General features: G+C 44.9%; 3 protein-coding genes across 3 annotated transcripts in view; 1 reads left to right on the forward strand and 2 right to left on the reverse strand.

The window, feature by feature from the left end:
• Positions 1–6,301: 6,301 nt before the first annotated feature.
• T265_07862 (hypothetical protein) lies at positions 6,302–10,259 on the forward strand (the record flags this gene model as incomplete). Its single annotated transcript, XM_009173502.1, has 2 exons — positions 6,302–6,423; positions 10,079–10,259. The coding sequence occupies 2 exons, from the start codon at positions 6,302–6,304 to the stop codon at positions 10,257–10,259; spliced, it is 303 nt and encodes a 100-aa protein (XP_009171766.1).
• A 5,484-nt stretch (positions 10,260–15,743) lies between these two features.
• Positions 15,744–26,210, reverse strand: T265_14416 (hypothetical protein; the record flags this gene model as incomplete). The annotated part of the gene is made up of 6 exons (XM_009173517.1): positions 15,744–15,942; positions 17,045–17,198; positions 18,487–18,713; positions 22,837–23,174; positions 24,946–25,113; positions 25,711–26,210. Coding segments are annotated over 6 exons (1,584 nt in total), but the record flags the coding sequence as incomplete, so codon positions are not given.
• A 31,829-nt stretch (positions 26,211–58,039) lies between these two features.
• Positions 58,040–59,524, reverse strand: part of T265_14417 (hypothetical protein) — a gene marked incomplete at both ends in the record, with an annotated part of 21,133 nt that continues 19,648 nt past the window's right edge. Inside the window, one exon of the mRNA XM_009173518.1 lies at positions 58,040–58,288. Within this exon, the coding sequence (XP_009171782.1) occupies positions 58,042–58,288 (247 nt within the window). The remainder of the gene's footprint in view (positions 58,289–59,524) is intronic.

Below are 59,524 nucleotides of genomic sequence, written 5' to 3' on the forward strand. Positions count from 1 at the left end.
TACAATAAGGCTTTCAAATAAGTCATGGTTGTACGGCAGTGAAGCATCGGTGTTGAATACTGATGTCATGCTGTCGATGATGATGATGATGATGGTGATGATGATGATGATGATGATGATGATGATGAGAAACCAAACCAGTCAGTCAAAGAGAGAGAGAGAATACTTACCCAATCGTGCACTGAAGACTTCTCTTCGAATGGTGACGAAAGGTTTATAAGCATCCATGTTCAAGAAGAGAGAGATTACTTACCCAATCGTGCACTGAAGACTTCTCTTCGAATGGTGACGAAAGGTTTATAAGCAAATGTCCATGTTCAGCGAACTGATCAACTTCCACCTGGTTAAAAACCAAGCAACCTACTCGAAATAAAAATAGTTTAGCTGTAGCACCCTTTCGGTGCCTAGCTGCCATGCCACACGGGGGAAGAACGAGGGTTGGGATACTACCAGTTTGCCCAAGCGTAGACAGGGGAAGTCGAGAGAGAGATCGGGTTCGAATCACGGACTTTCCGGTCAGTAAATTCGCGCTCTAATTGCCTCCCTCCCAAGTAACCTACTACTAGATTACCGAATCTCGCCTGGACCCGTTAGTTGAAGAATTGTGTCAACGGCTGAACCTTAATTTGGCCAACAATACAGTTTCACCTTGCTCATCTTGGGTGACATGTGTTTTTCTATTAAGTAAAAATTACTAGAGGCACACTTCCTGTGTTGATCGAAAATGAAGTTGCACGGACAATGCGCGGATGTATCATAATGGCGGTGGACTTTCTGTTCACAGTTTCAGTGACCGTTGACACTTTCAAAGTCGCGGCTGGTTTGCAAAATCGATCAGAACCTTCAGATTCAGTGTTTTACCAATAAAGATCAACGGGAAGCGTTTACACTTCTGTCTGACTTGCCATTCTGACAAACGCTCGCTTTAAGGTTTCGAGCTCCGCAACTTCAGCCCCGTTTGATGCACTTTGGTCAGGCATTCACAACGTCGCTGCAATCCAGGTTGTTGACAAATGACCAGACGACGCGAGGCACTCCTAGTTTTTGAATCACGTGTCGAATTCAAGTGCAGCTAGTGCGAGCCGATAAAAAAGTCACGTTGACTGTTTAGCCGTGGGATTGGAAAAAAGATCTGGTATCGGGTAGCATGTGAACCGTTTGGAGAATTCCGGCTGAAGTTTTAATCAAATCCCAAATTCCCGCACCTCATAATAAATTGTTAGAGAGACGTTTTGCACTTAACAGAATTTCCTGACCATTCTAGTTTTACGATAGACTTGTAGATGAATGAAACACTAGCAATGTTGAAGGTAATAAAACCAAACCGACGCATTAGAATTTTCAGAAAACTTTCAAAAATCCAGGTCTAAGTTTAGAACAGAGACTGATGTTCACAGGTCATTGTGACCACATAGACGTAGCCAAGCCAATTTCCCAAAGTTAATCTGTGGACAATCATATAACTCCCGGTTTTATTTGAACTCAAATATTTGTTATTTATGCAGCATAAAGACTACCTCCGTATTCTTCCAGCGTGAGCTTCAGGTTGGCAACTTTAAGTGTATCACAGGGGGCCGGCAATGTAATTCACGTATCGAGGGTCGGACTGACGTTGCTATTGATAGTTGCGGTGTCACCGTTGTACATGGTTACTACCGTTACTTCCGGTGGATTCTCATTACTCATAAAATAACGATATCGAAAAATTGCTGCTGTGAATACGGCAAACAAGTGGGACAAACCATCTAGGAATAAATAGTGTTGTGGCTCACTGGCTCGAAAAGTATGCTGGATTACTCATATACTACTTGCTAGACTCAAGTAGCTGGAGTAGTATAACCAAATAAACGGAGTACCGTTGTTGGGGCAGGGTAGAAACAATTTTGTTTCCAGCCCCCAGTCGAGTCACCCTAAGTATACCTTTGTTGTTGGTATTATTGAAATGGCCAACTTATTGAGCACCCGTTGAACTGACAACTCAACCTATCCCATTTTCACGCACGAAATTGGTAGTTAGTTGTTTTACCTATCCCGGTAACTCATAAAAATCCTCGATCTATCCGAGTTGACCATAACAGCATTAGAGAAGTCAAACATATTATCGGTATGTGGCTGAAAGACTCGTTGCCGGGCGGATTATGGTGAAGTTTAACGTTGTTGTTCAGTGGTACCCACGGTAAAGTCACGTGGGTTAATGCTGCACTACATGGAGCAGCGGTGTCTGGGATATAACCTAGAGGCAACATGAAAAAGGCGCACAGTTAGAAACTAAAGGTCAGTGTTGGGAAAGGCCAGATGACTTTTTGGAATGAGTAGCTAAAACACATTGTACAAAGTATGGTCAGCTAACTATAATAAACACGGACCATGGATCACTTCCAGGAAGATTTTTAAAAAGTAAAGTCCCTTTCTGATGGGGTCCGGAATTCTCCGAATGGGTTCGTTCCGTGCGCAAAAGGGTGCCCATCTTTCCTGAAAAGTAATCGCTGCGATTCCGATAGACGGCCGATAGACGATAGATAGATAGATGTTACATTTACACACGCAAATGGCATACGCATATACTCAGTTTGCAATATACAGAGTTGCGACAAACCTAGGCAACAGCTTCATACAAGTTTGCTCGCAAATCTGAGCCTTGGTGATGCTTCCACTAAAGATTTACTTGTTCGAAAGAAGTTCGACTCAGCATGTGAAATTTCTTGCGCAAAGTTATTTGTATCGCACCTCAGTGGCCACACATGCGGCGGACAGAGAGAACTCGTGAAGTTCCGGGAGGCCATGCCCGGTGGAAGATTCGCCTTACTTAGTTAAAGTAGTCAGGTCAACACATGTGATGATTGCCATTAAGGATACGCGAATAAAAATCGATCAGACACAGGATGACAGTAGCCGACAGAGAAGAGAACGTGAAAGAGTGCACATAAAGTACCGGAAAATGAAAAAAAGTTGTAAAGTGATGGGATTAAGTCAGTTTGTTCCAGTTTTTCAGCTCACCGACCATGCACTAGAGTGCAGTGGCTCCAGCTGCTGCAACTTCACTGATAAGGATGAGGAGCATACACGAATGAGAGCCACTCGTTGGAGTCGGCGATTCAACCTGTGCATGGATACCGACGAATGTTTTCATGCGCACACAAAGTTGGTTTTGAAAGGAGACCCAACTGAGTCTAGCTGAATGCTTCGTTTTTGATGGTCCGTTTCAAACGGATGTGCTTCACAAGGCCACCTCATTCTTCACTTGGCACGAGATTCGACAGTATGTTGAATCTCTTGTCAACACCAAATCGGTCGTACTCTGTCAAGTTTGAGTTCAATTAGAAAATAAAGTTGAGGGAAACTCGGAGACTGCATCTACCTGGTGAGACTCAGGAAGGGCGAAACCGGTCGTGGGCTGTCGAAGAGTTTTCAGTAACCCTGTGAGTGGTGTGTCACGTTGAGATAAGTAGATCTGTTTGTCCGGTATGACGAAAGTTGAGAGCTACGCAGTGAATTAGGGTGCCCATAACTGCGTGACGCAGCCATCTACCAAGATCACTAACCATCCGTTTGACTCGTCCCATAGTCCTCATTCGGGGAGACAGAAGTTACCAACGCGATTAAGTTGACTAGTAGGGATTTTCACGCTTCGTTGCCAAGTCATCATTGATTTCCTCCAGATGGTCTCCATCCGATACAAAATTGATCGAACAGAGCTTTACGAAGCAAATTGCCTTCAGGCACACGAAGTATACGGTCCAGCTAGCGTAACCTGTGGAGATCCATTGAGGGAGAGTGACATTCCGCGAAAACCATCTGGTGTACTCCAACATTACTGATCTGATGTTCCCCTTGTAGGTCCGAGTACTCCAACATTACTGATCTGATGTTCCCATTAGATCCGCGCGACGCTTTGAACGCACATACAGTCAAACCAGAGAGGCGTCTCCAGGACCAAAAAGGGTTCTAATTTGGCGAGCCAGTGTGACGTTAGTTGCGAGCTGCATTTTCACACGAACGAAGTGTCCATACAACTTGCGCAATTTAAAGTACATACTTCTGTTTTGATCCAGAAGTGATACCAAAAGCAATCGTTGAGTTAACAACACAACCGTTATGTGTAGTATGTGCCCAGTCGCGCCACATCTCAGAGATTTAGGTTCACGTTTCTAGAGCTGTTTTTGGACAAGTTATTTTGACTAGTTACCAAATACCTGGTTGTTATGTCCATTTGTCCCTATCTTCCCGTACAAAGAAATTGCTAGTTACCGTTGGCGTTGCCGGCCAAATCTAAGGAGCCCTTTTTGGTTCGGTGACCAGGAGCGTCGTTTCTTTCGGCAAAGTTTAATGAACGGCGTTCTACGCATTTGAACTGCTCATAATAGAGGAAAATAAACTAAATGGGTGTTGTGGCATGGTAAATCGTCTGATTCACTGCACACAAAATTCCCTCGGGTCTTTTTTAGGTGGCCGTTTTCAGTTAAGGTCTGACTTAACAGTCACCCTTCCTGGCGTACACTGTTTGGGGTGAAAACCCGTTCTATCAAAAGGGGTCTTAACTGGAGCACGGTTTTGTCCAATAGGCACGAGACTTTTGAAGTGTAGATGTTAGTCTCTCCCAAAGGACTATGTGAAAATGAGCATTCACACCGGCCTACGTTTTAGCTACTGGACATTCTAACCAGGGATGCGATTTTATCTTTTTGCTTAGTTGAAATTGTTAGTTGAATTCATCTGATCGCAATCTGAGCACACTCCGAAGATAACATCGACATAACGTCTATGGATCACGAATTTATGAATCTGTCAACCAAGTCGAATCTTAGTAGGTTTATTCCCAGTCTAATAAGAGTTCTACTGAACACAAACTGGATATCTGTCGCACAGACACGTCCAAGTGGCCTTGTACAATGAAAACGCAGTTAATGATATAACCTGATAGACCACAAATTTGGTAAATAATGACCCAACGTCAACGAGTTCACTAACTTTTTTGTGTGCGGAAAATTTGGAGCTAGTTTTGGTCATAAAGGAAGCTACTCACAAGGTTGATGAAAACTCTTCGACAGCCCACGACCGGTTTCGCCCTTCTGAGGGCTCAGCAGATAGGCGCAGTCCCCGAGCTTCCGTCAACCTTATGTTCTACTTCAACCGAAATTGGACCGTTTTCGAGAAACACACTCATTTGCAAATCGATTTAGTTTTCACGAGAGACTCAGTTGAATCTCTCGTCTATGATATTCTACAACTGAAAGTGCTGCACACAGGTCGCCTCGTGTTTCAGTTGGCACGATCTTCGAGATATCGCAGCATAGTTTCATAAAGGAAACTACTCACAAGGTTGCTGAAAAATCTTCGACAGCCCACGACCGGTTTCAGTCATATCCTTCGGATTAGAACTGGTCACTCCGGATCTCAGAGGTTCCAGTTTATCCAGGAGCCACCAAGATCTAGCTGTCGTGAGTTTAAGGTACAAAGATCTGGTGCGCTTGAAGAAAACTATCCACAAGTTTGCTGAAAATCTGCAAGAAAACACTCTGATATCTGGAGTATCGTACCAACTGCAACAGTCGGTTCAAGAGTACCATAAACGAGAGATTCAGCCAGATTTAGATGAGTTTGCTATTGAAACTCAGTTGGTGGGCAAACGAGTGTACTTGTCTCTATGTTTGATTTTTATGTGACCGTTCGCCGGAGGAGTGTGCACCTGTTATGTTTTGCTCACAAAGTGTGTGCGCAGTGCGGTGTGCAGCAAACTCGACTAAGATGAAGATAGCAACAGCGAAATACACTCACTTGCAAACTAATTTGGTTTTTTGAGGGACTCACCTGGAACCCAGCTGAATCTCTCGTTTGTGATGTTTCCAGCCAAATGAATGTGCTGCACCAGACCGCCTCATGTTTCAGTCGCTACGATATTCGAGATATCGCGATACATATATGGACGTAATGCACTACTCATAAAGTTGCTGAAAATTTGTCGATAGCCCACGACCGTCATCGCCCTTCTTGGGTGCAATTTGGTTTCAAGTAGAACATAGGATTGATGAAAACTCGGGGACTGCGCCTATCTGATGAGCCCCAAGATAGGAACGGCCTTGCACGTCGATGTAGGCCAAGAGCATCATATTTGGACTATTCCACGCATTTCGACAGACGAAAGGATAGTTTTCCTTCGCCTGAATTTCACAGCATTACTAGATATACGACACAGCCCAAACAAGCCCAAACCAGCACCCACAAACAGAAAACAGCGGTGCCGCTTTATGGATTTCCTGAATTAAAAACCAGCCTCAGAACCTCCGACGATGGGCACTACTAGATGGATGGCGCGCATACGAATACACCGTGGTGCAACGCAACAGGGTGCCCCTCTCTGCAGCGTGTACCCGACTGCCACACGAGGTTTTCACCCCTCGCACATGCTACCAGATTTGCGGAAAGGTAAGCCACCGTGAAGTCATAACTGATGCTTGTGCGTTAACAAAAACTCCACCTGGCAGATATTTCATCGGGTGGGGGAAAGTCAGGCCAATGAAACAGTTTAGTCGGTTCGAACAAGTAAACAGCAATCAGCCGCTGGAAGAGGCAAGTCTCGGAGTCGGCAAATAAAAGTGCAGTTACGACTGGCCAGTTGGAGATAGGATGGAGGTGTTCAAGGCGTGCGCACTCTAGCCAAACGTCAACGGAGCTATTTTTGTGTGCTTGCATAATCAGAGAATACATTGTGGCTCCAAGCGTGAGAAACCATGGATTTGTTTTGGTTACTGTTAAAGCTTGGCAAACTACCACTGTAGCCAAACGTCAACGGAGGTATTTTTGTGTGCTTGCATAATCAGACAATGCATTGTGGCTCCAGGCGTAAGAAACCATGGCTTTGTTTTGGTTACTGTTAGAGCTTGGCAAAATATAGCACCTGACGTTAAACAGAACTGAAAGAGTAATCGGTATTATGGAACGAAACATGATTCGCCGAAAGTCAAGCAAATTGACAGGGGCAGTGAAGGTTGATATAAAGCGAATATAAAAGAACAAGACTTGGATGTCCTGAGTCATGGATTAGCACCTCAGGAAGAAGGTATAATTGCATTCATCCGAAGTGGATTCAGTGCTTAGGGGTGGCGCAGAAGAATGTTTGCTGGACAGGGCTAGCAGAGGGGAAGCCGCTTCAAAAGTGCATTAGCTTTAGAGGGCCTAAGCTAATAAGTAGAGGTTCTAAGATCGAATAATAGGACAGTTAGGATGACAGCGTGGCTTGAGAACCAAAATCTGAGTACGTCCAGGAACAACCACAACTTCAATGTTTGGGAACTACCGCACAAATTGTGCACACTGGCTCCACTGCTAACACACACAACGAAGCAAATTCTTTACATTTCAAAAGCTATTGTGATACACTTTCTTTTTCACTATTTTATATACCATAGTCAAATTAGCTTGGTAAATCAGCGGACTGAATTTAGTCACATACTTTAATAACTCTGCTATTTTATTGCTCTTTGTACGTATCCGTTTGAGTTCTGATTAGTGCAGAGCAATCTAATCCTATTTCTGATCTGGTCTTCTGTTCGCCTATCTTTGAAATTATCACGTGTGTGCAGCAGTTCAATCTGACAGTTACATTCAACTGAGCAGTCCCTATCATCACGTGACATGGCCTGTTGAATTATGGCGAGTTCGCCCTGTCATTAACCTGTTGTATGTAACATCTCGTGCAACAACAGGAGTAACAGCTTAGCTACGACCGAAATTTCAATGTGTAGGAAATCATTCATTCTGATTACGGTTCTTATCAAACTGACTCTCGGGAAGCATTTTTAAGGCTCAGGTTTATATAAACAGCTGATCCAGTAGGTCCCGGTTATACCACCAGCCATTATGACAGCACTCACAACTTTGGTCACCCGTGGATCTAGGGAAACGCTTTCTTTACTGCACCTCCTGTTATACTGGCAGCTGCCTTCCGTGCTCAGAGCCGATTTATTGCGTCACACGACCACGTGATTTAGTGGGTGGCGAAAGCTGTGTCGTAGGAACGACGCGAAAGTCACTGTTCGTGCTTCTCAGTCTATTTTTCGCTTCCAAATCACTCTTATTCTGGATTGGGCTGTGTTCAAGCTCAAACGAACAGTCCAGCTAAAGCATACAACATGACTTCTTCTGGAATGGCACAGCTCAGTACTCGTCCAGATGCGTATGATAACACTCCGGTGTAGTCGTTTGGGGTCGTCGGGGAAGAAGACGCGCCAACAGGTGGTAATCGATATTATTAATATTCTAGAGATTGCAACTTTGTGTGGGGATAAGGTAATTCCCATCCAGAACCCCTGGAGAGGGCCAGTTTTCAGTAAGGCCCATAGTAGGCTCACCATAGTCCATACCTAAGGAGAGGCTACTAAAGCCTTTTCAGACAGAGAATGAACCTCGAGAACCATAAATACTAAATCAAGAAACACGTTTCAAGAGTCCATAGAGATTTCAAACGAAACAAAAATTTGGAACGCAAGCCAGTGGTGTGTCTGTCAGTTTAGCGAGATGGATAAACTAGCCGAACAAACTCCCTGTCAAGTACTATCATTATTGCATGATAATTATTATACTAGCCCTTGTATTTCAAAAGGTGACATCCAGATAGAGTTCACTTTCTCCTGTGGACCCTCGATCCTCGCTTTTATGGTTGGTTATCATCAATCGCTGGCTTCAGTGAACTACGTCTTTTACGCCAGTGGAGAAGTAAAAAACAGGAGCTGAATTACCAAACAATGATGCCTCCAAGAGATGACATTGGTACAAAAAAGCCTAATGTTTTTAGGAGAATGTTCAAGACCTAGGTGACCTCACTCTTGAATAGCACGAACGCATCACACCCGATTAGATCACCATCAGCGGAATTTGTGAACGTCAGTAAGCACTAGTGGGACCTACCAACACAAGCATGGTTGCCACATCCCACAGATTTTCTAGCCATGTACAAAGAACATCAGTCCTGTAGGCTACCTCCAGTAAAGCGTAAGATCCCACAACACTCTTCTATTGTTTCCATGTCACAGTCTGCCTTTGACGAGATTCTCACCATCAATAGATCGAAATGAACAACAGACCACCACTGCAATCTGAAGTGCTTTGCCGATTCTGGTTCGTTGTCAGCTACTCGTTTAACGCATTGTTTTGTTGAGGGCACAATGTAGCGAATTGACTTATGTTACGCCAAGAAAGCACACATTTGATGCTGGCATTGGTGCAGTCAATCTTTCAAGTTAGTTCTGGAGGGGATGTATAGGGATTACCCTGTAAGATAGTAGCGATGTGACCTTCAAACTCTTTTAATTCAAGGCGAGGGCTGATTCACACTCGGTAACCATTCCGAGAGGGATTTTTGGAGTAGGTATGAACGAATTTTGGTTTAACGGTACAAAGTTTTGTGGATTTCAGGTAAGGACGTTAGTTTAAGGTTAGAGATTGTGAGGACAAACGAAGTGGAAAACCACAAATAGCATTAACGATGCTATTGGAACTACTGAATAACTCAAGTAGTTTGCAATAAATAAACAGCCGAAAGACTGAGTTGGTTGGCATGCGTTGCGTTACCTTTAACTACGAAAACAGGTTTGGTAAAAGACTGACAAACAAATTAATGATAATCCTCTACAATGGATCATACCTAGTAATATAGAAGGCACTCCGACTCCAACGAAGGTCAAGAACCCTTTCCTGATGGTGACGCCCTTTCGAAGGAATGCCCCAGTTGTCCTTGCAAAACAGTGAGTCGTCGGAGTGAGTGGGACAGATTCATCGTAAAAAACATGAATCAGTGAACGTCAGTGACGATCAATCATTAATTGAAGGGTGGTTTATCATTCGGGCAAAAGCGTACTTTTGATTTTTAGTTAAATTGGGCTTTCAATTAGCACGCTTGAGCTGTATTGAAGTGAATGTGGGCGGTGACAGCTGAGCGAGGTCTTCCAGGTGGAGCTCTCACCAAGCTTGGGAAAGGCGAACAGAGATACAAGTGTGATGTTGAATACAACTGACGATGCAAAGGCATGGAAGACACTAATCTGAGGGTACTTGTACATTTTCAACCGATGTTTGTTTGTAGTACTAGTCATCTTCATCCTTTGGATCTCACCTTCTTGGAGGAGATGATGGCACTCATTTCGATGCCTTTCATCAAGCGTGACCTATTCGCTCTTCGGGAATGCCGGACAACGGTGGTCGACGTAAACATACCCCCGGACGGACGCCAAATGCTTGTGTGGAATGAGAGGAGGCAGAAGTAAAGGCAATGAAGAACGCTTCCTCGCTTTCATCCCAGCTCTATACACCATCGATTGTGATGCTAATTTTTGGTTCACGAACGCATGGTCTTTTCCTATTGTGATCTGAAGGGAATTGTTTATCCTTCCTTCAGTTGCTAGTATTTACACGCATGCCACCTGACAGGAAAAACTTGATGGCACAACTTCGCCTGCAGTGTTTTCCTCTTTTATGCTCTTCAGTATATCCTTTCACGTCTGCCGCTGGTATTCTTATGTTTGTGACCATACTGTCCAGAAAATAAACTTAGTAGTATAATAGTAGTATTTTTTGAAAAACGTCTCTGAAATTCTCACGGGGCATCAATTTCGGTTGGATTTGCTGGAGTTTGATCGCGTCATATCATTATCCTATCCTACATTTACTTCACTATAGATAGCTGGCGCTTAATTGGGAGGCTGGAATGCACAGCTTACGAAACCCGTGTGTTCTGCTGCCTCTGTCCTTAGGAACATATCTAGCAGTTTAGACAAGTGCACACCTCATTAGCAAACTAATTTGGTTTCAAGTGGAACATAAGGTTGACGGAAACTCGGGGACTGCGCCTACCTGATGAGCCCCAAAAAGGACGAAACCGGTCGTGGGCTGTCTAGGAGTTTTCAGCAACCTTATGAGTAGTGCATTACAAAAGTGCACTCCTCATTTATCAGGGCACGAAACTATGCTCCAATTCACGGTAACTTGCATCTGAGAACAACTTGAAACTTGTAAGTTGGCCCTCAAAACCCAGATAACAAGATCTGATCGAAGAGATATATCGGAATATCTAGATTAGCTGTGAAGCCACCGGCCAGTTGGGTAGATATCAGATTATTCATCCACCTTTGGACTGTGCATGGAGAAACTTTTTATCGATGGAGAATTCATTGCGTAAGTAGAGCCTTTCTATACTGAAAAGCTGAGAAGCACTACACAGTGTCACGTGCTGTTCCCGTGATCGCTGTGTGAGCGGCGCTATGTCCTGCCTAAGTAGGAACTAATCATGGTTTCAAGTAGAACATAAGGTTGATGGAAACCCGGGGACTGCGCCTACCTGATGAGCCCCAAGAAGGGCGAAACCGGTCGTGGGCTGTCTATGGATTTTCAGCAACCTTATGAGTAGTACATTACAAATATGTAGATGTATCGCGATATTTCAAATATCGTAGCGACTGAAACATGAGGCGGCCTGGTGCAGCACATTCAGTTGCCTGAGAACATCATAAACGAGAGATTCAGCTGGGTTCCAGGTGAGTCTCTCGAAGGAACCAAATTAGTTTGCAGATGAGTGCATATTCGCTAATATCGATGAACTCTTTATCGACAGAAGACTAAATCAGTGGAGAGCACTAGTGGTTAGCAACAAAGCAATGCTGTGCGTATCCTACTTGCTTCAGAGAACTGTATTTGGAAATAACTGATTTTCAACATTAAAGTACGTCTGAGTGCGTTCAGTGAAAGTCAGTACTCATACGACTCATGTTCATGTTTCCAATGACAAGGAACCTGCAACTATTCGGTTTGACATCGTAAAGACGCAGTCATGCGTGCTGCTAAGTGAAGGACACCTTAAATTTCACAGAGTATCTTCGCGAGTTTTACGTCCAAGCGAAAATCGGGATAATGTGGAGTCGATTCACCACTGCCATAGGTGTTTGAAGACGGTGATCGACCGCAGATAATGCACGATAGATTACTCCGTACTGACCAATGTACGTAGTTCATGTTGCGCAGCCGTTTGTAGCTAATAATGACGTGGTCTGATTTAGATTTTTCCCCAGACAACAAAACCCTCCTCGTTTAAAACATATTAGTGGACGAATTCAGACTGTAGGAGACACAGGTGACGCAATGAATCACTCATGCGTTGCGCTCGTCGGACACTTTTACTTGACAAAAAGCCGACCAACTCTTGCGTTATAACCTACAGCTAAAGGTAACATGTCCGTATTGGTTGCGGGGCTAGAAGGTCCGACAGGGCATCGTAAAAGACAGCGTTGCTGGATTTTGAATCGCCCTCTAACCCTAGGACGTCTAATGGGTCTTCTTGACTTGGTCCCATCGCAGCGCAGCTTAGAGCTCTATCTTCACCCATTCTACCTAAATATTGCTCATACCACGAAAGAGTTTGATAAGCATACCAAACCCTAGGTTGCAGATCATGTCCAGGGAACAGATAAGTGGAAATCATAGCCACACAGTTTTTTCATCCTGTAAGTTATTTCACGTCACTTGGGATGATTGTATCAACATCGATTGGCTAACGAGCCTGTATCGCATGGTGGAGGCAGACGTCACCTGAATAGGTCCGCCAACAGCACATATAGCGAGCATCCAGGTCAATAAAACATGTTAGTCGGAGGTCGACTGACGGCTGCTCGCATGGTGGAGGCAGACGTCACCTGAATGGGTCCGCCAACAGCACATACAGCGAGCATCCAGGTCAGTAAAAGATATTGGTCGGAGGTCGACTGACGGCTGTAAGGTTTGCCAGTTCTTATTGTCTTTTGGTGTCTTTGGTGTTAGAGAGAACTTATAGCATAATTGTAATAGATGAGCCAACCACAGAAAACGCAGCAGTATTCAAACGCTAGTACGGATGGAGATCGCTCCATAATGCACAGCAATGCCATTCATTCAGCTGACCTTGAACAACAGGCATATTTCCCTAGTCCAAACCATGGCTAAGTATAATTGGCCCACTTCTATCCCATACATGTTTTAAACTGGACAAAGCGGCAAGTATAGTGCATCAAACGGCACATTGCTGTGAGTGGATAGCAGTGGCTTAGTTCCAGGGTGATCGGGAAGCTTGAATTCACAGGACTGCTTTAGCTAACACCTACCCAGAAAAGTTTATTGCCCTACACAGCAAATTCAATCCCCTCTCGACCCAACTTGACGAACACACCTAGGAAGGAGATAAATGGCGTCTATAATTTTAGGACGATCATACTTCAAACGGCATCAAGTGGAAAATTCAGTCTGTTTTGAACCATACTTATACAATAGCTCAAAGGCGTCCAACCCAAGCGGTGGATGACGGCTGAAGATAGGTTTCCGAGTTTGAGTTATTACTCTGCTCGTACGTCATTTACGAGGTCACTCGGAGCCGCGGTGACAACGACATCAACAGAACTGCTCGATGTCTTTCTGAATGGGCCTCAGAACATATTCCAAATTAGTTCCTGCAATGGGTCAGCAAGACTAAAAGCCATACCGAACTGGAAATCGCCGAGTGCGAAACATGGCTTTTTGACAGGCCACTTGACTACTTCGGCTCATGCTGATGAAACAAATCTGGAATGTCAACACCTTCAAGCTATATTTGACCGTTCTGACGAAGTAGGCCGAGTATCCAATGTTTCAGATATCCAATACCACTCATGGGGATAATAGCAACACGAAATTGATTTGAAAACGAGTGTAAAACTCTATTTATGTACAGCTTGGTGTTTAGGTCGGGAAATCGGCAACCACACTCACGTGATGAGCCCGAAATACGAAACAGTTTTTGTCAACATTATGAGTAGCATCGTGTCACGAGTGAACAGTTTGTTTCAATCTTCCAGTTGTGAACCATGGACTATTATTAATTGCTTAGGCTTGCCGATAAGGTAAGTTTATGGGAGAGGTAAAGCAAGATTGATGGGGGTGAAGAAACTGGGGTCATCACTGAAAGTGGTGCTGAAACCATCCATTGATGGGTAACATCACTGGTACCCCAACGTAGCAGGCGGCACGAACCAACATGGTCAAGACCCGCTATTGAAATTTTCGTGCTTCTTTTTTGGGCCATGCCTTCTGGTCACAGCGGACTTTAGAATACAAGACACGATAAGGCAGTCGATCATCTGGTAGCCAAGGTATCATAATAGCCAACTTAGACATATCGCATCGTCAAGAGGGGAGGCACCCGATTGTTGCCAAGCGGTCACAATGATCTAAGAAGTACTGAGGAAGATGGCACAGTATTCGACTGAGATGTAAGAGGATCAGGAGACAGAACTTGTATCCCTGGGAAATAAGCCCCCCGAAATCGAATCCCAGAGCGAGTACGCTGTTATCGATGCTTGAATGTTTGTTCGCGAACTACGCTATTAGTCTGGTTTATGAAACTACCTACGAACTACAGCGGATTCCACCAGAAACCGGATATTCACTCATGAAGATCGTTTGTTATTGACCTCTGTTCACGGACCAAACAACACTGTCTGTCACTGAATGTTGTTGAGCCATATACACAGTCACCCAACTGTCGTTGGTCGCTATGCAAAGTTTACGTTGGATGTCCATTTTGTAGTTCGGTGTGATAATTGTGTGTACAGTTGAGTTTCGTTACTTAGTAATTACGCAGTAGTATCGCGCCACTCATCGATCACGGGACGAATAGTAAATATAGTGTTGTGCACGCGTTGAAAATCGGATAAAAGTATTCGCGATTAGTTCTTCGAGAAATTTCTGATAGGCATCGGCGCGTCCAGTTTTGCTAGGCACCTACCTACTGGTAAGCTGGAGATCGCGGGTTCGATTTTAGCTTTTTTGCGGGTGAGAACTAGAAATAGAAACTTCAGAAATGTGGAAAAAACCTACAAGTTTATTGGGAAATCACTGCCTGGTAATCACACTACAGCCCAGTCAGTTGTTGCCGAGCAGTAGTGCTCAACTGCTAATCGAAATGTATTGATGATTTACATGTAGGAGTAAACCGACGTATAGTGTTTGGAGACTCCTCAGCATAGGCTGGATTATCTTGCATTGTCGGTTGCATAATGTGCACTTGTTTACAAATTTCTTCTGGAAAAGGTAGCGGGCTGTTTCGTACTTCTGTTTCGAAGCGACAGTCTGGCTCTATGGTCTTTGACGCAGATCCTGATTCAATTCAGCATCAACTTCAGTGGCATCAGTTGATTCATAGCACAGCTCTGAGGTACGTCATTTATTGATGAGACAACAAATATGGCAGGTTTGAAGATGGGACCAACCACCAGGCCCCTCTGCAAGGGCCCAAACCAAGTGCCAGTTTAGGATGATCTCCAATTGGCTACTTGAACCCAAGACGAAAGTTCACAATTTTACTTTTCCATCCCATACTAAGCGAAAAGAAATTCAAAAAATGACACTTTGGTTCAGCCCAGTAACTGAGTGAGGATAAAAAAAGGCGGAGTTTAGTCAACAGATCAGCCTCATTAGGAATTGAGCAACATTCAGGCAACAATAAAACAAACACAGGCAAGTTAGCACGATGGGATTGGTTTGATGAAAGCATAAGTCAAATACGACTGAGGTCTACGTAATGGTTCATCGGGACAGGGTGTCAACACGAAACTCTGTTTGGATTCAAACAATCTCTCGTCGAAAAATCTGAGCGTGATGACTTAAAAAGGAAATTCAAATGCAGGTTTATCCCCCAATATGATCAACTTATGACACGAAGCTAGGAATATCACAACGTTCGGCATAGATAATCACACCGGCAAGACGGCGGTTGTGCTCATTTGAGGAGTCCTAGGCGTTAGTGGTGTTTCACCCAGTTTTCGACCGATGCAAAGTCGCGGGCAGGCGATTGTCCAGGCATACAAAACCAGCGCGATCCAGCTGGAAGCCAGCTTCATCCACATATTGGCCCACGAGCTTGATAGCGTTTCCACACCGGAAATGTGAGGGCTGAAATAGTAATCGAGAGAGTGAGAGTGGAGGTATGCAATGGGTTTTGTTGGATGAAAAGTTGGAAAAGTTGGATGAAAAGTTGTGCATAAAAAGTTGGAAACTCGGTGTACTCAACTGGAAGTTGACAATGATACACAGAATGATGTGCGTGCATGTACTGGACGTATGGATTGGTTCCTGGCGGTCACGGATGGTTTTGATTGATCTTTACTCACGGAAGGAGCGCAGAAACGAAGGGGTACATATGATACATCAACATGGTGGCACCAGTTGTTAACCAATGAAATTAACTTTGATGGTTTTGAGAGCAGACGTCTGAAGAGTCCCCAATCCCCTATAGAAAACCAGTATACACACAAGAGACTAAATAGTTACTCCCCTGTGCGACAGCGCGATCAGAGAGGTCGTGGTTTGTGAGGAGCAGAGACGACTTGTCTCTCAGGGTTGGTTTCAATCGAATAAAAACGCCAGTGCAGAGGTGATGACCAATTCTTGTAAAGTCACTTACACTTCAGGGTTTGGGAAGCGCATATGACAACGAATCGCTGGAGAAGGCTTGAGAAGTGGTTTCGGAATGACGAACGCTGAAGCGTTCACGAGACGGATGATAGACTGAGTGTTTTGAAAAAGATATCCCGGGTTCGATCGCGCACACGCATATTCAAGTTGATGGCTAATAGTATCTTGGTACTCTCCTCACCAGTTTTTTTTTAAAAACAGTTGCGTTAAAGTGCTTTGAGAGGATCATCTTGATTCTTACTTGACCATAGTAAGCGGTAGTAAATGGGACGAGAGGAAAAACCGAATCACTTCCGAAGCACCACCGTTCATTCACCCAGCAAGTCACCATGATTTCGGGACAGACAACAGTTTGAACATACTACTGATGCTTACCTAAGAGTTAATGCTGGTTGAAGCCATTTTCATTGTTTGCTGAACTAAAAGGACAAAGCCGGGGGTGTGTGTTTGTGTATCTACCCATATCATTATACCACCGCATCGATGACCGCAGCCTGTGCCACCGACCCCTCGGTAGTAGCTATAGTATTTTTACAACCTCAAGATCAAACAGCTAAAACGATTAAATGGAACAGCTTACTTGAACCAGTTAGTCAACTGGGTCATCAGGTAGAGCGTTGCCAAAGCGTAGATGAAATGAAACCAGGGATAGGAGTAGACCGATGCGATAGCTTCGTTATAAATCAGATATTCGTCTCTTGGGGCATCCACATTGAGCATGGGTCGAAGGAACGCTAAAGAGCAATGGAAAAGGTGCAGTGAGTGCCAACAAACGACTCCAACTCCGTTATCAGAGAGAATCAACCACGTCTACCCTTAATGACCCATAACACAGACAGAGACGAGTGAGCAAATATTAGCCGGCTAGGATTTTATCCTCCAATATTTGCTGAAAGGTTGAGAAGTGCTGCACAGCCGTTTCATCCTTGTTGACGGTTATTAGAAGCACGCACTTCATGAGTCTCCGGGAGAAGCACGCACCTCATGAGTCTCCGGGGGACAATTGAGATTGGTGACTTTCTGAATGATAGTAATCGAAACAATAGTCGTTCAGCTGTAACACTCCTTACGCCACCAGAAGGGAGCACGAGGGCTGAGAGACTGCCAGGATGCCGAACCTAGACATGAACAGTTGAGATGCAGAACCACGGACCTACCGGACAGTACGTTCATGCATCAACCTATCTCGATTGGGCGAATGAAAACCCAAAGGAACCTGATTCTCTGGGTTAATCAGAAGTCGTAAGCAAGGTGTTGTCTGTTGCGAAGGCAAGACCATAACATAGTTCAGATGGATAGTGTTCCTCAATGCCATAGACTAAGGGTATTCTATGGCCATTAAATAGATGAGTGATCGCTATGTCAGGTAAAGTGGAAAACGTAGCGTCCCCAATGAGTATGCATGCAGTGCATTGACCTGAAAATATTAAGAACCGTAAAACAACTCACAACTTGACAACCCGAAGTACATAGTGAAACCTTTGTTAGGGCGCCAGCCGAATAGACCGGTCTATTACAAACTCCAGAACATTTCGAAAAATCTTCTCCCAGTTTGCCCGGAACCTGGGAGTTCAATACAAATAGAATGTCTTAGTGACTAACACAACAATCACAGTTCATAATCAAAGACTCTCATTGAAATCGAACCTTAAATTGAGAGGTTCAAGCACATGCAATATGGAGGAAAAGACAGGTCTGTAGGCGAATTCAAGCCACTGATCTCCCGATTATCGATCCCGCGGTTGGCGGGCTGTATCGACTACGCCAATGGGAGTGTTCATCCCTCGTCGCGCCTATGCATCTAAACTCCATAGCTCGGTCGCTTAAATGAATGACAAGTAACATCTACCAGCCCCCTTAGTGACCCCCTTATGCGACTCAATGGTGGATGGGACGTCCAGATACTCGAAGGGGCTTTGGTACAAAATACAAGAAGGAAGAAGGGAATTTGACGGATCGTGAAAAGAGAAGCCTAATTAAACGTCAATCGTTCAAATCCATGTGTCTTTTCGTTCATGCTACGTACATTCGGAATTTCCATTCCAAGGACCAACAACAATGCGCTTCGTTCAGCTGTAGCACCCTTTTGGTGCCTAACTGCCATGCCACCGGAAAGTTGCATGAGGGCTGGGATACTGCCAGGTTGCCCGAGCCTAGACAAGGGAGGTTGAGAGATGGAGGTCGGGTTCGAACCACGAACCTTTCGGTCAGTAAATTCGCACTCTAACCACTTGGGCCATCTCGCCCCCCTCCAACAACAATTAGTTGTAGATGGAATTCATATCCGGAGGTCAAACCAAGCCGTGGCCAAGAATGTGTATTGTTGATGAGCTGTAATAAGAGTGAAGCTCGAATCCGGAGCTTCCACCCTTTGGCGTGGACTTGTAGCGATATACTTGACTGTTCAACTCAGTCACTCACTGGATCGCGAGGCCTGTTTTTTTTTCTTCTCATACGCACAAACACGTCGCATTAAGCTGACTCATCGGACATCGATTGTCTGCACCGCCTAGTCAGCGTAACAACCACTCATGTGCCGACGCGCCCACATATACGCACTGGGACCTACATAAAGGGAAACCGAACCCAGTCAGGACACAGAATCGCGCGCGCGCATGGAGCAAGGGGTCAGCCCAACACTCCCAGTCCACAGACAACTACGGAATACGTGTAGCGGCCAAACTGCGGAGGAAACACGCTCCCACTGTCCGGACTTTCACCAAGAGACTCTCACATACGATAAGTTCCCTTTTGACTCGCTCCCATTTCACTCCCATTTTATAAGTATCGCAACCATGCTAAAAACTTCCATTAGTGCACATACACCTTCTGATTTGTATTATGGCTATCGCCACCTATGCACTAATAGACTCACCAGAATGATTACTCCAAAACATAGGGACGACTATTCAAACGAGAGTAATGTATGACTCAACGACTATGCCACAGGACATTATTGATTAGTAGGTCAATCGGTGATACTCACTTGAAAGGCACACAAAACACAGAGAAATTTTTTAACCGTAGCCAAGTCCACCTTTTCTATATCTTCTTTAACCAAATGTCTACCTGATAAGTTTTTCGACAAAACGGTTTCGAAACCAATCAGGTAAACAATGAATTTTTTGGGGGGCGAATTGGTCCAGAAGCTGTGAGAGTCGGTTTAAATGGTGGCATCAACGTTTTCCTAATTACTTTTGGACCCATGGACTGTAGATTAGGCGCAGTTAAAAACGGGGAGAGTTGAATAAAAGGAAAGAGCTTCTTTCAGTGCACTGATAGGAAACGAATTCGCAAACCACCAAAGAAGGCAAATGAAAAAAAAAGAAATGATTGCTTGTTCTAAACCGCCGTGACAGAGGGTGGTGTGGACCTCAAGACGTGGAGACAGAAAGATGGAGTGAAACATTACGCCTCAGGGGAACCAGATTAGCCTAGTGCGAAGATTATCTTCGGAGACAAACACAAAGGGGCACCCGTCCAAATTATATTGTTAGCGACCATCACACAACTATCCTTGTTGGAGTTTGAACGGGCGTAATTGTTCAAAAATGTGGTGTCGAACACCACAGACCGTGATCTGTTTCGAAACGATTGGGATAAAAAAGCAACGTTGTGATTTCGAGACGTGTGAACCCTAGGCTGGAACACCATACATTGGTAGGAGGGCGAAACGTGGTTAAATGTACCCACCGCTTCACTTTTTGTCAAATAAACGATTTATGCGTTCGCGCTCTACCTCACTGATTGGTGTAAGATTTCTAACCAGATTTTGGGGAGCTACGGAAAACAGGGACCGAATGAACAGTCCAAAGACTGATAGTGAGCTTTGGTCTGGTCGATGTACAAAATAGTTACAACGGGAAACAGCCGACTAACTGATCCGGAGAGGGCGAGTATTAGTGAAAGGGATCCGCAAAAGGAGTGGGACCTCAGTTCATCTAAAAAACGTTGTTTTGAAAGGGACTGTCCAGCTGGCTTGCACCAAGTTCACTTGTTGAACAACCATATGAAACTAGATTGAACGTCCACGCCAGCCCTCCACCAAGAGTGGAAATCAAAGAACCAAGTATCTGATCCACCGGTTACGCGGATTGGGCCTTACACTTGGTACGCAAGATGACGGCTTACCTCGTGGAACCCTCTACATCCAATCATGTTCCGGATAAAGAGGACCCAGGGACAGCCAATCTATAAAGTGGCAACTGTCATCTCCTGAGTAGGGAATAGGAGACCATCGGTTGAGGACCCTAACAGATACGGCCATCACGCAACCAATGGGGAACATGCAATAAAGCATCTATGTTGTGCCCCTCTTTATCGGACAACAAGAGCAATTTAAAGCCAGTGAACTGATTGGACCATCGACTCCAAAGCTGGGTTGTCGTCCTCCCACTCTACGTATTCTCAGTAAGCCAGTCTAGAGCAGCTGGAACCATCGTATTCCGATAAACGGTTTATGGTGACCAACCTGATGAAGCGGGGAATACAGTACCCCTAAAAAAAGACTACTGCAGGGGAAGGGGGCACCCACCCTATCTGAAGAGGAAAATTGGTTTCTCTTCCGTGGCAAAGTCGTGACTGACACGTAAACCGTTGCGGATATTTGGAGGCAGCGGAGTGTAGGAGGAGCACTACAAAGTGTGTATAAACTTGTTCGCCCGATCGGTTCTTACAACATGCGGTCGATCGTCTACATCTCAGCGTATTTCCGTTGCTCATTCATATGGAAATGGATGGAAGCTGAAGGTGATCAATTTTTTTGGATTCAGTAAGCAAACAATTTCACACGGAACTGCGAAGCATTGCTGGCGAAATTTCGCCCATTGGGCTCACGAGCGTGCGCAAAAATGGAAGAATGCCTTGCGTTTGAAGTTCTGTCTCGTTATCCGACCACATGATCAAAATCCGCCAAGCGGTTGTGCTCGTTCGATTGGCAAGCAAACAATCTTCCATTGTGTGTGTTGGCACATTGTGCGACGAACGGATTGAATGAGTGTTTCATCCTCCGAATATCGCTCAGGCTGAGGTTCGAATCCAGGGCTATTTGGACAATATCAACAGTATGTTGTTTCAAACTCAACTATAGGAGCGAGCAGTCGCGCTGCGCTCGCCAGTTGACCGGTATCGACTGCAAATAGCACACCTCACGGAGTGTGGAACAGACAACTCATTCGCAAGAGAGTATGGAGTCTACACGTGACCAAGAACGAAGAAGACGTGGCTGTGAGATATCAACGGTTGACCTGTACTGTGACGATCAGACTGAATGTTACACAGGCGTTGGCCATTGAGTATAAAACCGCACAAGGTAAATAGCATATGTAGAGCAGAAGAGAAGGTCACGTGTGTAGAGACTCAGGTGAGGTTGAAGCACATTCCCGTGATTTTGCTCCTAATGAGTACCAATCAGTCTACAGTAGTGTGACTGGTCATCCTATAGTTGGAGTTGTTGTCAAATCAAATGAGGGTGAAACAGTGTAGTTTAAACGGGTCCACTTCACCGAGAATTGACCATGAAAAGCAGTGAAAAGTCAAACACTTCAACAACACAGAATCCTCTGGTGAACAAAGGTGGTTTTAATGCCAAAGGTAAAGCGATTAGGTTGAGATGGCGTTGCATCACCATGACGAAAACACCGCTGTCTAACCAAAGGAATGTCATTTCAAAAGCCTTGACGTAGAAAAACCGAAACAGAGGCTACTGCAGCTTTGTGAGAATCCAGTCGAATAGAGGAGATTATCAGAGAGAAACAATAACGAGAAGGAACTGTGTGGCGAAGGTGGTCCGGAAATGGTGAAATAGAAGGAGAACGCCAGAAAGCCTCTGGTATAGTGGGTCTGAAAGACATGCTTCGACAGTAAGGGAACTCTCCGTTATGAAACGTCCAATTTTTTATTGATCAGTGCGAACTACGATTCCAAGAGAATTGGAGGCAGACGAAAAATCCGTTCATTCAGTTAAGGAAAATTACCTACTTCCAAGTGCACAGCAATAAAAACGTCCAGGAAACAACCACGGGAGGTCACAGCAATGTTAGTCAATTAAATGAGACAAAACCATTCGACAGACGAGTGATTGATCCAAAAAGTGATTAAAACTTTCCTAACATTAACAGCGAAGAAACTGCACACCAGGAAGCAATAAACAGTTGGTTCTAGAGGAGAACAGGAAAAAAGTACCACCACTGGCCAACGGGTGCACAAATGAGAAACGAACCAATAGGGATACAGGGAAGACACTGTTAGGTGATTGGCCAGTCACTACAGTGACAAAATGATGGAAGTGCCGGTAAGAGTAAGAATTTGTGAGTTTACAACCGGTTAGAAATTCGCGAGTCTCTTAGCCCAGTCGTAGACACTCAAACACACAGCTTACCGAATGAAGCAGCCAAATTGGGCTGGCTCGCCAAAATCCGACTGCCTTGCTTGCTCAACATCACATCACTCGTTGATCGGGCAAAGCGGTAGCGCAGATGATTGGGTGAGCACAGAGAAACCGAATCATCCACGACTGGGTCGAAGAGAGTTACAGACAATGGAGACATTTGACTGGATCGTCTGGTGGGTAAGAGGGCCGGCGGCTCCTTTCCTTCACCAATGAATGGTACCGATTGACCATTGGTTGGAAAGAACTGTGACCCTGTGGGATAAGTGATTGTGCGCCACTCATTGAAGACCGATGGTGAGAATCTGCTAAAGAATATGACCTAATTTAGGCTAAGCCACTATAGAGGATTCATATCTAACCATAGTTTCGACCTTGTACACATGAGACGGAACCCCCCGGTGTGGAACAAACGCCTCGTCTGTCTCATGTCGCATTGCTCATGCTATCTTCAACCACAGATATCGTTTAGCGGTTGGAACCGTCACGCACGGTTCTTAAAAATAAGTTGAGTCGTGGCGACGCACTGTGCGGTCAATTTGATTGATCATGCCGCATCGCTCCTTCCATCGATACGGGCCAGTAAAATTTAATAACTCGCATGAGGTACCCATCAAATGATCAGTAATCTGTTCTCTTAAGTGAATGAATTCACCTTCACGCTATTACATTGTCCGCTGGCTAAATGCTGGAAACTCCCGTCCCGAGTTTTCAACCATCTACCTTCTGGCTTCCAGGCAAAAGTCCGACAGACATCTGGCTGATTAAGTGACATTAGGAATTAGAGGACTGTGTGGACTGGCTGCGCGTGGTTACCCCACAGTCCTCGGCGTTACATCCTATCAGGCTTATAGACATTCCAGCATAAAGCAAGCAACGCAGCACAGGTCCTGGAGAGGATAGCTGAAACGCTTGCTCAATCCGCAGGGGAATGTGGTTGTAGGTGTATGACACAATTAACAAGCCGGCAAACCGAGAGAAGAAAAGCAAACCGGAATGTCAACCAAGGTTTTGCAGAGAGCCTATTTTCAGAAAAAATCGAAGGCACCCTGTTGGCTAGGAAGGTCAAGAGTACAAAAGCCGTATCGGTCAACGAAATGTATGAAACACACAAATTCATCGTCCTTAAATTCGCCAAACACTAGTATTGGGACACAGTGATGAGATCCTGGTTGTTCGGAAGTTCTTGTCGTTCTTCCCGATAAACACTGACCCGAGGAGGTCAGGTACCGGTGTGCATTTCAAAGACAGTGGTGTCCTCAACTAATCAATGCCAAAATGCACTGTCTCCGCGACGAATATTTCGGTTGACTGTGAACTCCAAAGGTCTGAGCCGCTGTTCCTCAGTCTGAGCAAATATGGTGAAGAGAATCCACTATTCAACTCAGAGTTAGGGATATTGGGATGTGAAACTAGTCTGTTCGAGCGTATCTGAATAGGCAGACGATGTACAGGTACAATAAATAGACCTGCATGAATATAATCCGACGGGAGATAAGAATGCGAACTAATGGCTTGAAGCTCTCAGTTAGCAACCCGGGAACAGCCGAGGCTGGTGCTCGGACCCACGACGGTCGCCCTTATCCTTCGCGATGATAACGCTGTCATTGGATATCCGGCCAGTGACACTATCTACCTAACTCTCTTTCAATCTGATGGCTCAACTGGATCGCGGAATTGGCCCGCCCACCGTTTTGCTAGCCTTCGGACACCGGAATGTATTTACGCCGTCACACAAGCCGGTCCTTTCCTAGCAGTAAATAACTACGAATTACATCTAGTCAAAACCGATCTTGGTCGCCGCACGTTGAATCTACGTTTCTCAGAGTTGAAAGGCTTTTCACCACTCCTTCATACCCTGTCATACTTTGGGAGTTTCACCTTAAAAGTTGCTGTACACTACAGTCCTCCTCACTAGCTATAATGTGCTTCCAGCTTTCGTAGGCAGACTGAAAGGAGACCACACGTTAGATCGGCTAAGCAAAGGAATCCTGATTGGTGTTACAACTTGTGAGAGGTTCTTTGAAAGCGTTGGATATGATTTCATGTTTAAAGAAGCAGTGTTGTTCCTTCCTTTCTATGTCACCGCCTACAGGACTCATGAATCGTTCAGCTGTAGGACTTTTTCGGTGCATAACTGCCATTCCAGCCGAAAGTAACATGAGGGCTAGGATACTGCCTGATTGCTCAAGCTTAGACAGGCGAAGTTGACAGGTAGAGCTCGGGTTCGAACCACGGACCTTCCGGTCAGTAAACTCGCGCTATAACCAATGAGCTATGAATACGCTTGGACAGCTGTCCGAGTAAATTCGCGCTATAACCAATGAGCCATGAATACGCTTGGACAGCTGTCCAAAAAATTTGCCTCAATCCTATAAATAGCCTAACTTGAAAGAAAATGAGTGGATATCGTTTCAAGCAAAATCTAGAAGACAACCTTTGTTTAGCACAACAGATACGAGTGAACACCTCATTGATATCACCTTAATTTGCAAATGAGAATCAAACTTTATTCTACTCACTTGTTGGTGGATGATGAGTCAAGCAACATTGCGGAACGACCCCTGCTTTAACAATGCGCCTGAAACGACGATCGTTTTCGTTGAACACATCTATTTCTACTAATTAGTATTTTATTTTTTCCACAGTGTTTTTGAAAGTTCATCCGATTTGTGGGCAGACTCTTTCTTGATTCCGTTTATTAATCTCCTACCAAAAGGGGAATCTTCATCATCACGCGGACGATTTGGTGATCCATGATGTGTTTTCGCGTGAGGACACAGTAACCGAGAACTAACAATATGAGATCAAGCAGACTAAACAGAGCAAACGGTACGAAAACGGTCTAAACAACCCACGATTAAATTCTTACCAACTTTTTCCGGTAGAATATCTGGAGAAAGTTTTGCCAGTTCCAGGACAGCCTCTTCATCAGTGATTTTCTCAAGCGGTCTGCGTTTTGCGCTTCGAGATGGAATACGCTTTGTGTCCTGTCTTCGTTTTGAAATCTTGCCCTGTTTTGAATGGAGTTCACGCAGTATCGGTTCCAGATAATCTTCAAGTCGATTATTTTCTAGACCTGCTGACCCCCTCGGTGTTTTTGATTGACGTCTCGATGGACTTCTCATCGGTTGCTTAGTTGTGTCTAAACTTGGACGAGAATCACCGACCGGATTCCAGTTCAAATCACGGATATCTGTACGCCGGCGTGCATCCTTCGACAGTTGTCTCAGTGTAATTGTCAGATCAGGGACTGAGGAAGCCACTCGCAAAGTTGATTTTGGGAGTTCAGATTCATCTTTCGTGGAATCTGACGGACTTTTGCGCGGTTTATGTTTCGAGGAATCAGGGCGATCCCCTGAAGTATTGAAGGTGAACAAACGTGGAACTAGGACTACTGTAGGACTGGAAGCATGCCAGAGCGGTGTACACCAGGTAGAATATGTTACGGGAGTCCCAGCGGGTTGTTTGGAAGTAATTCAGTAATTTTGTCTAGACTAATTCATCACGGCTTCTTAAGATTGATGAGTGCTCAGAAAGACTGGTACCCCAATGAAAAAAACGAGGACAGCATGCAAAGGGCTAACAGTCGATTGCCACCAGGAACTGTAATTACAGGGGAAAAGTGCGGACGAAAAGGGGACAACACAATCAAAGGGCTCGTGCGACAGGCTGGTCATACGCGGTGGGATAGAAGCAAACGCACATGGTCAGGCAAGTGAATACTCTGACACCAGGTAGTAGTATCTACTCCTACAAACATGACAAACCAGAAGTTTGTTCCGGTACGCTGTAATAAAAGACCCCAGCTGGAACCGGACCAATATCCACACATAACCCTGCACGCAGTGCCACTAGCTGTTGAAAAGCGGTTCCCACAATAAGCGAATCAATCCGAGAGCTACGGAGAGGAACAGGTCTTTAAGCGAGAGGGGACTGGGTTCGTACCAGTGGTTGGATGCAACAACCAATCAGTGTGTTCGTTTTGGCCGGGCAATTGATTAATTCTGGCTTCCATGAGGATAATCGACGTGTTTCGGAAGACAAGAGGACTTTAGAGTAGCTGTCTTAGACCATCTCCCTCCAATTGTTTATCCGTTCGATTAATTCGGTAGCGACAGCGGAGCTCAGTAAAGGTTCTGGTATCAATAAAGGTGGAATTGACTGTAACATGGATGTCCCTTGAAATCTTTCACAGTAAGGGCCTGAGCACTTAGTTCTGAGGTGGCGCAATAGAGATCAATGCTTAATTGAGTTCGGGTCAGGAGCTAAAGCGGTTCATCAGACCCTTTAGTTCAAGTCGCGCGAGAATACTTTAGAAAGAGGGATTCCGCGGCGAACAACAGTAGGGACCGATTGCGGTACAAAACAGGTAGAACTAAAAATTAGCTCAGAAAATCAATCAACCCTTAGGGGGCGACGCGAGGTTGTCGGATGGTGGGAGGTCGAAGCTGAATAGGTGACGACGGGTGATACAATCATGTCTTCTATGATAAGTATTTGTAACCAAATAAAACAGTTGTTTCCTTTTTTGGACGTGACGATGGGAGTTTTAATGCTCAGGAAATTCAAAGAATCACACCAGGCATCTTTGTTTGATGCAATGAACCTGTGGGTTTTATGGAGACCGAGATGACCAACTCCTCAGCACTTGAGGGAATTGATTAATTCTGGCTTCCATGAGGATAATCGACGTGTTTCGGAAGACATGAGGACTTTAGAGTAGCTGTCTTAGACCATCTCCCTCAAATTGTTTATCCGTTCGATTAATTCGGTAGCGACAGCGGAGCTCAGTAAAGGTTCTGGTATCAATAAAGGTGGAATTGACTGTAACATGGATGTCCCTTGAAATCTTTCACAGTAAGGGCCTGAGCACTTAGTTCTGAGGTGGCGCAATAGAGATCAATGCTTAATTGAGTTCGGGTCAGGAGCTAAAGCGGTTCATCAGACCTTTTAGTTCAAGTCGCGCGAGAATACTTTAGAGAGAAAAGGGATTCCGCGGCGAACAACAGTAGGGACCGATTGTGGTACGAAACAGATAGAACTAAAAATTAGCTCAGAAAATCAATCAACCCTTAGGGGGCGACGCGAGGTTGTCGGATGGTGGGAGGTCGAAGCTGAATAGGTGACGACGGGTGATACAATCATGTCTTCTATGGTAAGTATTTGTAACCAAATAAAACAGTTGTTTCCTTTTTTGGACGTGACGATGGGAGTTTTAATGCTCAGGAAATTCAAAGAATCACACCAGGCATCTTTGTTTGATGCAATGAACCGGTGGGTTTTATGCAGACCGAGATGACCAACTCCTCAGCACTTGAGGGAGCCGAAAAAACGCCTACCTAACTGTCAGAACGCTCCCAGACATGGAAAAAGTACATGTGCGGAGAGTGACGTATTTCCAAGGTCACTATCGGTACGACATATTCGGAAAGCAGGTGCGTTGGCGGAGCTCACCAAGTAGGGCTTAGCAATGTACGACCAGCGGAGTGGGCCTGAAAGTGTTCACAAACGGAACACCGCCATTGGCTGTGCAGAACGAGCAAGTGAACAACCAGATTTGGCCATTTAGTCATCCTATATATTTACGCAGACGCTCTGTATGTTTTGTCCTGACATTACAGCCGTGTCCCGAGTTTCCTGTCTTCTCCTTATCGCGTATTCTGACAGGCTCAGTGAAGGCGTGACCAATAGACGGCCATCCACGTTACAACAATGACCTTGCCAGTAGGTTAAAAAAAGTCGAGCACGTTTCGAATCGGCTCAAAACAAATGTTCGAAGGATCATACTGAGGCACCTGGATACATAAATGAATACGGGGATGTTACCCTGAAGCTGCGGATTGACAGCGTTTATCTATTGTGTCGCCTAAACGTACTCAGCATACTCAGCGGAGAATAAGTTTAATGTATTCAACATGCTTTTTCTAAACCTAAAACTCCGCGAATTTCACTCTTTTCCCGGATAACCTTAGGCTTGATACAAGCTGGTACTTATAAACTGTACTCACCCATAGCCTCTGTTGAGAGGTACGAATAGGAATGCGGGGAAGAGGGTGTTAGACAAATGGAGCTGAGGGGTGGTAATTTGGAGAGCTTGAGAAGCACTGTCCCAAGTAAGGTATAAACCACAGGAGAGGACTCAGCAGTCAGCAGCTGGAGAAAATGTACCGGCTAAAACCATCCTCATCCACAGTCAGGAAAGTTGCAACAAATTCGAGGGGATCCGTTTTTTAAAATTGGGACGAGGAGGGAAAGCACGAGACGTTTCCATTCAAACGGCGTGTCATTCAGGCGAACGTACTTGAAAGTCATCAAGGGGCAAGAACGAAGTGTTCACTTGGACATAGCTTCCCGTTAAGAGACAATAGCAAACATCCAAAAAAGAGGTATCACAACATCAGGACCCCGGCAGCTAGAGTAAGGTTAACCGCAAACAGGACGATAACGTGAAAAAAGATGGTAGCCGGCCATCTCGAGAATGTAAGTTTACTAACACGCAGTTATAGGATCTTCACGAGCCTCTAAACCAATTCGAACATGCTACGTTCCTGTTTGTAGCTGGACACTGTACATCCGAAGAGAGAAAATTGCAGATAGGAACGTTTGCTTCCATCTTTGGGATAAATAGCACGTTAATAGTCACTCAGAAGTGATCTCTTGGACAGATCTCTTTGTACGTTTGAAGTTGTTTAATAATTCCAAAACTGTAGTATCGGCAAAAAAAACTTGTTGAATGAGCACAGAGCAATTCCACGCTGGAGTTATATCGCCCACTCGTACTGATCAGTTGGTCCGGATTTCAGTTGAGTGATTTACTCACTGGCCAACAGATTGATGTGGTTGTCTGATCGATCCTGGTACACTTAGCTATTAGTCTCGAATGTAAGAAGTGATCGATACGCGATATACACAGCTTGCTTAAGTACACGACTGGTTAAATTTGAGAAATTTCACGCAAATGATGTGGACAGACCACGTGCTTTCAGGAGCATGTTCCGCATTTTTTAACAGTTCAATGGCACCTAGCTGCGACCTTACAGAATCAAGATCGGTGATTGGTCAATTGCCAGTCACGGGATGCGCCATTCTGGACTGCACACGTGGCAGCACACCAATGTATACGTGTGAATCAGCACATACCGAGTAAAATAATCATAAAGAGACGTGAGTCATTCTGATGGCAGGGCACTGGTGTCCCTTTTGAGGTTCCTTACAGTCCTAGTTTTTCAACATTGAATCTGTTTTAGAAGGACCATTAGGCTAAGAGAAAGTTCGAGTAAAAGTATTTTGTGGAAATCACGATATGGATTGTTTTGATCACCATAACAACCTTATGATTGGGTCGACCATATAGACGTGGGAATAGCTCCTGGGCTTGCGACAATTTTAACTCAAAGATGCTGAATGAAGGGTAGATCCGTATGTCAGAAGATCCTGTATTCTCGGGTCCAAAACGGTTCTACCAAAAAAAGATGGTAGCCGGCCATCTCGAGAATGTAAGTTTACTAACACGCAGTTATAGGATCTTCATGAGCCTCTAAACCAATTCGAACATGCTACGTTCCTGTTAGTAACTGGACACTGTACATCCGAAGAGAGAAAATTGCAGATAGGAACGTTTGCTTCCATCTTTGGGATAAATAGCACGTTAATAGTCACTCAGAAGTGATCTCTTGGACAGATCTCTTTGTACGTTTGAAGTTGTTTAATAATTCCAAAACTGTAGTATCGGCAAACAAAACTTGTTGAATGAGCACAGAGCAATTCCACGCTGGAGTTATATCGCCCACTCGTACTGATCAGTTGGTCCGGATTTCAGTTGAGTGATTTACTCACTGGCCAACAGATTGATGTGGTTGTCTGATCGATCCTGGTACACTTAGCTATTAGTCTCGAATGTAAGAAGTGATCGATACGCGATATGCACAGCTTGCTTAAGTACACGACTGGTTAAATATGAGAAATTTCACGCAAATGATGTGGACAGACCACGTGCTTTCAGGAGCATGTTCCGCATTTTTTAACAGTTCAATGGCACCTAGCTGCGACCTTACAGAATCAAGATCGGTGATTGGTCAATTGCCAGTCACGGGATGCGCCATTCTGGACTGCACACGTGGCAGCACACCAATGTATACGTGTGAATCAGCACATACCGAGTAAAATAATCATAAAGAGACGTGAGTCATTCTGATGGCAGGGCACTGGTGTCCCTTTTGAGGTTCCTTACAGTCCTAGTTTTTCAACATTGAATCTGTTTTAGAAGGACCATTAGGCTAAGAGAAAGTTCGAGTAAAAGTATTTTGTGGAAATCACGATATGGATTGTTTTGATCACCATAACAACCTTATCATTGGGTCGACCATATAGACCTGGGAATAGCTCCTGGGCTTGCGACAATTTTAACTCAAAGATGCTGAATGAAGGGTAGATCCGTATGTCAGAAGATCCTGTATTCTCGGGTCCAAAACGGTTCTACCAGCTATGTTCGTTTTTGCAGGCCAGTTTTCAACTCAACAGGCAAAAGCGTTGGGGGTACCCCCGATTTCCAATTAAAGGGAGGTTTACTAAGAAGAAGATGAAGAACTCGAAGTATCACGGATACTTTTATCATACTCAGGTTCCCAGGCCACTCAATAATGGTTTAAAAAACTTTCCATAGCTTGAAAAAACGGGTGGTAGAAAGTCAACTTATGAAAGTGGCTTGCAGTCTTTGACGCGAGAAAGAATTTAATCTGATGACCAGTATAATAGACGACTTCCCGGTAGGATTCACATACCACATAGCGATACGATGAGTATGGTTTTTTTTGGAAGGAACACAAGTCTGACAAAGCCTTTATGTCAGAAAAACTCACGAACGGGGGAAATTCGAAAATACAAGTTTGACTAAAAATTTCGTCCTGTAAAGGAAGCCAGCCTATGCTGAAAAGCAAAGAAGCACTCTACACCTGTCTCAATAGGGGTCATCAACAGTGTGTATCTCATGAGATTCCAGAAGGCGGTCTCGAACCCGCAACCTTCCGCTACTATGTTGAACAGCTAACCGTTCAGCCGCGAGCCACTGATTAACTCGCAATTAGACAAGTGTCAGGTGGTATGGGAACACACGTCGACACACTCAAGGTCATTTATTCGATAGAAAGTATCCTAAACTCCTTTGTACAAAAAATCTATTCATATAGGTTTTTGTTTGAGAATACGCTCACATTTTGCCTGAACGTTAAGGAATACAATTCAGTACACATGTACACATTAGTGATTGGATGCGTTTGCTGTCAACGATGGCTCAAAACAGGCGATAACAATGACAGTTGTGGTGCGATTGGGAAGGTTTTTCAGTTGGCCCCAGAATGCGCATCGATATGCACCGATGCATTCTAAAGGCAACGAGCCAATAAGAGACGGTGCACCTGAATCGCGAAAGCTTACAAAAAAGCAGGTAAGATAAACATGTTTCAATGGTGCACGGTATCTCAGTTTTCACTCCAGTTCGGTTCAGCCAGCGCGCGCACACACACACACACACAGAAAAACCAAAAGTTCCCTGCAGAGTTCACAGCCATGCACCAAAGAAATTTGCCTGCCTGCTTAGATTTGCCATGTTTTATAGTACGAGACAGTAAAATCCGGAGCGAGTTGTAAGGAAAATCGATTAATGAACGGTGGACAACCAGAAATGAAGAGCGGAATAGAATGAGAGTTTGTAAGGTGCTTTTACAATCAAGTAGTCACACCTGAACCTATGAGGTATTTCGAATTTAAAGTGCTGGCAAATGGAGTGGAGCTCTGACGGAAGTAGTTTATCCTGTCTTTTTTATTAGTTAACTGGAATCAAATAAGCTGTTTGACGACAGAAGCAGCGTCTACCGAGCGTAACCGAGCGATGGAAACCTGAAATCCGACATAGGGTTGCACGGGATGATAAGCCGAGCCTTTCACATCCCACAAACTCAAGTTGAATGTTGCTTGTTTTTCAGGTGTCTCTAGTGCGATTAGTCAACCGAAAAGTGTGGCTCTCGTGGGTGTACGTCCAGTCAGTGTTTGAGGACGGTTACCGTTGGGATAAAGACGATGTGAGTAGGTAGGTGGACGCGGACGCAGTAGAAATAACAACGGCAATCTGGGTGACGAAGCCGAAGGGAGATGTCAAGTCCACAGCCTATGAGGTTGCTAGCACTAGTGGAACTCAATGGCTGGCGGTAGGATTGATAATCGATCGTCAGTACTGGGGAGTTGAAGATGAGGTCACCTCGTGTGGACCACAGTGTGAGGGATGATAGGTGATCAGTGTATGGAACACTTCAAAGTCCCCGGACTAACTTGACGAAGCGGCGATGTGCAAGCTTCAGAATCGTCTGGTGAACTACGTCTTCAAAACGTAGTCTGATGTACCCTGAGGCAAAGTGTGAGAGTAATTCCAGTTTTCTGAAAACGTTTCACAGGAACCCTTGGGAGCTGTGTTATCTTCGTTTTGGCACAGAACAGTGTTATCTAGGTCCTGTTGTACGATCACTCTTAGGTCTTCCTCACACTGTGTAGGTTGAAGTGCGGGTGGACCAAAAATGTGGGTGGAGTACACGTAGTCTGATGTACCCTGAGGCAAAGTGTGAGAGTAATTCCAGTTTTCTGAAAACGTTTCACAGGAACCCTTGGGAGCTGTGTTATCTTCGTTTTGGCACAGAACAGTGTTATCTAGGTCCTGTTGTACGATCACTCTTAGGTCTTCCTCACACTGTGTAGGTTGAAGTGCGGGTGGACCAAAAATGTGCGGTGGAGTACTGGAGCAACATATAGAGGCAACACAGTATTTCTAACTACTGAACGGTAGGTGTTTTAGAACTAACTAGTTAAATTATGGGTTTAGATCTGGTTGTAGAAGTTAATGGTCGTGAGGAGCATGGGTGGACCTCTAGAACTTCAGGTCATCCGTAAACGGAGTTGATAGAGAGGCAAGTAGATTGCTAGTGCAGTCAAGGATGAGTCTTCAATACTGATACCACAAGAGCTGCGTGACGGGTCGGAGGGCATTCTACTGATCTGGACCGTAATGCTTATTAGCTGGTAGATAACAATGGAGACATTGTAAGGAGGAAAGGTGGGTGTGATGCCTTGGAAAAGTTGGGGTGTGTAACATCACTCTTGCGCCTCTGGTTAGTGACATGCTCGTCGGACAGGACCTCCAGACAGGAAAAGAACAAACTCTACGGTCAACTGTCGGACCTATTTAGATCTGCCCCTCCAAATGACTTCCTCTTTCTGTTAGGTAACCTCAGTGCTCGGATTGGCAAAGAATGGGAGACACTGGGTTCATTTGGGATCAGATCAGTGAACGACAATGGTGCACGACTACTTAAGATGTGTGCACCATTCGAACTCCCAGTAACGAACACAACGTTCAGTGCGTGTGGGGGGAGGGACATCGCTTATTGCGTCAGATCATCCGAGAAGTGGTCACGGACACCCAGTCGACTATGCCGTTGTGCGCGGCACAGAGCTCAACACAAAAGTAGTGTGGGAAGCTAAAAACGATACGGATCACCCCTTGGTGGGTGCTAAGGCATACGTCTCAACTGGAAAAATGCAACTAAGAGGAGACACATTCGGGTTGAATGTAATATGGATGAAAAATGAGGAAAATGCACTGAAGTTTTGCGAAGCTCTAACACAGAGGCTAGTGGATGACAGTCCCAAAACACGCCCGAAAAGCCAGTGATCCCGACCATGAGTATATATCCAACTGGACTAAAGAAAGGAGGAAGGCGAGTTGGTTTGTGAACATGATTCATCAATATCCGGTACGCTGATACGAGGGAAAAAACTTCCGGACACCCGGCAAACACAGAGGTCAGAAAGTAACTCAAAGGTGCCAGGAACAAACTTCTGAAACACCTGTGAAAAACAGACCAGCAAATGAAATAAAGAGCCACAGTCACGTGCCACGAATCTCCGTTGTCACAGGAAGAAATCTATGGACCGAAAGTCAGCTGGTAGAAAACAAACAAACTCGCGAGAAATCCAACGTGGCTGGCAGCATAAAAACAATACATTTTCAACACTACTGAACCCAACAGATGTTGGTTAGAACTACAAAGACCATCTGAAGACTCGCCTACAGTCGCAGGACTTCTGAGGGTGCTAAACCGATTGCAAAAATGGGGAGCTGCGGGATTGGATGGCTCGCCTGCCGAACCGTTCAGGCTGGAAGGACCGACACTGCGTGACCAACCCCAATACTACTATGCAGAATTTTGTAGGTAGAGTCTCACAAGATTTCAAGGATGCAACGATAAGTCCTGTGTTTAAATGGGAGGGAAATCGATAGAAAACGAGCAACTACTGCGGAATCAGTCTTCTATTCGCAGCAGGCAGGACTATGGCTCCAACTGACTAGCCGGTTGCATTCTGGAGGAAAACGTTCTTTCAGATCAGTGTGGATTTCGAAATGATAGAAGTACGATTGACCCAAGCTTTGTCGCAAGACAAATCCAAGAGAAATGTGGGAAACGGAATTAACCTTTCTGTGGACTGTTTGTGGGCTTCGTCTCGACCTTTGACTTAGCGGTAAAATATAAAAAGATAATCGTTCAACTGTAACCCCTTACGGTACCTAGCTGCTATGCCACCCGAAGGAAGCACGAGGGCTGGGATACTGCCGAGTTACCCAAGCCTAGACAGGGGAAGTCGAAATGCAGAGGTCGGGTTCGAACCACGGACCTTCCGATCATGAAATTTGCCCTCTAACCACTGCGCCATCTCGCCCCCGTCTCAGTGGACAATGACAATGAAATCAGGGCGCAAATCGCAAAAGCCAGGAGCTGCATTTGGATACCAGGAGAAGCGCGTCTGGAGCAGCCACTGTTTACGTGCTGACACCAAAATCGCAGTGTATCGGGCTATCGTGCTGTTTTCGATACTGTACGAAAATCTGTAGGCTATACGGAGAGCATGTTTGAATTTTTCACCCGCTTCATTTGGACTTTTTGAGCGAAATCCTTGGGATCAACTGAGTGTCCATCCCCAACACGGAATTCCTCCGAAGAGCAAAAATTGTTGGAGTTGAATGAAGTCTGACGCGAAGTCAGCCCAACTGGTTAAGTCATGCCGAAACTCGCATCCCAAAACAACTTGCTCACGGTGAGCTGAAACGTAGAGTTGGAAATCTGGGAACACGTGAAATCTAGTGTGATTTTGAAAAAAAAACGGTAACGCCCATTTTAAGTCATTGGAGGATCTGCCAGTTGACTGAACAGCACGGATATTCAGAAAGCTTTGAGATGCGACGCGTCACTTTGTCGGAAAAGCCATTCGGAAGGAGCTGAATCTCCTCAGTGCTAAATCAGCCATGTAGACTCACGCAAGATGCGGACGCACCCGCCTTGGCAAAGTCGCCATTGTGGGCCACCAGCGTACTCTCCGGTCTACCGATAAACGCCGCCTTCTGGAACCACTTTATAATGTTCACCCACCGGATATTGTAACCCTTTGGTGGCGTATTAACGGGCGGTTCCCGGTAACAATTGAGTGGTGTTACACTGAGGGAAATGCGTTATTACGGTGAACCTCGAAAGAATAGGTGGATGACACCGGTACCTCGGTGATAAACAGGTAACTGGTGCCGACTCGCACTGTTATTCCATGTTTCTGTCGTCTCTTAGGTTACCGCAGGCTTCTGCACGTTCATCCACCGACCTTATTCCCTCAGGCTTGGGCACAGCTCCGAATCCCGCTCCGCACAGACCAACTGCGTTTTCATATGCTGCGCAGGCATCCAGTGGTCTAAACAATATTGACCGGTGAATTCGATTTGATTCACAAGTCTGTTTCAAAATCTGACCGTCAGTAAAGCCAGTTCCCAGTGTCTTCTGGGATTGGAGAGAACTTAATAGATTGGCCCAATATAGAAACTAAAACATCGTTTAAAAGCAGTTAAGTAGAGAGAGAGAGGATGCACCACATTACACACTACACGCTGGTGATGCCCAGAAGTTTACAAACCAAGCTAGACAAACAAACAAGCACCCTAATGGTAAAATGATTGATGGGGTGAGGTGGATAAAGGACACTGACTTCAGCTTCCAAACAGTATCGATCTAATGAGTGAGGTTACGTATGAGGTGCGTGAGCAGCAAATCCAATGGCGGGTGCATAAAGTCTCCTGACTTGAGTCGAATAATGTACGCCGGTCAGTCTAAATGGTACCGAGGCGGAAGATGGGGGAAACGAATTGAATGACTTTTATTGTGATCAATGAAAATCCACTTTCGAATATCAGACCAGAACGATCAGGGAATGCAAGAGATCCGTCTGTCAAGCATGATTGACAAGCAATTTCTTTCAGACCTTAATAAACCGTATTCCGGTTTCCGCACAAACTGATTCCCAGATCGATCAGACTTTCCAAACGTTTGCTGAGCGTCAAACGGGGTTGTTCACAAAGCAGTGTGTATAAAAGCTAAAACAATGAGCTAGGATGAAAAACGGGAACCAAAGTGATCTTTTTTGTCCCGGAAGTACATGATCATGCAGCGTGACAAGACCTGATCCGTGCGAGATGTGTGACCTCCTGGGAAGAATGTCCGTTCCCAATGTTTTATTTAGAAGCGACGTGTGGTATGCAAACAACAGAAAGGGCATGCTGTAAAAAAGCAGATAGACGACCAAGAAAGACTGCTCAGAAGTATGGTGTGAGCAGGCAACTTGAAAGCACTAGTACGCCCTACAGAATAACTTGTTATAGGTAGTATTACGCTGTAAAAGTTTAAAACTAACCTGTTACTCGTAAAAGAAGTGTTGGTAGCCCGGGAAGGCTTTTGGTCTTCGAATGGGCTAATCAGGCGGGGATCGCCCAATCGATTTTTTGGTTCACAGTTGGGACTATTCATTCGGGGACCACATGGGTTCTAGTTGGCTGTTTGAATTGTGGAGGATAACTGATGGCCTTACCACTTAACAACACGCTGTTTTCAGTCTAACGGGTTTCGAGCATCAGACAGCATCCTGTCAGCGCTCGCTAAACCGGTGAATATTTGGATTACAGAGTTCAATAATTGGCTTAACTGGTTTGAAAACGAGTAAATGAACACATAAACAAGTTGAAACGAGGAAGAATAAACCCAGATTATCACCTACCCGACGGATTTTGACGTTCATCGTTCGCTACTCCAGTTGTTGATGAACTTGGGGTTTGTATGGCGTTTGGCTGTCGTGCAGAAGGTCTGCGAAATATTTTTGGGTCTGGCAAGTGAGCCACTGCATCCGCCAACATGTTCAGGGCTAGAAAATCGTCGAGGCGAGATGGGAAACAGAGTACGAGTTTAAATTGACAGCGAGTTCAAACAAGGGGAATTCGATTTGTGTTTGAGGAACCACACAGGTGGACAAATGTTGAGCCAGCACCAGCAATATCGCTAATGGACAATGGAAATAAAAAATCATTCGGCTGTAACATCCTTTCGTGGCCAAACTGCCATGCGAATGGAAAGAGGTACAAGGGCTTGGATACTGCAGGGTTGTCCAAGCCTGGACAAGAGCAGTCGAGATGCTGAATTTAGGTTCGCACCAAGCTGGCGCCTTAACCACTGAGTTTAGTAAGAGGCTTTCTATTGAGTAGTCTACAGTAGCACCCCCACCCACAAGGCTTACCATCCAGGGCCTCTGGAAGGCAGCATCGTGTGGAACATAGCGAGCTTTAAGTTAGACTGTATCCATCTGATCCACAAGTTAGCCCTCAGATGTCAGTTTTCCAAACCGGCGCCATAATTTCCCAGAACACACTTTGTGTAACATTGTCTACGTGATTGTTGGAAAATCTTATGCGAACGACCGTTACGAAATACAGTCTCTTGTCCCTACTCCCAAGAAGCAATGTTATCAGGAAGAGAGAGCCCAGGTTTAGACAGGCAGAGACCGACAGAGAATGAGTGGCACTTCACTCGAGCATCCAATGAACACGTGACCACGTGATGTGGATTGCACGATTCAAGGACGAATGGCGTTGTATCCTGGCTCTAAATGCGAGCTAATCACACTGTTGCTCATCAGCTCCCGGTCGAACAGTTAAGTGTTCGAACTCCTAGCCAAAGGAAACAGGGTTTCGGGACTATCTTGAGTTTTGTGAGAAGCGTACTGTTTGTAAGAATGAAATACCTATTAAAATTGCCAGATTTCCTCACACTACCAGTTTTCGAGGTATTTTTTAGGTGAATATGTATACAGTTAATTTGGTTGCTGGACTAAGCCATATTTTTGCCATCCGATATCAACCAAATGATACAACAGCACGAGAACAATGTTGCATATAAGGATATCACATCCAAGCGGTGTTTGATTCGTACAGGATGCACCGAGCCCATGGAATGGATCTTTGGAGATCGGGGCACGAGAATGCTGATATTAGTTTTATTCACTAATCGCATCAAACAAAGTTGTCTGTCTAACTCGGCCTTTGGAAGGCGTGATAACCATTACTGCGTAAAGCCGATGGGAAAAGCGCCTTCCGTCAAAGAATTCCTGAATTCGTCGGATTCTTTCGGAGAAGAGTCGGAAAGGACAAAATGAATACACACCCTTGGATGTAGATATACAAGATGAAATCATGAGTAACCCAGATTGTTCCACATCAACGGAACTGGAAATCACAACCGACGTGGTTTACTTAGCTGAGGGATAACCAGTCTTTTCTCCCCCCCCCACTTGCAGGCTAATGTGAGTATAGGGGTTCTCAGGACATTCAGTGGAAGCGGATGTCTGCCAACTGCGAGTTACTCGTTGCTTAATCATTGTGTCGTCTGATTTTGGTGATGATGTGCCGATCCGCTGTCGTCTGGATGGTTAGCTGTTCAACTCCAAACGTTTCCCGGCAAAAACAAACCTCATGAGCAGAAGACTCGTACGGTGCTTTCTGAAGGTGATTTGCTTCCTTCGTGCATTCGTAGACGAAGTCACAGCGAGGAACCAAGGTGGTGTTAGCCTTCTAAAACGCCAGTCTTTTATCAACGTATCTCGGATTCGCGAAAACAAGCACCCTTAGGCATAAGCGATCAGGATTTGGAGTCACTTACTACTCAAATCTGTACGGGTGGCATGCATACGGTTTGCCTAACCGGAGCCGGTCGAGTGATCACTTGTGGCTGTAATGACGAGGGAGCGCTAGGATGAAACGTGTTGTTGGATTCAGAACTTCAGCCACCCACCAAGAAAGCGCATATTGGTTGAAAGGAATCCAGCCACCAGGACTCTGATGTTCCAGGACTTCTCGCAAAGGAAACGGATTTTCAGAAACTCAGCAACACTTTGCCTACAAACTTGGCAATCGTTATTAAAATGAAGGATCGGATTACCAAACAAAAGCGCTGAATCTGGTGGCTTTGCTATTCAGAGTGCAATGTACCGGGTAGCTGTGCTTGCCTTCATCCTTGTACACCAGAGAGACATTGGCGCTCCAGTAGGGGTACCCTAGAATGCGTGATAGGGTTCGCTTACAATGTCTGCATAAGACATGTCTGATCCAAGCAAAGGTAGGAAGTGCGGTGATGCGCTGCAACTCGAAGTGACCGATAAACGGAACTAGCGGTTCTCTTGAGGGAAGTGATGCTGGCGTTAATTGTTACGTCATCATGGTTAGGCCGGCCAATCACGAGATCTTGGATTAACATAGGCATCATCGACCTGCACCTTACGTCATGTTCGGCTCTGTACAGAGCGTTCGTCATTCAGTAGGTGCCTGGTGGTTCAGCTGTCGACTGACAAATCCGTTTAGAAAGCCAGTCAAGCATACTGTCTGAATTCAGCAAAAGATGATGTAAAACCCTCTATAAGACTGACAACCGTCCCTATGACCTCTTACCTAAAAGCCATCTGAGTGTGTACTCCACAGTGGAGGTTTTCTCTTCGGATTAGCGTATTTACTGAACGTACGCTTCGATTTGAGCGGGTAATTCATTCCCTTGGGGTACCTCCACTATTGAAACTACATCAGTACAGTTTGCTACTAAAAATCATTCTATCTATCAAGCAGTACATCGAATCGCAGAAGGTGACTTACTAAGGGAAAATTCTGGAAATACTGACAACGCAAGCTGCTCAATGGTGACAGCTTACTAATATTCAGTTCGCGGAGAGAATTTGTGTTATCGAATAGACTCATATCTAATACGGTTTTGCCCTAATAGAACCTTCAAAGTTTCCAGTCAAACTTAGGATAATGATTCGCTCAGTATCGAGACCGGATATGGTCTTCAGTCATAAACTGACGAGAGGGTGAACCTCGCGAAGCTACTACTGATCAACGAAGCGACAGTGACCGTTTCGTGTGGGTGTGCGAAATCCGAGAGCAATAAAACGGAAAACTATTTACAGATTCCAAAAGTTTGCATGATAGACACAAGCAAACGGACTAATGGCTGACTGATAGTACAGGCGGTTGAGGGCTAGAAAAAAACGCATAACATAGTTTTTATGACGGTACTGGGTTAAAAACAATTGGAAGGTATTCGGTCACGCAGTTTCACACGTCGCACAGTTAAGAACGTGCTACATAGTGTCCATAAATTGAAACCCTGTATATTTGGACTAGAGACAAGTGATGGACAGAAATCCCGGTTAGTGGATTACTTGTAGATCACCATTTAGGACAGTCTGGTTCAACTCGCATCACCGCCCTAAAAGTGACTGCTGTCGTATTAATCCGCACAACCGTTGTGAGTAGTTTCCGGATATCTAAAATATCGTACAAAATGAAAAATAAGACAGCTTTCATGCAACACATTTAGTTGAAGACTATCACAAACAAGAGCTTCAGGAGGGTCTCCCGTTCAAACCAAAATTGATGCGCAAACGAGTGCACTTCACGAGTAAGAGGCCACTTTTCTTCACTCATTTTCCTTAGCGTCTTGATTAAAAGTCAGACCCAAACACACCTTGCCAAACTAAAGCCTTCTCCCTTGCGGAGACACCGTTAGAAAAATCATAATTAGTCTCTTCTTAGAGTTGATGGTACCGTTTGAGATGAAACTAGCAAAAAAGTGAGTCGAGAGGCGGGAGAATTTTAAAGGGAAGAAGCTTTTTTCTCTGTGTGCTGTCCTCGCGTGATGTTTCGCTGCTTATAATGCACTTGAGACGTAAGATAAATGAGAACAATCGCAGTTTGCCGATACGCTGGATACAGTGGAAACAACGGATAGCAGCCATTTTGGTAAGTCGGTAATCATGTGTGTGGTTGGCGGTCACTGTTGGCAGACTTTGCGAGCCGGACGCAGTCTGCACGACACTACGACCAAGTGATCACCAAATCAACCGAATAACTAGAATGGATCAGATGACAGGATCAGACAGCTCGGTCACAAAGGCTACGCGGTTGTTGACCAATCAAAGTACGGACAAACGACAACCAGTAGGGCTATTGTCCAAACAACCAATCATGGTCGAGCTTCATCTCCGCTTGAAAGAACGCGCATAAACTCACGCACGACCGTCAACAGGCTGCCCCAGTCTGTTACACATGTTCGGCAAACGACTCGATCCACAACTGACCAATCTGAGCTAACAACACTCCCCTATATCCTTATTTACCAATGAAACACGTAAACCTAAGGACGCAAAAAACTTTATACTAACATCAAAGATCACGGATAGCAAGTAAATCTGGATGAGTTCAAGTGATGATCTTCTTGATGTTTCATCCATAAGCCTGACATTTAGAATGAACGAACAACCTAGTCCAAACGGTCACATAAAACAGTCAAAAATGCAAACTAGTTGGATTTCAACCGATTGCATTTGGGAGCAATATGGTCTCCTGAGCTGGAATCTAATCAATGTGTTCTAAAGAGGGGTCAATGGACCTAGATGAGAGTTGGTCCCTTCCTGGTCCTCAAATACACTACACGCTTTAAGGAACCACAGTGAAGTGTTGTCTCCTGCGGTAATTAATTTCACTAGATAGAACGATGAATTGAGTGGGGACGTTAGCGGGCAAGCGATGATTGGACTGTGGTCCAACTACACATTGTTGAACGATTTATAAAAAAACAAGTGTGGAAGAAGTGAAGTTTTCACTTCACTTCTCGAAATTTTTTCGACCTGCGCCCAAGCAGTCACGTTACAATAATCAGAAAACGGTGTAAATCAAAGTCTCTCAAATCAGTAGGCAATTAGTCTCAAAACAACACAGTGTAAGCTGGAAAACGCGACAATGCTGGAGGGGAAAGAAAAAACTAGACCTGACCTCGTTCTTGGCGTCGGACTTCTTTGTTACTCAAATAATCAGGACAACCGGGTTCTTTGAAGTCCACCTGATCTTTTCCTGGTCTCTTCTTTTTCTTGACACCTTTGGGCTCTGGATATTCCGGTATAGGCGCCAAAAGGCTTTTCTAGAACAAAACAGTTGCAAACAATTGTTTTCGATTAACGCCAATCAGAGGCGTTACCAGAAAAATCGATCACAATGTTCAATGGATTTAACATGCAGGACCTTAGGTTAAAACGAGGAGACTTGTGAAGAGATACAAGGGTAGGGTAAAAGGCAGAATAGAACAGTACAGGGAACCACAATATCGAGGCGTGAAAAGTTTTGCGCTGTATCGCGAGACACCGCCCAATTGAATATATACTCCAGCATTCATGCTTGTTTATCAGATGTGTCTGAAACGATGTGATGGACAGATTGGATGGGAAGCGCTGTCAAATTTGACGAATGTGTGGGAGACAAAATGCGCACAAGTTTTATGCTCAAGATATAGATAAGGATGACTGTGTTTTGGACTTTGTTGCGAAAATGTTTGCTGGATAACAAGTCTCGAGCCTGATCAACTGGCTTGCCTTCCATAGCATTACATCAAAGCGTCACGTGTTGGCTGATGTCTATACGGTGTAGCGAAAGCAAAGTGAACCAGCCCAAGAGTGGGAGATTTCGTCAGAACGACAATACACGGCAATATCCTAACATAAGATAGTTTGCGCAGTGGTTCTAGCTTCCCCGTAAAGTTTGTTACTTCCGAAAAGAATGTTGAAAAGCACTGGTTGGAAGTAAATTGTACCCGGGTTTTTAAATAAAAACTGCTACAAGTTATTCATCTAATCTCATCGAATTGTAGGAAAGACCACAGTGGCAGCATTGTGGGAAATATCGGAACTGCGCCTCCAGTAAGGTGCACAAAACACGACCGCACGATGAACATGAGTCAGGCTGTGAATGAGACGCACCTACTACGCATGATGAGGACCAGAATGCGGGTCTCTTCATGAATACGAGGATGAGCATATGCAAGGGAGAATCATCGTGATCCTCGTCATGGCAATGTTTAAAACTCTTCTATAGAGGAAAATGTCGGTAGTTCAGGTAGCATACCCACTGCTACGCACAACTACGCTCCCCAATAACGCACTGATGATGTCACCTCGATTGGTGATGAAACGTTTGCAACCAAATTGCCCGGCTCAGCGAACAAGCCAACGACCATCCTTCTCATCGAATTGTAGGAAAGACCACAGTGGCAGCATTGTGGGAAATATGGGAACTGCGCCTCCAGTAAGGTGCACAAAACACGACCGCACGATGAACATGAGTCAGGCTGTGAATGAGACGCACCTACTACGCATGATGAGGACCAGAATGCGGGTCTCTTCATGAATACGAGGATGAGCATATGCAAGGGAGAATCATCGTGATCCTCGTCATGGCAATGTTTAAAACTCTTCTATAGAGGAAAATGTCGGTAGTTCAGGTAGCATACCCACTGCTACGCACAACTACGCTCCCCAATAACGCACTGATGATGTCACCTCGATTGGTGAACGTTCGTTTGGAATCAAACTGCCCAGCTCAGCGAACAAGCCAACGACGTTTAAAACTCTGTTGCTACAGTCTCGTTACAGTTTTATTTAGTGCCTCTAGTCACTTACTTATGACAACAGCTGATCGTGCAGCCCTGTTGCCTTGTCTATTTGCCATGTGACGATATGCCAACACATTAAGTGTACAGATACGATTACTACGCGAAAATAGGCGTGATGGGGCAGACAATGGACAGACCCACGTGCCAAGGTCATCTCTTTGAGGGCAACGTTTAGGGATGCACACTGTCCGTGTTGATTAGCATGAGTACTGTTGAATGAATTGTGTCGATTTGTTGCTCAAATCGCTTATTTCCTGTGGATCCTATTTTGGTTGACAATGACATGACCGCATTTGTATATCAGTTGATTGCTTATATGCAAAGGAAAAACCGTAGGTAGGGCATCTGGGGAACAGAATAACGGAACGGAGCTAGAAAGTTAGTGAAAGCTAACCCAAGCTCCACAAACTGGTTCTTGGTATTTCCAGTTTCGCTGAAGTTCATTAAGCCCCATTTGGAATATCCCGTCTGCCTAAAGGAACCAGTCATCTGGGGTCATATAGTGTACATACATCGTACGTACATAGCGTACAATCTGAAAAATCCAGATTGGAAGATGTCGAAAACATGGTATGCGGTTGGCATTTTGAAAACCGCTTCACAAACCTCAGTAAACTTCGAAGACTTTCACTAGATAGGTTGGTGAGCATGCTTCCCTCAACGTCTCCCTCAGGTCATACACTCGCAATATTCAAACCAAAACAAGCGTAAAAAGTGGATGGGCGGGTCACCAATGGACCAATCTTCACCAGTGCACTTGCAAGTGCATTCCCACCCACAGAAAGTATAATCGCCGATAAATAGACGATGCTTTAATTTTTGTGAAAAACGGAACAGAAGCGAATTCGCTTAAACATGGGTTCAATTAGGTCCATGCCTTTACTGAAGCAGCCTTGTCAAGTGATCCATACATAGATGTTGGTATTAAATGGCATCAAGATGGTTCACTGCGAGGTTCCGTGTACCGAAAACCCATGTGGACGTGGCAGTACACCAAATTTAATAGCTAGTCCCACCGAAACAGAAGCATAACCTGATCAACATATCGATGAAATTTTGCTGTAAAGATGCGTCAGAACAGTACCTCCCAAGTCTAGCCAACGTTCTGAGACACAAACGGTCTCCGTATAGTTTTAAAGAAAATCATGAACGGAAGAGAGTCCAAAGTCCGTCTCATAACAGGCGAAAGAATATCCGCCAACAGCGATATATTTGACCGATCCACTGAGCACGCCGCTACACATAAACTTCATCAGTCATCTTGCATTTCGCACCTGGTTTACAGGCAACCATCCGTTTTCCTTCAGTCTGCAAAATACAGCGCCGGTCCACCTTCAGAATGCTGGTGGACGCTTTTCCCTAAGATCTGTCAGAGAACAGAGGAACACAGCACATCTTGGTTGTCTTTCAGAACTTGGATAGAAATAATCAGTCCAAAACCCAGCAGAAACTGCGTGTCTGCTCCATAGTGTCTACAAAGCGCCTAGTAACCAACGTAGCTCGATGCAACACCTCACAGTTGCATTGACGAGTCTATTGTAATCCGATAGCGCGACCCGAACATTTGTCGGTAGAGCTGCTTTATTCGCCCGCTGCACTTATACTGGTCCACCTCGTCCTTACACAAAACAAATTCCGGTAGTGATCCAAACAAACAACTAATAACCTCAGACCGTTCAATTGGTGACCTAAATTAGCCGTCACTGACAAGTAGCCAATCACATTCATCCCCATTTTGTGTTCGTTTTTCCCCTGCATTACCGCCTTAGCCTTTGGAGTGTATCACTGCATAGAAGAAAACACGTTCTTCAACCCAAATGTGTGTTTGAACTTCATTAGCTCTCCGTCAGTGGACGCAACATCCGTTTCGACTACCCACTACCATTCAACTGAAATAAGTCGTCATTTCCCGTTTGAAGGTGATTCTCGAGCACACTCCTTCAATAGAACAAAGCTCCAGCAAGGAAGTTAAAAACCTAATCTTATGCATAACAGATTTGGAAATGGAACTAGATTGTGAAGAGGAACCAGAGGAGGCGGAACCAGAGAAGCATACTGGACCCGAGTTTACAGGAAGAAAAATGGTTGAGGAGGGTGGAGCGGAAAGCGTTCGACTTTTGTACATTCGACCTAGCAGCACAAGGCTGACGTTCGGTCTGTTGAATAGGATTGTTTTCTTTTCGGACACTCATGCCTCATTTTTCGAAACATGGGGGTGCTGCATACACATATGTCAAAGCTACACGGGACGATCACAAGGATCGTAATAGGCAGTGCGTAAAACTCTGACTACGCACTAATAATCAGACTTAGATGTCTGCGCTATTCCAGACTAAACACTTTTCCCAAAGTGAGGAGACCCAAGAACACGAGACAGTCAATAAAAATAATCTTTCAGCTGTAACACCCTTCCGATGTCTAGCTGCCATGCTGCTCGAAGGAAGCCGAAGGATGCTGCTAGGCTGCCCAAGCCTTGACAGAAGCAGTCGAGATGCCGGGTTTGGACTCGAACCACGGACCATCCAGCAAGCAAGTTCGCGCCTTAACTGCTGTCTCGAGCTCTTCATTGGGCTATTGAATATGGTTTAATCTGGTCAGCTGATAGGGCTACTTCGTTCTCACAGACTAGTCAACACCCGTCGAGAATAGTTTACCCCGGGTGTTTTGTGCTTTTTCTTTTTTGAAGATGATCGCTAGGATAGGACAACAAGCTGATCAATGTGTTTTGGACAACCACTGACTTGGACTGACTACATCATCATATCGATCAGTGACTGATCTTATCTGACACCAAGTGTGCACATGCGCGTCACAGGGCTTTACAGAAGAACTCACCAGTCTAAACAGGCAGTCAACTGAAGAAACCCATCTCATTGGAGGGCTCAGGCTTCACAGGCGCAATAAGATTCAGGTGGAGCGGATGTCTCCTCTCCAATAAATTTTATATTTTACATTTTACCAATTTAGATTGCTCAGCAGTGCTGTTTGACCAGCACAACTTGAAACAATCAGGAGAAGTAACATACTGATAGGCTGCCTGAGAACAGGCAGAACCAATGGAAAGACAGGCTTGGATTGAAAACGACGTAGCTTCCGGTTAGCAGTCTAGTCGCCAAACTTGCGTCTCAAAAGTTACTCATACAATTGGATAGGAGATAGTAGTCAGTCTGTGGTTGTCAGACACAGTAGAGCACAAACAGTGCGAACCTATCCATTAAGAACTGCTGGCAGTTCAGTTATCGGTAACTAATCGGAGGCTAAGATGGTTGTGAATGGCTAGACGGACGCAACCAATAGGCGGCAGTAGCAATCGGGAGTGGAATTCAGACTATGGATTCACCAATCTGAATGAACAAGCTTGAGTGAGTATATTAAAATTAGGACAGTAAAATCACCACAAATAGATTGGAGCGTGGTGTGATGGTCTGTGCGCCCCCATAATCCAGCGAGCCATGCTAGAGAGTGCTAGAGAGTGCGGCACACACAGCGTCTCATACCAGGTTGGCTAACGGGTGGAGGCCTGATTAACAGTCTCCTGGTCCCCCAGGTTGGGTATTGAGACAGATATGGTGACTTGTGCCTTAAACATGAGGGCTGCTCCGATGCAGTCTCCTGGTCCTCCAGGTTGGGTGTTGAGACAGATATGGTAACTTGTGCCTTAAAAATGGGGGCTGCTCCGATCGTTTTAAGCCAACCACCGCTGCCTCTCGGTTAGGCCTCTGAGCCAGGTCTGGGCGTCCTGGTAGTATGCAGCCCACATACAACCATAAGTCCGACTCTTACAACCGTAAATCAATCAATCAATCGTTCAACCGTAGCACCCTTTCGGTGCCCAACTGCCGTGCGAAGGAAGCGAAGCACGAGGGCTGGGATACTGCCAGGTTGCCCAAACCTACACAGAGGAAGTCGTGAGGCAGAGGTTGGGTTCGAAGCACGCCAAATTTAGGATATTTCCTTCTGCATTACGCAGATGGTCTGCTCAATGGAATGTCGAGTCCTGTGCATATTTCACCGAGCCGATGTTTACAAAATACGACCTGACAACTTGGAATGGTCACTTTTAGGGGACGAGAGTTTGGCTCAGTTCAGTAAGACCTGGATGTCTGAGCTCACCTCAGACATCCTTTGACTAGGAGGTTCAATCAATATGGTGTACATGCCCGGCGAATGAATGTGCTTTACTTTATATCGTGTTTGTTTGACGTTTTACCTCGATAACAGTCCAAATTGGAAACGTCGAGTTTAGGGAGCATGACATGGAGTGACATACTTTGCTACGGGGAATGCTGTTTCTGGCTTTCCACAGACTACCACTGGCCTTGGTACCTGCTCCGTGTGGTACGGATCATTTAATGTGACCTTACAGTTAACAGTACAGACCAGCAGTATGGAAACCCCTGAAATGAGACATGCTATGGTCACGTGATTACTTCGCTCAGCTGTAACACCCTTTCAGTGCCTAACTACCCGAAGGAAGCACGAGGGCTGGGATACTGTCAAGTTGCCCAAGCCTAGACAGGGAAAGTCGAGAGGCAGATGTCGGGTTCGAACCACGAACCTTTTGGTCAGTAAATTCGCGCTCCAACTCGACCCCGTTACAACCGTAAATTGCATGACAACGTCGTCACCGTAGGTCAAAATCGAATGCCGGATGAAAACGCCTGCAGAGTGTATCCATGTGAGGTTTCGTAACAATTTGTTTTAAGTGTTTCTGTTAGACGAGTGCAGAAACAGCCCACCATTTAGCTTTGCCAATGGGATGCGGTGGATTGCGAAAAACAAAACCACCACGTTTCGTTGCAAATGAACGTGGAAAGGGGTCTTGACTTTCGCACACGGGACTTTCGTAAGCACAGTGGACAGGTGGTTCAAATTCATGACGAAAAGATTATTACTTTGAAAGGACTGAAAACACGAGGCTAATCAGGCCTCGGCTGTCGCATCACATCGGTGCGTTCTCACGGAATCGACAAAATGTCTCATAAGGCTTGCGAATGAGCTATCGAAAAGAGACGCGACGTCATCTACAGCATTGCTTAGACGGGTCATTGTGTTTCGGATGGCTAGCTGAGAAGACCCGCACAATATATGGTGAATTACGTCATCCCGACGTCATTGGTTGGTGCAATACGGTCCGTTGTCATTGAATTCCGTTGGGATGCATTCAATCCACAAGGTAGCCGTTTTTCCTGGACTCGGAAAAGTGCAAAAATGGCCACGTACAAACAAAGACAAGCAACACAGTCATCGTAGTTAACATGCATAAGTTCCAGGTAAAACCAAGTAAGCCATTGATTTTTCAGGAATAAAAACTGCCGTAGAATTGAAGCAGTCATTACCCAGAAACACACTGCTCTGTTGGATCATATTCAGAAAAGACTGTATGGAAATTACAGTGTGCCCACGTCTTCGTACTTCCCAAATACAGTTCACTCTGCCACTCACAATAGCGAAGCAGTTAAGGCTCGAAACTACCGACCAGAAGGTCCGTGAGCGAAATTGTTAGAATCCCTGCCACTATTCTGTGGATTTCCATAGGGCTCGATGCCGCGGCCCGCACTCTTTCTTCCCACCATCACTCACCTAATGGTGACCCTGGATTGCGATTGTCGAGTCTTTTCTCATGGTAATAATCTCTGGAGGGCTACACCGTCCAAAAAACCACTCAATACACAAATCCGATGAACAGATGGTATATTGGTAGCCCCTGAGTCAAATCAACAATGTCATTAACCACCGATGAGTCTGATTGGTATGTCCTTAGATTGCATCATCGGACCAAACCACGACCAAACAAATTCGGACACGAAAGACCACAACGCAACATAAACCAGAAACGAACCAATCGAAAAACGGACTCAAGACAAAATGGTCAACAAACGATGGAATAAGTGTTACACAGACCACAACACAACGCAAGTCACGGACGGGCCAATAATACTGTGGGAAACGTGCGTACCCATTAGCTAATCACGTGAGAGTATATTGGATAATCTTCAAAAACTATATTAACGCAGTTACGTACTGCGCACCAACGATGCCTCCTCGAGGCAAACCGATTATCAAGTTTGGCGAGTAGATCAACAGCAATCTGATCAACCACCAGTAAACGCACCCGAGCTACCAATATTTCGACATATTGACAAGCTATGCTATATTGAGCGACACATCGACCCAAAATACCCTATTGAAAAATTTCGACATATTGACAAGCTATGCTATATTGGGCGACCCAAAATACCCTATTGAAAAAGTGCAAACCTTGTGAACATGACCACGTTCCGGAGATTACACATCAATACAGTCAACTAGAATGCAAGTGCTACTTTTCTGTCCACATTTCCGTTCGCGTTACTCCCCATTCTTCGGTGTGGTTTCCACTCCAACACATTCGAACAAATCCCCGGAACCGCACTCACAGAGGATCGACCTCGTGGTTGTCTGACGGAACTCAGTGTTAAGGCTTATATACCCTGCGTGACGCGAAAAGACTGGAACGATTATTAGAGGAGCGCACAAACGTGAACCATAACATAACATAACATCACTGAGATTCTCGTTTGACCCCTTCCCGAGACCGAACAGCAAGAACAAGGATTTGGGTCTGCAAGTGGGGGCCAACCAACAGGTGGCCAAAAAGTTGTAGTTGACTTACCAACTTTTCTCTTTTTGTTCGAATACCCAGCCTCCGAGCCTGCATTGTGGCGCGAAAACTGCCAGAAGAAACAAAAAACAGAATGTTAGACTGTTAGGGTCACCAACCACGATAATCTGAATTGGCTGAAAAGTTTGACTGTATTCGGTCTTGGGGATTCAGGGCCACTAAGAAACCGGATAGTATAAAGTAGGACGATTGAAACCGGCCAGGGAAAAAGTCATCAGAATTTGCAGAAGACATGTGCGCGAAACATTTTGAGGTGCGTTTTGTTAGCGTCAGTCTCAGAGGTGGATGCTATGTCCCGCGGATGGAATCCTGTGTCTAGGACATCAAGTCTGGTAGCCAGCAGTAAGCTAAATCAAGTTTCATACAGACAAAAGCCACGTCTCTTTGTCTCAAACAGTTTGTCGTGTCTGATCTTCCGAATGTGTTGGCTGAGGCATAACAAGCACAGTTTGTCGTCTGAAAACAAAAAGTTTACTGTGATGGCGTATTTGAACGGGATAGTGAATAATGGTGAAAGTTCACCACTGTGTGTAGTCTCGGGGTTGTTTCTAGCTACGCAGAACGGTAGCTCAGTGGTTTAGACGCGAACTTACTGGCCGGTTCGAACTCAAACTCAGCATCTCGACTGCTCCTGTCTAGGCTTGGGCAACCTGACAGTATCTCAACCCTCGTGCTTCCTTCTGGAAACGCGACAGCTAGACACCGAAATGGTGTGAAAACTGGACAGTTATTTTGTTATTATTACCAACGATGGTTGTGAGTGAATGTCTCGTCTGGAGCGGCCAACTAACTTCCTTTTCGTATAGGTGAAAAATAAGGGGAAAACAAACAGAAAAGATTCATTATTCTCCATTGACATCCCCTTCAAAAGGAACTGCATTCGGGGTATCCCACCACAGATAGAGATAAGGGGAGACTATACGGGAAGTATAGGTTACCCAGAGATGGATTGGTTTTAGGCACCAAAACCGCTTTAGCAATCGCAGTTGGGCGATCATAAGGCCCAGAAGCCTAACACACACGTGATTGGCCAGCAGATCGGACCGCTTGCCAGTCCAGCATTAAGTTGAGCTCTGATTGGCCGAAGATGTGGACCAAGCGGCCAATCATGATTCAGCATTCGCCGAATGTCAGTCGCCAGTGCTGCGTCCAGAAGGCATCGGAATTTCCAGGATGTTGTCAATTCAAGCTGGATGTTTTTGTCAGGTTCTAGGCGTTTATTATATGCTGTGCACCTTTGGTGGTTATGTTGCCGAAAACGCTAGCTTGGAATGTTCCGACCAAGAACCGAGCCGAGGCAGTACGACTATTACACTTGGTAAGCCCATCATAAAAACAAACCTCTGCTACAGACCTGAGGGAAAGGCAGCAAACGTGAACTCCGTAAAGTCAAATATCTTCCTGCACGCATTCACAATATAATGTCATGACACTGTGCAAGGCATCATTAGGCCATCCACTGTTTTCGATGTTCCCTGGTTGCTTTTATCTCAGGACATTCAGCAGTTTGAAAACACGCCTCTCCTAAGCAGTTGCTCCCGAAATATATGTATGGGTTCCATTTCGTATGAATACAATTCAGAGGGTATACTAATCGTACGGATGAGATGCGAAGAACCACTACGACCCGTTGAAACCTAGCGGAAGAATGAACACACAGCAATGTTCCTGATCAGTGAAAACCGGAGTTTTGGCGTGCCTTTGATTGTACCCTGCAAAGATGTGCCTTCACCAGTTCGCTATAAAAGATTCCGTCCCTGTTGCCATTCGACCCTATGCATTTTCTGTAATATTCACGTTCGTATTGCGCGCAGGCCAGTCCAATAATAGGATGTACCGACCCAGAAACCATACTTTCATTAATTGGACAAAATGAACTGAGGCATTATCCCGTTGCTACTCCATTCCTCTGATGTGTTTTCCGTGGATCGATGGCAGACGAACATCCATTGTTTCTCTATCCGGTGGAGCCAAATTGCTTCTTTATCGCGGACAGTCCCTTGTGACTTGGGCCAGGATGAATTCTTTTTTCTTCTATCAAACCATACAAGTAGCAAACCACAACAAGACTGAATTTTTTTAAAATCATCACTGGATGTCGTACTCACTCCCCATTCACGATTCAAAATGTGGTCTTCCTCAGTTGGCGTTACATTGCGTATGTGTTTTAGTCAGTAAGGGGGTCTTCCTCGCCAGCTCTGTGTACCTTGGATACAGAGAACTTCGAAGTAGTTGTTGGACACGTCTGAGACCTCTTCAACTTTGATGAATTAGTTAGCTGGTTAGATGGGGTTCTTTTCAGCTCCTCACGACTTGGGTTTCCTGCAGTCACACTCGATCGAAAGTACTGGCTAGCCAATTGTTTTGAAACACATCAGTTTGTCGTTTGTTCCGGTGTCCGGTAGACTAAAATGTGCCCTTTCCGTAACTCAAACGGCAAAGATCCGCGTACCATAGTTCACTGGTCTGAATAAACTGCCCCTTGTTGATCGGTTCTTGTTTTTCACAGTCGAGAATAACCTTGTAACACTCTCTGGATTTGGGAATGCGGTTCATGTCGAGTGCAGCTTGGTGCTGGTAATCGATAGCTCGCAGCCAATGAGTTCAAAGCAATGTTTTTGGACAAAATTACAATCATGAGATGAAAACTGGAGATTTCAAGTAGAGTAAGAGCCGAAGAAACCGAAGAAACGAGTAACCTCAACAGAGTTTCACGCACCTATGATTAGAAGATTTCATGAGCGAATTTACCATTATCGAGATCCATTCTCTCCGTTGTCCGAACCCAAAGACACGGTGCCCAGCCCTATTAGAGGCAAAACAACTATCCAGTATGCAAGGAATTGTGGTTGGACAAAACTTCGTGAGAGTGAAAATGGAGTAGCCTGGAGATCCAATGATTTGGATGATTGCAAATACCGACATCGCTGCGTGGCGGGGCGCTGGTGAACCAATGGTGAACAGACCCTGGCAGCCATGGAACCCGGTTGTCTTGAAAGACAAAATCGAACAATTATCAGCTGATACTGTATCCACGCACAACCGCTTATGGAGTCAGCCCAAACATAGCAACGAAGAAAGAAAACATGGGAGAGGCTACAATGACTTTGATCATAGTCCACAGGCAATCCCTCGGCATAAGGAATTAACATAGGTCGTGAGACAAATCGGTTGCAGACCTGATCAGGCACTGTGTGGTAAACCAGCATTGTTTCAGGTAAACGAAAAGACGAGAGGTGATTTATGGGTTTCGCTTCGACGTAAACAATTGCAGAGTTTGCAAAACAAGCAGGCACGTAAGTGTGCATCAGATGCATGCAGCGCCTGAATACTTCTAAACGAACAGATCGATAACATTTTCTCCTAGATCGAATAATGAGTGGACCATATTGTTCCAAGTCGATCTGATGATATCATTACGGCCATCAAACATCTGTGTCCAAGAATGCTTGATAAGGCTGGAGCATTAGTGACCCCCACCCACACACACGATAAGGCAAATCTGTCCAGCTGCTCAAATCAGATGCTTTCTAGTTAATCCAGAGAGGATATTCAAACCCAGCTCTTCAACTGTAGGGACGAACAAGGTTCTCATAAGAGTGAAGAGATAAGAAGCGAAAGAAAACTCTTCCGACAATGAAAATGTTTTCGATTTGGTTTGCACGGAATGTTCCTGGAGAAATTCCGTTTCTGGAGAAATTTATCGGATACTCTTAAAACGGGACAATGAAGTTTGAAGAACTGACATCTGAACCCCTCATCGAATCCCCAGATGTGAACTTAAACAGATCTGTCACGAACAGTATGCACGAAGGGTGCGAAATGCTATTGATCAAAGCAAACAACCGGGTCAACAAACACAGTGATAGGTGATAAGCTGAGGACAACTTTTGAGTAATGTTTGATTGTACCTTATCGATCAGCATTATTGGTAGCTGTGACTTGATGAAGATGCCCTCGGCAAAACGAGGTAAGCACTTTAACTTGACTGGAGCCCAGATTTCTGAAGACTCAGAACAGATTGCTGGGAAATTCATGCATAAGTCACTGTAGAACTAAAGAAATAGACTGATAAACATTAATGCTTTCACGCTCTCTCCTCCTGGTCAATACAGATCGAGGGATTACAAAGTTAAAAGCAAGCGATCCATACAGGCGAAAACGGATAAAGAGGAGTGTGTGTGTGTGGGTAAAGGTGTGAAAACTGTTTGCGTCAGGATCAAGTAGCATGAGTGGCCAGCGGTCACGTGAGCAGATCAAACGTTTTGCGAGTACACAGACTCAGGTTGTACGAGCGAATCTCAACTGCCTCAGCTGGGCCAGATGTTGATATTGATATTCGGAAAGCGTTGTAAGAAATAATCACATGACTCGTGTCAGCCAAGTGAGCGAATGTGCTGGGAGTAGACCTCCTCGACCCGGTTGTTAACCAAAATGGGCGATCTTCATTGGTTCTCTTGCATAGCTGTCGCGTCGCGTGCGCTATGTATTCCGCCGTACAGTAACAAGTGAAGAAGTGTATTACCAGGCTCTGAACGTGGACCAGCAGCTTGTCCTTGAGATGTAAGGGTGCCATCTGCGTGGTCATGATCTAACCTTTGAATAAAGCAACCAGAAAGATCTTCCGGATCGTTTGATAGAGAGACGCCGAATCAGATAGTCTTCAGCCAGATCCCCTTTGAAAGAAAGACTGATGAAGACAGATTTCATTCCATCTGTAATACACATGGCTTTCGTAGTTACTGAAACCATTTTTTGAGATGAACCGGTCTGGAGAATCATTTTAACGAAGCATGATGGAAAGCGACCATAAGTTTGCTTTCAGAGCAGACTTTTCTCGCCCGATCATCAGGACGCCGAGCTAAATTTTGTTTGTTTCAATGGTACAAAGCTATTGAGGTTAGCGTATTGTCCTGGATACGCCCATATATATATATATATATATATATATATATATATATATATATATAATACATCGTCCACATGAATGGTATCTACGTATCACCGGTAAAAGGCACCTTTTCTGTACTTAAGCGGAGTAGACGGCTCTGAAGACGTCCAATTCCTGATGAAATGAAAAGGTCAACGAAAGCTATTCGCGGCTTTCTGACAAAGTCATCCTCATATGTGTCGTAGAAGCATGTAACTGCAAGGCAGACGGATCTCTGACGAGACGAGAGGATTTCAAATGAATCGCCGTAGGGTTAGGTGAGCGAAGCTCGAGACAGCATTCGCTCCATTTAAAATAACCAAAGACCAAGAAAGCTGTTTAGCTGTATTCATGTTTGAAAAGAATCACACCACTTGGGACGACTGCTCTTCGGCGATGCGGGCAGCTTAATTTGAATAGATCTGTTTTAGATGCACAAAGCACGAAAAGACTTCATTTCGCTGGTCTAGCTGGTGATGATGGTTATGTGATGGTTTGGAGTAAGAATTTCGAAAGTAGGAAAACTCAACTGACTGCAGGTTAGGCAAAGGACTGGCCCATAAACCACGAGCTCGAACAATATCATTCTGACTGTGATTTCAGGGAACCGGATGGGATCAGTCGGCATGCTAACGCGGTGATACACACTATTTAGCTAATCAAAATGTAACCAATGCTTTGGACGTCAACAGCATGTATCGGTCAGCTCGCGAACAGGATATCATTTCAAACTAGAGGACATCTGGGGTTGACTACTGCGAGGAGTCAACGCAGACCCATGGTCGTGTCTTTCACATGCTGAATGAATTGAGGTTCACTATCTTTCATGAAAGAGCGAGGGTCAAAGCTACCGTGACTAAATTAACTTTGATCCGGTTCTGATTCAAGTTCGGAAATTCTTCTTGATCATTCGTCTGGTAATGTTTCACACATCCTACTCTTCTGCCTTACAGTAGTAATGCGAAAACCAAATAGGACTGAATATCAGTACTTTCTTGATAGAAAGGAAACCAAATTCCGGTCGAATATGAGACAGCTTCCACAGATGAGGTAGCACACAGGAGTCATTCCACCAAGGAACTTAGTCTTGGTAGGGTTAACATTCATAGTGTGAATGGTGAAAAAGGTCGCAACTTTTTATCGGACCCTCTAGAGATATCGAACGTTTGCGGGAGTGCAGGAACAATGGCGCGAGTGCTAAGACACACACTTGGCGGAGAAGCCAACGTCATAAAGGAAGAAGTTCACATCTAAAGAAATACACTCATTTGCAACTCAGTTTGGTTTTTCAAAGAGACTCACCTGAATCCCTTGTTTATGATATTCTACAACTGAAGTTGCTGCACACAGGGCGGTGCGATATCTCGAATATCGTGCCAACTGAATCATGAGGCGGCCTGAGTGCAGCACATTCAGTTGAAGAATATCATAAACGAGATATTCTCTTGAGTTTCTCGTGAAAACTGATTTGCAAATGAGTTTATTCCTCGACAACAGTCCAATTTGGGTTCAAGTAGAACAGGGCAGAACATAGAACTCGGGGACTGTGCCTACCTGATGAGCTCCAAGAAGTGCGAAACCGGTCGTGGGCTGTCGAAGAGTTTTCAGCAACCCAGTGAGTAGTTTCCTTTATGAAAAAAGTTCACATCTCTTTGTGACAAACAAACCCATAACCATCCATCAGGCTGACTTACCTGGAATAGAGTGACCATCCAATAACAAGCACCAGTCCGAGAAAAGTAAAGATATCTTTGCCCACATGACTCGCCACGGACCCGATTCCGCCTGGCAAGCATTGATTGAGCATAATTGTAGACACTGGTGAAGTGATCGATTTCGCTGCACTCGGTGATTCTGTGCTAACCTGATCCGAAAGTAGCCGATTCAAATGATCAGCGACAACCAGTAGTGGATGAACGGTGAGATTCTGCTGTTTGTCCACACTGAAACCGAGCCGTTTTTGCCAGGGAACGTCGGAGGTTAGGACTGAAGAATGACAAACACTCACAAGAATAAAATGTGCAAAAAATTATGGGACAAGGATACAATCGGTGAAAACGATTCGACACTGTTTTGGATGATAACTACAGAATTTGTTACAGTCTGTAGGATTCAACGACCTTGATGGTCCTGGATCTGCTGGCATAAAATTCCGACGAATGATGCATAGTCTCGAGGAATGAAAATTACCTGCACCTGACCCTAGTGGCACACAAGACCAGATTTGTTTTCATAAAGTCTAGGTCAGCCTGCATGCACATGTGCAGAGTGTAATACCGAACAGACAAGATACATCAGAGTCAAATTACTCGTCTGGCTAAATCATCCGTGATTGGAAAAACGAGGCACCCTCATCAGTTCGGCTCATCGTCATGCAACTTTGTCCAAAATGTGAAATTCGCTTCCACTTTGATGCCTGCATTCGACAGATGAACTATCACTGGAAGCCTATGTTCGTGGAATTTGGTGTTTACTGAACTAAAAGGTTAATGGAGGATAACTGGCGAAGCTCAGACGTCCCAAATGAGTCGTGGTTATCTTGCAGCTACTATAAATCTTCAACAGATACACCCATCGGGGTGACAAGATCCCTGAGGCTCGCCCTTATTGACTATTTGAATTGTGGCAAAACATTGGCGCGAATTTCAGAGTTTCCCATTTCCCGGAGCAGCTCCCCCAAGAAAAGCGGCCTGCATGAACCAAACGAAGGAGATGCTAGGTGTGAAACTTGTATATAGTCAGGCATGAGAGGGTGAGGCGAAGGAATAGCAACGGTCTAGACGGAAGTTTCGAGCTTGGAGAGATTTAAGGAAGTGTGGAAAAGGAAGAAATTCGATAAATCTTGAATGGGAGGCAAAATTCCATCATCCGTATAGAACGGTTCGTTATATCGTTTAGAAGGCGTGTAGTCAGGCTTCCAAATAGAGAATTGTACAGCAGTTTTCTTGTACGGTGTTACCATATTCCTGTATCCATTCAAATGTAGATGAGAGAATGAAATCCTCCGAAATCGCTCAGTGACCAAAAGAAGCATCCCCTGTTAAAAAGGACTATGTAGCTATTCTGAGGGACTGAATAAAAGGGCATCACAAAGAAAGAAGTAAATTAAAGTCCCAGTACATATCAGAGTAACGTTCGAGAAACAGCCGCTGGACAGAAAATCCTTTCCGGGGAAGTCC

Source organism: Opisthorchis viverrini (genome assembly GCF_000715545.1).
Source record: "Opisthorchis viverrini unplaced genomic scaffold opera_v5_190, whole genome shotgun sequence".
Classification (NCBI taxonomy): Eukaryota; Metazoa; Platyhelminthes; class Trematoda; order Opisthorchiida; family Opisthorchiidae; genus Opisthorchis; species Opisthorchis viverrini.